Genomic DNA, 72,089 nt, shown 5'->3' on the forward strand with positions numbered 1-72,089 from the left:
TTTCTAGCATTGTGAACATTGCTCTATAGCTGCAGAATATATAAATGTGTTGGTATGTGTGTGTCTTTGTGTGTATTAATATATGACAAAAACTGTGCATACTTAGTAAAATCCAAAGGAGAAAAGCTGCAAGAACAATTGTTAAGCAGACTTTATACATAAATATACTATACATCAAGTGCAATTTTCAATAAGTTAGTAAACATAAATGATTCCACATGCAGTGACAAAAACAATAATTAAAAATGAATAATCAGGAACAGACAGCTGATAAATTCAGTAGAGAAAGGAATAGTCAGGTTAAGAATTCTTATAAAACTAGCCCAATAGTGCAGAGGCAAGATGTGCATCTGGGTCACTGGCAATCAGACATTAGGAATGGACTCAGAACACTGGTCAGGTCACCAGGGAAGATGGCACAAAGTAACCAATGACTATCTCTCCTTCGTGTTGGTACAGAGTAGGGTGTTTAGTGTGTATGTGTGAGAGATTTTTTGCAAATGGATATGTGTCTTTGTGTCTACTTGTGGTTAGAAAGGACTTGTTGTCTGTAGACCACTTGTAGAGACCATGAGTCTATCAGGCCAACTTCATAAAGAGTGAACCACGATGTGCAGTACTTGATAGGTGGATATCTGCACCAATTCTACTGATACTAGTGTGCATCACTCCGTAGGAGAAGGAATCTGATCAGCTGCGACAGAAATGATGTTTCCCATTCCCCAACCCACAACTGTCCATAATTATACTCACATCTTGGACTTTAGACAGTTCTTCTCCACAAGGCAGGCATGAAAAGAGTCATAGAGCCTGCTCAGTGAAGGTCACATCTACGTCTGGCTTGTATAGTGCAGTAAGGGAACACAGGAAGTGCAGATGGGAAACCAGGGATTTGCTGGAGGCTAAAGAGTGGTTTGGGTGAGGAACTGCATAACCCCCCCCCCCACACACACACACACACACACACACACACACACACACACACACTCACCAAGGTGACCAACAGTCCCAGTTTTTCCAGGACAGTCCCAGTTTGGAAGTCTCTGTCCTGGAATCCCAAACATTGTCTTTGGGAAACAGAAAAGTCCCAGCTTAGACTGCTCAGTCTGAATGGTGACCTGGCTTCCTGGGTAGCCAGTCCCACTGCTTTCCCATCCTGAGCAGCTCTGGGGACTTTGCAAATTTTTGGGGATGTCATTGGGTATGGGGTAAGGTCAGATGCCTTCACCCTGGCAGGAGCCTTCCATGCTCTGCCACCATCTGTCAGTCACTCCCTCCAGGACTTCTGTCATGGGGTGCTCTGCCTGACCCCACTCACTCAGACAGAAGCTTTCCAGGCCCCACACCCATCTGCCCGGTGCACCCTTACTGACTTCTGTCAGGACCGGCCGCTACAGGCCTCCCCTTCGACCTGGCCAAGAGACCTTCCCCAGCCGTGGCCCCCCATGTCAGGGGACTCCACCACCTTCATGTCTCCTGCAGGCTGCCAAATCTTGCTGGATTGCTCATGCCCTCAGACCTTCTCAGGGGAGCTTCCCTCTGATCCTGTCTGCCCCTCCAGAACTCCCATCAGCTGCTGAGGAGCAAGCAGATCTGCTCTCATGAAGGCTTCAGAGTCCCCCTTCTTTCCCATCCAGAGCAGCTCTGGGGACTTTGAGATCTTTCAAGGATGCCGTCAGTTATGGGGTGAAATTGGATGCCTTTTCCCCAGCAGGAGCTCTCCAGGCCCCTCTGCCATCTGCCCTTGCGCTTCCTCAAGGACTTCCATCATGGGGAGCTCTGCCTGATCCCTTTTACCCTGGCAGGAGCTCTCCAAGCCCTGCTGCTGTCCGCCAGTCACTCCCTTAAGGACTTCCATTGTGAGGAGCTGTGCTAGACCCCCCCTTACCCAGCCCTGCCACTATCTTCCTCTCTACCCCTTCCAGACTTCCTTCCCAGATGGGGCATGGTCCATACCCCCTCACCCAGGTGGGAGCTGTCCTGTCCCAGTCACTTTCCAACTCTCTCTCTCCCTTCTAGACTTCCATCGGGATGGACCCCTTCCAGGCTTAAACTTCTACCCAGGACAGAGAGCTCTTTTCCAGGGTTACATATCTATCTCCTGACTGCTGCCAAATCATGCAGTGTTGCACATGCTCTTGGAGCCTCTCAGGAGATCTTCCCAGCCTCATGGAACTCTGCTGGGTCACAAAGCCTCAGACAATCCCTCATCCAGACTTCTGTGACACTGGTTCTCCCATTTGCCCTGCACCTAGGGCTTTCAAACTCACAGGGGAGATAGTCCCGGGTCCCCACATCTCTGCACATTTTGCAGCACACCTCAGTGTCTCTCTCTCTCCCCCATGGTGCCAGGCGCCGACGAATGTGGATTGCTTCAAGCCTCCTGGCATGTGTCCTCTTGCCTCCTGGGTGGTGCCATTCACAGAGTGGCATCCCCACAGTGCCAAGTGAAGGATGGGAGGCCAACCTGCCAGCCACAGTGCAATGAAATGGCAGCCCTATCTCCACTCCCATGGGGGCCAGGAGAATGGGATTGCAGACTTGGGTTCTCGGGGTGGCCCTCAAGTGTCCCAGTTTAGGTCCTGTAACAAAATTGTCACCTTGACACACACACACACACACACACACACACACACACACACACACACACACACACACACACACACACACACACATACGCACACGCACACGCGCACACACACACACACACACACACACACACACACACACACACACACACACACACACACACACACACACACACACACACACACACACACACACACACACACACACACACACACACACACTAACAAACACTCACACGTACATGCACAAAAATGTTTAGAGTTTCAGAGCCAAACTCCAGTTCTCTGGCTTATTTTGTCATAGATGGAAAAATTAAAGTTAGAAATATAGTAGTTTAGAATGCATAGGATGAATGGTCTTTCACAGAATCAGGCATGTGAAAATAATGATAGTTTTCTTCCCGTTTAATATATGAAATTACTGAAAAAGATATGAAGGTGATAGCGTTATTTCTGTATCATAGGGCTGCACTTCATCAAGCCTTTTCTTTTTTTTCCTTTATCATAGTAAAGCCAAGTAAACTAGCACAAACTGAGCTCTGGTCCCATTGTTATACACATTATTTATTGTTCTGGATACTTCCAAGATTGTGTCAATATATTCTGACAATTTGGTAGCTGAAATGATTTACCTGGGCCTATTATAATTTGTTGATTTTGGTGGCAAGGATTTATGTGCAAGCTTAGTCACCAGTACCCTAATTCAAGGACTTCAAAAGATCTTCCAACAAGAAAAAAAAAAAAAGAAAAGAAAACATTGTTATATCCTTGTTTCACCCGGATCTGTTTTACAAATCATCCAGCTTTTCCCAGAGGCACTGCACACAATTCACAATTGGCACAATCAGCACAGTTCAGTACAGCCTTACTTTTGTATAATACAAAAAGAAAAAATGTAGCAAAGCTAGAATTTCCAATGTGTGATACCCTAAACCTCTTGAATCAGAGGCAATATAGGATATATGTAAATTACCCTTTAAGGATATCCAGGTGTTTCAACTAAATGAATTCTGAATGCCCATGACTTTTTTCTTTTAAGTCTTTTTATGGAAAATTTCAGGCCAATAAAGCCAAACCCCTCTAAATGTGGACATGCATGTTTCTGCCTTCTTATGACATCATCAGCACAGCATAAAAGGAATGTCTGACTTTTGGAAACACGGGGTAGTCATACCCAACTGATATCCATAAACCTAAGGGTATCGACAAAATATCCCAACTAACAAACTAAACAATGTTCAAAAAGGTCACACAGGAAAACCAATTGGTTAAAATACAAAAAGAAAAATGTAGCAAAGCTAGAATTTTCACTGTGTGATACCTTAAACCTTTTGAATCAGAGGCAACATAGGATATATGTAACTTGCCCTTTAAGGATATCAGGTGTTTCAGCTAAATGGCAATTCTGAATGTCCGTGACTTTTTTCTTTTACTTTTAAGTCTTTTTATGAACAATTTCAGGCTTATGGATATCAGTTGGGTACAGCCTTACTCTTGTATAGTACAGCTTTACTTCTTTATAGTACAGTCTTACTCTTGTATAGTACAGCTTTACTCCTTTATAGTACAGCCTTACTTTTGCATAGTACAGCTTTACTCCTTTATAGTACAGCCTTACTCTTGCATAGTACAGCTTTACTCCTTTATAGTATAGCCTTACTCTTGTATAGTACAGCTTTACTCCTTTATAGTACAGCCTTACTCTTGTATAGTACAGCTTTACTCCTGCATGGTGCAGCCTTACTCTTGCATAGTACAGCTTTACTCTTGTATACTACAATCCTCCTCTTGTATAGTACAACCGTTTACTCTTGCATATCACAGCTTTGCTCCTACACAGCACAGCTTTACTCTTCTATAATATAGCCTTTTACGCTTGTATAGTGCAGCTACACCCTTACTCTTGTATAGTATAGCCTTTTACTCATGTATAGTACAGCTACAGACTTACCTTTGTATAGTATAGTCCTGTACTCTTGTATAGTATAGCCTTTTACTTATGTATAGTACAGCTACAGACTTACCTTTGTATAGTATAGTATTGTACTCTTGTATAGTACAGGCTTTCTCTTGTATAGCATAGCCTTTTACTCTTGCACAGTACAACCTTACACTTGTATAGTACAGACTTTTACTCTTGTATAGTACAGCCTTAGTCTTGTATAGTTCAGCCTTGCTCTTGTATAGTACGGCCTTACTCGTGTATAGTACAGCTACAGCCCTACTCTTGTATAGTACAAAGTTTTACTCTTGTATAGTACAGCCTTTTACTCTTGTATAGTACAGCCTTTTACCCTTGTATAGTTCAGCCTTTTACTCTTGTATAGTACAGCCTTTTACTCTTGTATAGTACAGCCTTTTACCCTTGTATAGTTCAGCCTTTTACTCTTGTATAGTACAGCCTTTTACTCTTGTATAGAGCAGTCTTACTCTTGCACTTATATTGGCAGATCATCTACTTGGTCAGTAGGGAAAAGACAGCAGAATCTTACAAGTGCAGATTCTAGTGTCTGTTTAGCCAGTGGAGTTCCAGCCAAATTAAGCTATAAATATGGGAGCTAGTGAGCCTGCAGTCTACCAGACATTCAGATGTTAAATCCACAACCACCTTCATGGAGGTATTCATACATGGTTTTGTATTAATGTTCTGAGTGATGGGAATAGCACAGTACCTACCATGCCTCTCAGCTGTCTAGAATTTCACAGAATGTCCCTGATTTTCGCCTCATGGTTTTATTTGTTCTAATTTAAGTGAATTAGAGTTCTATTCAAAAGTTTTTCCTAATTTTGTGCCTTTGTTGTCTAGATTTCTAAAGCACGATGTGCCCAGCACAAAAGGCACCAGTGAACACTCAGCGTCAGGTAGATAATTCAAAATTTATTACACAAAAACGTTAAGCGCTTTCATCACTCCGTGACTTCATCAGAACACTGCTAATTACACTCAAGCCACTTTTATATGCTCCATACATCACATGACACATTCAAAACACCTGACATAGTAATCTAATATTAAAAAATCAATTAAAAGTGCTAAAATACTCACTTAAAACATTCATTACCTTCCCCTATGTTTGCAAAACATTTAAACATATATGCCTATAAACATTCATACTATGCATTGTTATACAAGCAATCATTTATTCCCGGGTACTCAGAGGCATTGAGTCTAATTTGCCACCTAACTTCTCTATCACTGACTACCTTTTTTGTATCACCCCCTCTCACATTGTCCTTTACCTGTTCCAAAATGGGAATAAATGACCATATTTCCATTAAACCAATTTTGGATAATTCTGGGTAATTATAGGCAGATGAGCATGATATGATAAAAGGTGAAATCATATAATGAATGTTTTACTATATAGATATGTATTGTGGAAATGTCAAACTATTATATGTGCAATATGTACAAGTTTTATAAGGTTGGTATGCTTGTATAACAATGCATAGTATGAATGTTTATAGGCATGTATGTTTAAATGTTTTGCAAACATAGGGGAAGGTAATGAATGTTTTAAGTGAGTATTTTAGCACTTTTAATTGATTTTTTAATATTAGATTACTATGTCGGGTGTTTTGAATGTGTCATGTGATGTATGGAGCATATAAAAGTGGCTTAAGTGTAATTAGCAGTGTTCTGATGAAGTCACGGAGTGATGAAAGCGCTTAACGTTTTTGTGTAATAAATTTTGAATTATCTACCTGACGCTGAGTGTTCACTGGTGCCTTTTGTGCTGGGCACATCGTGCTTTAGGAACTGAGAGTGTTATTGGTTACATTTTGTGGACTGTTCCTAGTGTTTGGATGTTGTCTAGATTTCTTAAATAAGGACATTGAGAAGTAAGGTACCCATGGTGCAAAAGAGATACACAAATGCTTTAATTTGCTGCAGCCTTTAATACGCATACTTATGAATAGTAAAAGTAGGAGCGTCATGGTCAGTCTGACGTTGGTAGAGATGATTATCTTGTAGCATACTTTGTTAATAAAGTTACTTTAGTTATACTACACTGTGCTGTTGCAATGTGGTAAACTGATATATCAATTCATGTGCCTAAATGAGATACAATGTGACCATTGTTTGTGTACATATTCAAGATTAGGGCAATAATGTAGTCCCATATTAGGCTCCCTATATAAAGTGTTAAAGTATATGGCATGAACACCGATGTGCAAAAAATAAATTGCAGTTGCAACAATACAATAATGAATTATGAAATTTGATCTTATACCCTTAAAGCACTGATGCTGGACAGCAAGCACCCAGCATGCATGCCCCCCTCTCACACCCACACACACACACACACACACACACACACACACACACACACACACACACACACACACCAAAGATAACTATAAATATTAACTCTAAGGTCACTTACCTTGAAGGAAGGGGCATACTATTAGGTACCACTACCTCAGATGTGGCATATATTTACCAGAATTACTATTAAATGCTCACATTTCCAAGTAGTACAATCACTTTGCTATGAATTTCAACAGAAACCCCACAAATTGCCTATGTTGTGTGGGTAGCATTCCTTCATGTGAGGCATAGGTTAAGACATGGATGCCATTTCAGACAAAACTGTTCAGTGGCATTCATAATATTTGTGTTTGTGGTAGCAAATCATAATGAAACTCCCAAGCAATGAGCTGTGCCCTCAATACTTAATCTTAATATAATCTTCTCTGGGATTGGTATACCTCTGAAGAATGAGATTTCCCCTTTCAGTGGTCTCTGTTGTACAAATGTGTTTTCATGAAGTTGTGAATTACTGAATTAGTAGTCACAGAAGTTTATGAGTCCCCTTTAAATGGTTTCATGATTAACACTACAAAGAATTGCTGGGGTACTTGCTACAAAATTCAGACTTGGATGGCTCATGCTGCTAAATGCTAGGAGTCATAATATGAAACTGCATTCATTGAAAGCATTCCCCGCCCTGGAAGATGTTGACATTTGTGTAGTCACTGAAACCTGGTTCAAAGATATGGAGAGCATTATACTTTCAGGCCCCAAACAGAGGGCTACAAAGCCAAAGGAGGCAGAGTTTCAATATTTATCAAAGATATATACACACCTCCAGGCTGGTCAAACAGTATGATGCACAGGAGACACTCCAGGTGCAGTTAACTGCTGACAAAACACCTATTCAAATCATAGCTAGCCACAGACCCCCAACCATGACTCAGGACACCCACTCCACCTATCTGGACTTGCTTGATTTCATCAACATTCAACTGTCTACCCTGATCCTGGGCAACTTTTACAATCCAACCATAGAGTGGAAGATTGAGGTGAAAGTATCCTGGACCTGGTACTAACCAACATGAGTAGCCACTGTAGCACCCCTACAATGTCACCCTGCTTGGTAAGATCCGACCATAAAGCAATAACTTTTAAAGTCACCATCTCCCCTGCCCCCCACCCCATTACCAAGGTTGAACAAAAAAATTATTTCAAAGCTGACTACAACCTCCTGAGAGCAGGTATAGGTAGCTTCACAGCCACCATCCCTTTAGTTGGAACAAGCACTAATGTCCAAGCCTACACCAAAAAACTATATGAGCACCTATATAGCTGCATGGACTCAGCAATACCTGACAAGACCAAATCATTGTCCTCAATGAAGAGTAAACCTGTCTGCTGGACAGCAGCAATAAAAGTCTCTATAATAAAAGGAAAAAAATTGCTGTCCATGACCAAGAAGGAGTAGGCGCCAAGTTGGAAGCAATCTCTCCTTTGTCTGAACAAGCAAATAAGGTCACTGGTGAAATCCTCTAAGGCTAGCATTGAGTCCAAATTGGCCACATCCACTAAGGACAATCACAAGGCCTTCTTCACATATGTCCACAATCTCAAAGGTAACTCCTAAATCTGCTCTGAACTGGTGGTCAAGAATACGACATACACAAATGCCATAGATATAGCCAACCTGCTGCAAGACAAGTTCAGTGAAAACTTCGCAACCTGTCCCCCCATCATTAAACCAGGACATCCCCAGCACCTGCCCCACTCCTCTCATCACCAGGGAGCAAATCATTAATGCCCTCTGAAAGGCAAAAATACAGCCTCCATGGGACTCGACAACATCCCTGGCTGTGTCCTACATGAACTCAGGCAAGAGCTGTCAGCACCACTAGGCACCCTATTCAACCAAAGCTTGTGCACTGGCTTTGTCCCAGCAGAATGGAGGAAAGCTACTGTCATCCTCTGCATAAAGGTGGAGCATCCACTGACCCAGGCAATTAGAGGCTCATCTGCCTAACTAGCCTGATCTGCAAGGCCATGGAATGCATCATCATGGACCTTATAAACAAGGACATTGGAAACCTCTAAACGCTTTATCCCACACAGTTTGGTTTTGTCAAAGGGAGATAATGCCTGTTAAACTTAGTCACCTTCTTCAAAACAATCACCAAAGGCATAGATGAGAGGAAGACAGTGTACACCACCTACCTTGACCAGCCAAAACCTTCAACACTATTCCCCATGTGGGCATAATAGATAAACTCTCCCAGCTAGGCATCAACCCATATGTTAGCACATGGATAACTAACTGGCTCACTGATAGAGCCTACTCAGTCAAAATAGGGGAAGCCACGTCTAGTTGTAGACCCGTAACAAGCAGCTTACCCCAGGGATCAGTTTTCGGGCCTCTACTGTTTAGGATATACTTTTCTGAGGTACAAGCCAAAACTAGTGGTCTGTAGCTGAACAGGTTTGCAGATGACTGCAAGCTGGGCACTGTCATAAATTCCTTTAGTGATGTGAACATCCTCCAAGAGGGCCTTAACCAAACTAATGACTGGTGCCAGAAGCATGGCCTCAAACTGAATGTCAAGAAATGCATCATTACCCTCTTTGGGGAAAATGATGTCCCCACTAATTATCACATTAACAACAAAGTACTAAGCATGCAATCTGTCGTGAGGGACTTGGGCTCCCAGGTTGATAGCAACCTCACTTTTGACAACCACGTTGCCTCCATTGTACGGAAAACGTTTTACATGGCCCACCTCATAAGTAAAGCTATTTCATCCAGGAACAAGGAGGTCATAACATTTCTGTACTCCTCCTTTATCAGACCCATTATCGAGTCCAATGCCCCCTTTGGCATGTACCTTGCCAGGTGCATGCAGCAGCTGGAGAGACCACAGAGGTTCCTGACCAGGAAAATCCAGGGTCTCAAACACCTATCCTATACAAACACCTATCCTATACAGATAGGCTAAAAGCCCTGTCCCTCTACTCAGTCTCATACAGACTGCTCAGAGGTGACTTGTGCCTGGCATACAAGGCCATCTCAGACTCAGCCTTGATAGAGTTGCTGCATATCCATTAGTCAGACTCCACTCGCGCAACCCGCATGCAAGGCCTTAACCTAGTCTGTGACATTAATAGAACTTGTTGGCGGGATAGATTTGTGTCCCAATGACTCCCCCATCTGTGGAATAGACTCCCTCTCCATGTCAAGCAGAGTACCTCACTAGCCCTTTTTAACAGGAGCCTGGATGACTGGATGGGAAACAAAAAATATATCCCTGGGATCCCACCTGTGTCCCTGCTGGACAGGGAAAACAGGTGCTGATTTTGTGGGATCATGGGTGAAATTCTTGGCTAGGCTTATAAGGGCCTCCAGGCCAATAGCCTTGTATCGTCCTATGAATCCTATGAACCTATGCAATTTCCCAGAGTGAAGGAACAAAGAAGTTAATTATGGTAATTTTTTAAGCTGTGACTGACTAAATATAAAAATAAATAAATGAGGCCCATACAATGCAACACTTACTTGATTGACATTTTTTAGGTGTGCTTCCTGTCTTGTAGTCAGTCACAAGTTAAAACAGGGATGGAAAACATGTAGAGAAATCATACTAAGTGTCAGTTTGATCATTTTGCTTTGAAGATATATGATAAGCTGTCAAAATAACTGCACAGCTTTAAACTACATCTTTTTTAACAATACAATACGTCTTGGAATAATATTTTTCCCTCATTCTGCCTGATTTTGGATGCTATAAATCTTGAAGAAACTCACATGGATACCAGCATATAGTCTGAAATCATTTACTGAACAGTAGTTGCACACTGGCTAAGAGCCATTATGTGTGCAGTACGTTTATACCAGTGCATATGCTCACATTTACTGAGAATGCATGAACACCTTCAGTACATCCTATTATCCTGCCCCCTTTTCTGTGGTAAAATGGTATGCATTGTCTACTCAACAATTCCCACTGGGTAAAGTAACTCATTCTGAATTGATGTACAGCCAGACTATATGTACTGCTCATCTATCAGGACTAGTAGTCACTAATTGTGAGCCAGAGGTAGCTTTCTAACCCCACCCCCATTATGATTTATTCAGTTCAGATAATGCTTGTTGACTTTCTGGTGCATCAGGCTCTTTAGTCTGCAAGTATTCTCTTCTGTAGTATCAGGGAACACATCAGGATGAGAAACAAACATTTCAATGCAATAACTGTCTAACACTCTGGCCTAAAAATTCACTTCTTCATGTGACAGTGTCTTTAGCCATGAAAGGTCCAGCTCTTGGCTGGTTGGCAGGTCTCCTGCAGGAAATACCTGAAATATGCCCTTGAAAAGGATATCAAACTAAGCTGTTCTATCCATTATTCTTCCTGGAATTCGCTTATGACATTGGCATTGGTATCTAAGAGACGCATTAAATTGTTGTTGAGTGCATGTCTTTTGCTTGGCGATCTGTTATCCACAGACAAGCATCTGTCTGCATTAATCATCATTTGGATGACTCCCATTCCAACTCAGTCTCATTAAGTCCAATATGGTATCTGGACTATAGTACAATCAGAGTTGCTCTGTATTGTAAAGTATTGTAAAAAATCTGACATTTTATTCTCAGTTTCCAACATACCATTCTATAATTTTTTTTATACCTCTTTTAAGGATGTGTGAATCTTTCAGTTGATTTCTGGAACTAATGAACAGATTATTCCATTTTGCCTATCTAAATAATAACATTTATTAAAAAGTATTAGCATTTCATTGTCTATAACAATATGCTTAAGTAACCCATACATAGTGGCTAGTCTTCTTTAGTGATGACTGGTAGCTTGAAGTGTGGTTTCTATCATATAAAATATTTCTAGCCATTTCAGATATGCATGCACTATAGTGATGGGCATATTATTCATAGATGGTCCTGCAAAACCAATGGAAAATCCTTTCTGATGTCTACATGGAAATGTCCATGAGTATAATGAACTTGTCACGGTATCTTCTGCTTTATCTCACAAAGCATGCAAGCACTGCACATTCTGTATTTGAAGGTAATCTATATGGAGTTCTAATAAACTCATCTTATCTAAGCATCTGTGGAATGATGACTCAAGTCCCCCACAGGTCTCAACCTTCTTCCACTGAAAGTTCAAATCTCTTTTTATATAACATTTTTCAAACTTACATCATTTTTCACCAGTCAGTCTTCCATCCCAAACCTTCTGTCCTTACTCTGACCATAAAACCATTTCATATGTTAAAATGAGAAGCAACAGAATATATTATGGAAGATATTTCAACATAAAACGAATAAAAGGTTTTTGTGAAAGGTACAGATGGCATTATCAAGGAGAAAGTTGGATGTGTTTAAAGCTGTCATGTTTCCAGAAATTATGCTGCTTAGAACAGGGAATAATAAAACTTTGAACATAATTTGATTGACTTGGAAAGAGCAAAAGAAAAGGCAGAAAATTATTAGCATTAAATTATATAAAATATGAGAAACGTGGGAAATGAAAAGAACCTGCAATTAATTCTAGAAAATAGAGATTTGGAAAATATAAAAAGGTTAGATTCTCATTTTTGATAAGAATGGGAAAAGAGTGGCTCAACAATGCAGAAGACAGTAGGTTTATACCTACATTATTCGACTGATTGATACAAATGGTTGTCATTTTTGAAATGCGGCAGAAATTCTACAGTATATATCAAAATATTTTGAGAATTCTATAACTATTCTCTGAGTAATGAAACTTTTACTTCAATACTATATGAAACACAGCACTGAAACTCCAAGCAACCAAGAGCATCAAAATAATCTTCCAGGGAGATGTAAACTCTGATAATTCTCTCTACTTAATACTCTAATAAAACAAAAAAGAAATAAATAGCACACATGAGCACCAGCAATTTTATAAGTTCGCTATCAGCTATGGGAGGGAATTTTCAGACTTCCAGTCCTCAGGTCTTCAGGTACCACAGATCTCGAGACATATTTTTTATGATTTCTAAGTTATTAAATGGCATAAGAAGGAAAAAAAAACATTACTTTCAAACAGAAAATAATCACCATAAATATTATATTATATATTATATTATACACACACAATATTATATTATATACACACAATATTATATTATACACACACACACACACACACACACACACACTGAAAATAATAATTAAGCAAGATGTCAGTACTTCCATAAATTGTCCCTGCCGTATGGATATGTACAAAGAGGGAAGATCTTACTGAAAGAGATTCCAGCTTGTAAGGGTGATGAAGAATTTTGGAAAACAGGAAAAATAGTTGTGAATGTGTATAATGTACTAATATCTGAATATCTGTCTCTAGTTTATTGATAGCGCTAAATAGCCGAGATATTTTTGTTTGGAGATAAGCAGAGATGCTTAGAAGACTATGTTGAATGCAATTAATAATAACCATTTGCCCCTCTATAATAATTAATTTCAGTGTCTGCATTTAGAATATATCTATGTAATCTACCTCATAGTTAAACATGTTGACATCATGGCCCTTAACCAAAAACAGTGGTCCAATGTTGATGGCAGTGCCTACAATTTTATCACTGGTGGCAGTAAATATTTCATGTACACAGAAGTGCTAATGAGTCATAGTATAGAATACCCTACTTTCTATATGGAATACTCTAACAATTTGACATTTATTTCTGTTTTTCATAAGGCCTAGCTAGAACATATATTTTTAGGAATCAAGTAGCTGTAGATTTAAAGGTGCAACCTTAAAGCTCACCTCAGATGTTCTGCAGAATTCTGATTTCACATAGGCTTATACCTCTTGACTTTTATGTTCATTTAACAGTGTCTTATATAATTAAAAGTTTTGTCTTACTGTCATTGTTTCATTGACTACTGCCTGTATATTCATATGTATATAAAAGTACATACACAGGGCAGGTACAGTGATGCAGCAGATAATGTTGTTACCTCATAGGCTCCCCCGGTTCAATTCCTGGCTGGGGTGCCTTCTGTGTGGAGTAAGTATATCCTACCTTTGTTTGCATGAGTAATTCTAAAGGTGCTCTTGTTTCTTCCCACATTCCAAAGACATGCAGCTGGTAGACTGGACACTCTAAACTGGCCATAGGTGTGAGTGTGTGAGTGTATATATGTAGTATGGAAGAACTACTGTGGCAGGGCTAACCACCCAGTGGTGTAAAGATTGGCTCTAGATGATTGTAATTTCTGATGTGACACCCCAACCCCATGTGCAAAAATGAGAAAAAGGGGCTGTGAATGGATGGATGGATGGATGGATGGATGGATGGATGGATGGATGGATGGATGGATGGATGGATGGATAAATGAAAAGTGCATAATCTTTAAAACTTATTTAGACTATTGAATTGCTCTTTATTTGTTTACTTTTCCATAATGCATTAAACACTTGCTAGTATCTAAGTAAACTTAAAATGTCCTTTTTATTCATAAATATCTTCATATACGCCCATCTGTAGTTTACATGATTATTTATTCTGTTATGTATAATGAATATGTTTGTATTCATGTATAAACATACACTTATTTCATTTGATCCCTAACTCTGTGATGGAATTTATTCTCTTATGTTGTGACATCATTACAGTTTGTTGCCATGAGAGCAGTTAAAATGTTACAGCAATGTTTTGTGACTTCTGCTAGTCCACTTTAAAGAATTTGTACAACAATAAAAATTTGGTTATAATTCAGGCTGATAAGGGAGGGGCCACAGTAGTGGTGGATTGGTCCAGATATGAAGCAGAGGCAAATAGACAACTTCAGGATGGCAGATTCTATATGATTATGCCTATTGATCCCACTGCACGTTTCAAGGTTGAAATTGACAACTTCTTGGATTTGGCCGTAGATGAGGGAATTATTGATGATAAAATTTATCACCTAAAGTTGAAGGAGCCAAACCCACAATTGTTGTATCTACTACCTAAAATTCATAAGAATTTGAGGTATCCTCCGGGGTGTCCCATTGTTTCAGGAAAAGGCTCATTAACTGAACCTTTATCACTATATCTTATTAAATGTTTTGAACCTCTCTTAATAGCTGTAACAGTTAGAATCAAGGACACCACAGAATTTCTCAACATCATTAGTGATACACAATTGGAGGTGGATTGGTTACTCTGCACTTTGGCTGTAACCTCCTTATATACCAGTATCCCTCAGTGGGCTGGTTTGATGGCCTTGGAATTTTGGCTAAATGAACTAGCCCTCTACAGCCCTGGTTTTAACACCTTCCTATTAGATTTAACTGAACATGTGCTGACAAAAAACACTTTCTATTTCAATGGCATCTGTTACCTCCAGTTGAAGGGGACGGATATGGGGCTTCCTTTGCCCCCATTTATGCCAACTTATTCATGGGGTACCTTGAACATACTATAAGTTATGACAACAATCATAACATGTTTTTGCCAGAGATTGATATTTGGAGATGTTTCTTGGATGACTGCTGGATGGTATGGAAGTCGGATGTTACATACTTACAGGAATTTTTAGAGTATCTTAATGATAACAAATGGGGTATTCATTTTACAGTCAATTATGACAAAAAATCCATATCCTTTTTGGATGTCATGGTTAACAAACAGGCTGATGGTACTTTAACCAGTTCTGTCTATAGGAAATCCTTCCATTCTAATTCCTTGTTACATGCATCCAGTTGTCATCCAAAACACATCAGAAGAAACATTCCAAAAATCTCAGTATATGCCCATTAGACGTATTTGTTCTAGGGAGCATGATTTGCTTCGCTACAATGCTGATCTTACAACCAGGTTTGTACAAAGAGGGTATTCCCACACTCATTTATCTTTCATTAAGAATCAAGTGGATCACATGCCGAGACATGAGTTGTTGACGTACAACAAACCAAAGTCTGGTGTTGTTGGAAAGATTAGATTTGCAACCACTTTTGATAGGAATACCCAACATTTAATTAATCTTGTGCAGAGACATTAGGACATCTTACTGGCTGATGAATATCTTGGACAAATCTTGGGTGATAGGTGTGCATTTTCCTTCCGGAGAGGAACCACCTTGGGAGATCATTTCAGTTTTTATAAACGGATATCTCTGCCCAATATTAAATCCCAACATACTCTGGATGTTACTACCCCTATGGAGTGTTTTCCTTGTGGTCACTGTAGTTTTTGCAAACATGTAGTTAAAACCAAGGAGTTTAGTAGTAAAATACACCAAAGGTCAATCAAATTAAAGTGTTGGCCAATTGTAGCAGTGATTGGTTGGTGTATCTGGCCTCTTGTAATTGCTCTGCATTCTATATTGGACAGACGTCCAGACTGATGAAGTTACGTATATCAGAACACCTCAGCAATATGAGAAATAGAGTCATTACTAATGCTTTATATAAACATTCTTTTGTACATAGTACTGCTTGTTTCCGTTTCACTATTATTGACAAAATAAGTGGATATAAGATATAAGTTTATCAAAACCAAATGGCATGAGATATTAACTAGGAAAGAAAAAGGTTGGATAATTATGCTTGGTGGACTTTTTCCCCCAGGTCTAAATGAACATTTGTAGAAAATATTTTTATATTCTATGCATCAATTATGCATATGTATGTATACATGCTGTTTTCTTTATGGACTTTTTATGTTTCATGCATCAATTTTGCTTTTGTATGTACATCCATATATAGACATATATATTTATGTTATTTTTCCATATGTATTTTTTTTATATTTTTTAATATTTTATGTATCCAGTTTTTGCTTTTGTATATTTCTATTTGTTGTGACATGTATAGTTAATATTGGTGGTGGGTGTTGGTGTTTTAATTTGTTTTATTTGGATTTAATTAACTATTTATGTCTTATTGGCATCTATTGGCCATTGAGTGGTGCTCTAATAGTTTAAAAAGAAGGTTGAATTTTCCTTCGATTGTATTTTGACATTGAAAAAAAAGCTCTTTGGGGCCAAAACTGGTCTGTCTGCTATTAAAGATTTTTGTCCCCATTTGGTGCTGGATGTTCTTTGGACTTAGTCAGTTTGCTTGTTTGGGCCTCTGCACCTGACGTCTGGGTGAAGGCTTTCAGCTTCCTACTAGAAACAGAGGTAAGACACAAACTGCTCTGGAGCAAAATCCTGTTTACATACAAAATGTCTTCAGCAAAAGTTGCTGAGAGAACAACTATAGCAATAAGGGATAGCTAAATGGGTATAAAATATTGCTTACTGAAATGGTAGTGAATATATCTCCAGCTCCTTAATGTACATGTTCATATTTGTGCTACGATAGATGCACACTTCTTAAGAATTTTCTAGGACTTACAGAGCTACTGTCTACTGTGTGCTTTCTGATTTAAATGCCAGCAACACATCTTCTAATACTTCACAGAAGTTTACATTTCATTAATTAATTAACATAATTATCATGTAGTAGTGTAATGAATGCATCCATTACCAGAAAGGAACTCTTTTGTTATAAATGAGCAGGTTAAAATAAATTGGTGAGATTAATCAAGAGAAACCCTGTTGGGCTGATTGTCGTTAATTATTCCACTACAGCTTCTACACATTATATGTTTCTTCTAGATTTCTGAGCTAAGATTTTCCTTTTCCTTGATACACTTAGACGTCTGATACCTTGCAGTTGACAAGAGCATGAGGGATAAGTTAGATCAGTGCTGGCCTCCCAACTTGAAAAACAGAAGACAAGAGCCATTGCTTTACAACTTTCTCGCTTAATATGGCATGCATAACGTTCCATAGCAATGCTCAATAAAGACTGAGATAGTTTGCAATGAAACTAATTATTAAGCCTTTGTAATGACATGAGCTGATTGCATATTGCCCCTGCTGCTTTTTGTCATTTTGGAAATAAATTATACATTTAGAATTATCACACATCATTGCAGAAAACTTGTGGTTTATGCAAATTAAATATACACAGCTTTAATGCTCATCCTATGTAATGTCCACCAGCATGCATATTATCATGTTAGTCTAAAGCAGGGAAAACATTCATCCATCTTTCCTCACTTTCATAAACAAGAATAAATGTGTTCCAAATATGCATTTATATAGAATAATATGAATATCCACTCTTGTACATGTTAGGCCATAACATTGCCTGTACTGGAATATCAGTTTAAAAGTTAACTATAGAAGAGCAATACTATGGTAACATTCTCATAGGTTTGTTTCTTTACTGCACATTCTGGCAACTACATCAACATACGTTCACTATTTGCTGACGAAATGCACACTGTGTGCAAGTCACTGATACATTTACGTAAGGGGCTCACTGAGATTGTGCTGTTGTCACCTCTGTTTGAAAGTGAAAATGCTAAAATATCTTCTATTCACATCCTTCATTTTCTTAGTGAGTCACCTTAACACGAGTATGATGACTCAAAACAACAATAAGAAATGCTAGCCATATACCTCAATGCAGTGAAAGGTTCACTAGACCTCTGAGTGAGCAAAACATTCTGATCAAAATGAATTCAGACCTGCAGCATACTGCACCAACTGTAATTCAAATTTTTCAACGACATTGCTTTAGTATTTACATCTGGAATCACATCTGCCCTGGTGCCCCAAGGATATAGAAGCAGTTTACACACTCTCCATTTAAACAGCCGTACTCTGTGTGTGTGTGTGTGTGTGTGTGTGTGTGTGTGTGTGTGTGTGTGTGTGTGTGTGTGTGGAGGGGAGGGGGGTTCGAATGACACTAAACTAGATCAGGCAATGACTTGCTTGGTAACTTTCCATAATGGTATAGCTCTATGCATGAAAGAGGTGACTGGTATATTTGGCATTTCACTTTTATGAGCTTTTCTTTGTATATATAAATTAAGTTTGTTCCAGATTGGAACTAAACATATATACTTTTTTTGTGTTCTGATACTTTAGGGTTCATAGGTTAGTGCTAGGCTAACTGACCTTGTGAGCCATTTTAAGCCTAGCCAATTATTTCCTGTGAGATTTAAATGCTGTACTTTGTGTTTGTAAGGCAAACACCTTAACCATTAGGCCACCCTCCTAACCTTTAAAAAGGATGCTTATTAACTTACACATCAGTTGCAGAAATGTATGTTGAAAAAAAATGTGCTAACAAAATGGAATAGTGTGTTTTCTAGTAGCAAAACAGAAATGTGCATTTCAGAAATAATAGTTGAAAAAAATAACATAAAATGTCTACTATTTGTTTGGAAAAAAAACACTAGACTTGCTTACAAGTTTGTGTTTAGTACCCAGGCTTGTTTATATCCTGTGGCATTGCTGGAGGTTAATTTATTTTAGGTAAGGTGAACAAAAATGGCAGGTACATGAATGCTGCAGGTTGTGTATAATTATACTGTGGGTCAGTATTCTAAGTTTTTCAGCAGCAATGTCTCTCCTTTAGATAAATGTTAATTATACAATGACTGGCAATTAATATTCTAAAATGAGCACACTGATTGGCCAGCCCAACCAGATCTTCTTTTCTCCGTTTTTTTCCTTACCAAAGCACTGATGTACTGGGTAAGCGTCAAAACGCAAGTCCCATACTCATGCACAGTACATCAGAAAATGCCCCAGGATAACGGAAAAACACAGAAGGGTAGCATGGTGGCATTATATAAAGACTTTATTTAAGAAAAGTAAGTTTTTTTTTTCTTAAATAATGTCATTGTATAATAGCAAGAACCCACAGCTGGGTGTGGGCAATGCTGGATTTGCCCACGGTTGGCTTTGTTTGGTCATTTGGACTTCGCCCTTATGACCAAACCACACCAACCATGGGTAAATCCAGCATTACCCACACCCAGCTGCGGGTTATTGCTTAAATATCTCACAAGAAAAAGACCTAGCTATTGACACAAGCAACACAAAGCATCTCATAGCCAGTAAAACTAAATGATAAAATGAAAAGAAGTACAAAACCTATGCTTTACTAATCGTAATTCAACACTTGTTTGGACACAGCTGTTGTAAAAAAATAAATAATTACGTACACAGTACTGCATCGATATATCTTTGTTACTTGGATACTTACAACGGTTCAGAAGATGCCTGAATATCCTGAATATGTATTACTTTCATACACACACACACACACACACACACACACACACACACACACACACACACGTGAAGTTATCAAATAAATAGTTGTATGTTTAATGTATTTACTGTTGCACCTGCATTGTACAGCAACTGTAAACTTCTAAACGACACTTAGCTAACAAGAATGTATGCATTTGTTCCTTTTAGAAGGCAACATAATATATTTACTAAGTACATTAAATAGCATGTATTCAATGAAAATAGCATGTCTGTTGATAAAAGGTATCCAAACATTTTGCTAGAAACCTCAAAAAGGAAGCTAATTTCCCCAAAAAATCAGTCATTTATTGCTCAGTTATGTAACCAATATACATACAATAAATATAAAAAAATAAATAAACTTGTACCTCTCCACTGAATTACTTAAAATACTCCACAGCATACTGACAAATAGTTATTAATAATATCAAACAAATAATAAGCATATATGTTAAAGAACACTAACCTTTTGATTACACAAATGTCTGCAGATGTACCAAATGGAAATGCATATTATACAATGGAAAATCACTGATATTATAACATGCCAATAATGAGTTGTCATTCCTTTACATGTGTTCATTGCAAAATTAACATTACCAGTAGGAAGACATCCATTCACAAAAATGAAAGGAAAAACATAAATCCCTGCTGCTTTAAATTAAAACTACTACTATTGCATTCATTGAACCTTTAAGCAAAGAAATGAAACCCACCCAAATGCATACCTAACGAATAGCTTCCACCTTCCTGCATGCACACATATTAATCCCCAAAGCAAACTAGAAATTAAACAATGTTTAAAAAATATATTTTCACTCACTTGTTGGATGTCAGGAGTCTATGGGTATCCTAAAGCATTTAGCATGACACTGTTCTTCCATTAAGATAATATCAATTTTACCTCTATCCCAATGATTATATCATGAAAGAATGTACAGTTTTCCCACTGCTGTTTTCAGTGCCCTTGCTTGCAGAATCCTTTAAACATCTTATTTCAAGTTACATTTAGAAATCATTTAACATCTGTGATACATAATCAGTGTTTCAGTCTTGCCAACCTATGTCAAACTCACACACACACACACACACACACACACACACACACACACACACACACACACACACACACACACACACAGCAATTAACAACCACTTTGTTGAGGGAAAACTTCCTCAGTTGTCTCCCTGTAAGCAAATGAATGGGAAAAAACATACAATGCAAGGCACTGAACCTCACCCCCACAAACAAAAATGTCTCTGGTTTTGTTGCTTAGTGCTGTATATTATGTTTTTGGGTAAATCACTAATGAATACAGCCAGTCTATAATGCCAGACATTAAGATCTTCATACCTTTGTTATTTTACAAATTCATACTGATGGACTGCCTGTTGTAGTCATCTCTGCCACTGTCTTTCTCTCTCTCTCACTCACTCCTGTTTATGCTCTCATACATGCAAGTACATGAACACATACTCACACATGGATACACGAACACGCATGCACATGCTTTTCTTTTTTTTTTATTTTATTTAGTTCTTTTTTTAATTTTACACACACTAAACAGCAAAGCATGTTTAATTGAGAGTGTAAAAATGATGACCATTTGTGTGACCAAGCTTCATGACAGTTTAATAATGCTGCCATAAAGCAGTGGACTACTTTTTCAGTGATCATAACCTGCACATTAACCCCCCGATGGAAAATGTTTGGTCTCCAATCAAGGTATAATGTCCAATGTATCCATTCTCTAAAGCAATATATTGTATCATGTGAGACATCATTGGGCTTTTTGGGAGTTTTCCCCGTTTCTGCACTGTGGTACAACCATGGAGTTGGCATATATAATTTTGGTAGGGTGAGAACTTGCCCATCCCCCATCAGGGATTGCATAGGAGCTTGACCCCCTGCAAAAAATACTTTTTTATTTTTTTTTTTCAATTTTTTTTGCCTGTCCACTTTCAATATTTAATTCTCTATAATTGGTGAGCATAAGAAAAAAACATCAGTGTCAGCTCACAGATAAGTCATGCATAACTGTAGCAGTGATTTTATTTTGAATTATTTATATAAAGCTTCCTTTTCTATCCTTATCAGAAAAGACAAGGCAGGGACTGAAAGTAGATAGCCTGGAATGTAGGAAAGGAAAAAAAATTCTAATTCAGGCAGACAGTAAATAAATAAAAATCCACAATGGCAAAATAAGTCAGTATAATAGAACAAGTACGTCCACAATATATACAGGGTACACACACTGGTATGTTAACAAAAGAAAAAAAATTCAGGCATAGTTAAACAATCTATCCAAGCAGAATGAAAAATATGTATCAAAAGAACCTCTAAACTGTTTATGTGATTCTGGTCTTTTTCGTACAGTATGGCCTTTTTCATCTTAATTTTAGTTAATCTGCAAAGCAATTTCAATTAAAGAGTAGTTCTGCAACAGTTTCTGCATAAAAATATATTAGCAGACTCAGCAGTTTTTCATGTTGGGGGTCATACATTTGCAAGCCACCAGCCCACCACAATTATACCCCAGAAGAGTGTTGCTTAGCAAGTTGCACCATTTCTAGAATGGGAAAACCGAATAATATAGCACTTATCAATATTTTCTACCACATCCAAAAATTATTTATGTTCAAGACAGCAAAAATATGCTGTTAGCTTTCATTCACCCCACAATGAGATTTTTTTTTAATTCATTCAGGAGTATAGAAAGTTAAATAAATATTTATCCAAGTAAATAATCTTAGTTGCAGTGAGGAAGATGAGAGATAGGGTGACATATGCAACATGTTCCTCTTAGTTTTAGATAGGCCACTAATATTCTGGTCATGTTATCCAAAAATAACAGGGGGTGGTAGGGCGGGATGTTATAAAACATCTAAGGCCTCATGGTTACAGGAAATGCAGCGACATTTCACATCAGCATCTTTTAACATTACAGTCTGAATGTGTGATTCAGGTACATACATGGGCATTTCCCTTTCTCACCCACCTGCCTGTAAACCTACCAGCAGTGATTCACACTAAGTGTCACACGAGTAAGAGTGAGCCCTTGTGAGTGCTTCTAGACTTCTGTCTTCTGCAAACATGTTCCCTTTCTTCTCCTTGATTAGTTAAATTCCAATTCTGAGCCAGTTATGAATTAACCCTCTGCTCTCCTATACTTATGGGACTGTTTAAAGATGAGCAGCTTTTGGAGTGCAGGTAACAATTTAGCTTTTAGATCCTGTCTGTAGCTCCCATCCTTCAGATGGTTCCTATTTATAAATAGTTTTACTCATAATAAAGTATCATTTGTTATGTGGTAGTGAGCTAAGTGTCTGATGTTACTAACAGGTAGTTTCGTCTTTCTCCCTTCCCACATTTATTAAAATGTATCTCATTATGTCAAGCTTCATTTTCCTCCATGGAGCCCCATAACAACTAGCTTACCACAATGAGGAGAATTATAGATACAAACATAGCAACCGTAGTAAAGTATGGAAGCTGTATACATTTTCCTATAGTATTCATTGTCAATGTTTCTGTTGAAATCCTGAGTTTCCTAGCAGAGCAGAGGTAACATAATAGTTTATGCTTTCAAAAATGTAAATTTTTTGTAATGGATAAACCAGACTGCCAACAAAATGTATAATGCTTCTTGAGACTGACTAACAAATTAGAGAGGGTGGTTTCCTACTGATATCGAGCCATAATAAAAAAATCAAAGTTTGTGACAGAAGTGCTAATGTTAAGTTAACAACACAGGTGATAAAGTACAGCCTTGCTTCATGCAATATATAGAAGGAGAATTATGGAAGAAAGAGTGTCCAGTTTTCATACAGCAAAACAAGTATCTACAGGCTGCTTGGAAAAACTAAAGTATTCCAGAGCAAAGGGCAGGTAATACCAGGAAAGCCTGTTGAAAAGCTTTGCAAGACAAACTTTGTGACAAGTGAAACTCCTATCCACCGAGAAGCATTCAGTATTGTTACACATTTTTTTAATTTGTCTGTAGTTTGCTTGGAAAAGAGCCAGACTGCCTAGCCTATCATTAAACATATTGGCCTAAAAAATCAAATACAATTTGTAGTCAGTGTTCAAAATTAGATTTGTGAGTAGTTTCTGGAATACATAAAATATTGTCAGAACTAACAGCACCAAAGCAGAATAGTCAGATGCCATTTTAAAGATACCTCACAATATGTAGACAAGGGAATGGATATCTGCAAGAGCTGTCCAAAAAGCTTTCTAGCACTCCTTCATCTTTCTCCTGAAACCCACAAAGTTTAATGAAAGGAAACAGTAGATCCTCCATGGACATCTGATATATAGATCAAAGGAAATATTAAGTGACAATTTAAAAGGGCAATGGCCCAACAAAGGAGTTGCTTTTATAGGAAAATGCTTCAAACAGAAATCTGAGACGTAAATTCTGTCAGCTGTAGATGTTACGTCATGAGGATCTGAAAAAGAGGTGTACACTACATGATTAGAGCCCACGTTTGACAACTCTAGACTAGCACACATCTTGTTGACTTCTCTAAAGGAAACAATCTGAAATCTGCAGGGATTACATGTTGAAATTATATTAATGTGCCCGCTAAAAACAATTTACCCTCATAAAGTCAACTACCCCTCAAAAATGTAAGAGTTTGCCACCAGGAAAATTGAGATACAAATAAAATGAGATTAAAGTAGAGGTAATCAGTTAAGCTTGGTTTCACCTCAGCCAAAATAACCTCTTCCTCATGGAAAGCATTGACTATCCAGAAAGAATTATTGAAGTGAGTAGAAAAATGGCCACCCACTTTAATGCAGGAAAAGGATAATGTCTATGTTTGATTTCAAGTTTAAGTTATGCACTAATGCTCTAACTGAAACTGTTGCTTATTTTTAATCTAGAAATGCTTTTTGGGATTCCTGCTTTGCTCTGGTTGTGAAGCACAAGGGCATGAAGCCCTGCCCATGACCTGTACGATCCAGGATTGACAAGTTGCTTATGCGATGGAAGACCTGGGCAGGGGAGGATATGAGAATGAGTGGTCTACAGCTCAGCCATCATAGGGGTCAGGGTGGGGGTGGCTCCCAACTGCCTGGTGCTGCCACAGTGGCAGTGCAGCCTTACATGAAATATAGGAAATAGAATCAATAGAAATCTGGGATACAACTTCCCAAGTGGTGAAGATAGCCCTTGGCAACATGTGTGAAGGAGTGTGAATGCACAGATAGAGGGGTGTAGAAATACCTTGTAGTGACATAGGTGATGGCCGGAAACCTGGTGTAATGATGTCCTGTTAAAAGGACACCAACCAAAGTGCATCGCTGAACGCCGGATAGCCTCTTAAGGTGGAATAACAATCCCCCTTCAAGTCCTCCACTTAAAATCAGGTTTAGCAGCCATTTTTCTTTCCATTTGTAACTATAAGGACTCCACACAGCTTCTACATGGTTTTGGGGACCGTTTTGCCCTATATACTGTACTGTTTGACTGCTTGATTTGTACTGTGTCATTTGCCCTTTGCTTAGGTTAGTTACCGGCTTAGCAGCTCTAAGCTGCTTTTTGGGATGAGTGGGTCTCTCTTTATGTTGTCGCCAGCTGCATTACTTTAGTCTGAGTATACAGGGCTCGACTGTTGCACTTTGCTGGCCTAGTCTGCTCTCCAGATGTCCTATTAAAAAGATGCCAATGAACATATATCGTTGAAGGCCTTTATTTTTCTTTCAAGGTGTATCAATGGTTCTACTAGAGCCTTTAGCTTAATTACTGGCTTAGCAGCTATTTTTCTATTCCGTTTGTCTCTATAAGGGCACCACATGGATTTTATATTGTTCTGAAAACTGTTTTGAAAACTGTTCAGCACAAGTTATTGCACAGCATGAACATATCGTAGTTTACTGTGTTAGTCTGTTGAGCACTATATATTGCACTGTTTAGAGATTTTATACTATTACTTTATCATTTACCCCTTGCTTTCTGCTATTTATATTTGGCTCTACTGCTGTATAACCCTGTCCTCTCAAACGGACTAGGGTCACTGATAGCATGCTGAACTGCTGAATGAATGTTTTGTTCTATTTAATGGAACCTATATTGCCTAACTTGTATTGTTCATAGCATAATGTCTGCTGCTTTCCATTGTTAATCCCCTAAACCTAATCTTCCTCTACATACTTGCTCTAGCCTCATCTAACCATAGCCTCTCTCTACTACCGTGCTTTGTTACACCCTCCCTTCTTCTCTAAACATCCCTTACCTTCTACCTTTCCCCTCTACATCTGCAATATTAACTAACTCAGTGTCTCCCTATCCTCTACAGTAATCCATCCCGGGTGCTCCCTCCCTGCTTTAAACGCAAAAGGAATACCTCCGTCCATCACCTGAAGACACCCTGAATTGGCCAGCTTGCCTGGTACTTAGAAAAATACTACTGAGAAGACCTCCCCAACAAGATTGTGTAAATGTATGTTGCTTAACACTAATTAAATGTAGACTTGATGTACTATCTATAGAGTTAATCTGCCCTCCTGTGTGTGTGTTCTAGCAGCCTACCACAGACCATTTGCCCTCTCCCCCTCCTGTTATCACTACCCTAGAATATATTTAAACCTAAGACTGGTCCAACTATCCCTGCTGTTTGCTATCTCCTTGTACCATTAGGTGGCAGCATCTACCATTATAAATTCTAAATATTCTTTATAATCCCAACAAGTTTTATTTTTTCACAAACAGCTGGTTATGAGTTAATATCCTTAGACTGTAAATATCTTCTCCCCCTTGCTAAACCACCCTCTGTAAAGGCAGCCTTGTTTTTCTGGTTGGAAATATTTAGCTCATACCTTCCAACTACAGCCTTTAAACTGCTCTTCGCTGATACATTTTTCTGCCATACTCACCTCTAGTGTTCTTTCCCACTCCGTTCGCCCTACGGGCTCACTCCGCTCCCCTACCCTGCCCACAATTCCCACTCGCCCCCAATACTCCTAGTTTTATTCCTATCTTACACCACCCTCTCAGCCTAATTACCCAATACCAGCTGCCACTTATTACTCCTCCCACCTATAGCCATCCTTCTTAAACTCTGTAATCTGTACTCCACCCAATAATTATAGTCCCCTCCTCTTTCCTTAAATCTCTAGAATACCTCCATCACTTTTTAAACCTTTTCTTCTTCATAGCCTTCTCTATTTTCCTAACCACTCATACCACTCTCTCTTTGCTCCAACATGTTCTCCTCACGTTATCACACCCTCCATTCTCCCAGCCTCCTCTTTCTGTTCCTACTTCCCTTATACTATGCTACCTCATATTCCACCTATGCTTGTCCAATACCACCTACAAAGACAACTATTATACAGACCCACCTTCCCCCTCACTCTTATTCCCATTTCCACTCTATCTCTTCTTCTCTCGTTCAGCCCAACCCTCTGCACCTATTCCACCCTAAACTCTTCTCCTCTAAAGTCAAGACACTATCACCTGCTCCAATCTACAATCTACCAAAATTCATGCCTGGAATACCAATATGGCTAAAGGATATATCCTTCAACAACCTAGTCCAAGCTGGTGATATCCATCCTAACCCTGGTCCTACATCATTTATTAACAATACTCATCACTTACCCTCTTCTTCCTATCTCAACACCCTAAATATTTTTTCAATTAATGCACAAAGTCTAAACAACAAAGTACACCAATTTCAAGCTTGGTTAAGCCATAACCAACCAGATATCTTAGCCATCTCTGAAACCTGGCTCAAGCCCTTTATCTATTCATTGTCTCAGAAATGACCGACTAAATAGAAAAGGTGGAGGCACTGCCCTAGTCTACTCCAACCTTCTTACCTTAATTCCCCTCCAAATTCCAATTCCTCAATTCCAGAACACTGAACTAACTTCTGGAATTCTAAAACTAAATAAACATAAACATAAAAATATCTGCATCATTGCCCTATATACCTCACCTGGTAACAATATCTCTACACTAGAAAAAATTGTCCTATGGGCCTCTACTGAAATTAACTATGGAACTTATATCCTTGGTGATGTGAATATTGACTGGAATAAAGTCAATTGCCCCTCTCCCTCCCTATCCATTAACCTCTATAACTTCACTCAAATAATCCTCTCCATCACTCAACCTAACAAAATAAACCCTCCCGGATCCACTATATATTGCATCCTAGTCTCAGATCCAAATAAAATAACCAATTCGGGCACAATTCCTGATACCTTTAGTGACCACCTCCCAGCCTTCATGCATCGCTCAACTAGTTCCTCCCCACACCAGCATCAGTACATTCAAACTCGTAACCTCAGTAGCTTCAACCCAACTACTTTCTCAAATACTTTCAAACAAATGAACTGGCAAATTCTAAACATCCTTCCTCTTGACAAGGCTATAGAATACTTCAACTCTGTCTTCCTTGTTACTTTAAACTCACTAGCCCCACTAAGAAACAAAAGGATAAAAACTAAAGCTGCTCCTTGGCTATCCAAAGAGACAAAACAGATTATGCACCACAGAGACAAACTATGGAAGCTTTACTAAAACAATAAACTGGACAATACCTTGCTGCAATATAAACAGCTCCGCAACCATGCAAAATGACTAATCACCAAAGACAAAAATCCTACTATATCAAACTTCAGTCCAATAACAATAAAAACCCCAAAAAATTCTGGAACTTTGTAAACTCACTTCTCAATCCAGGCTCTAAGAATAATCCCTGTCCTGACCCAAGTAAATCTGATCTTGAACTAGGCTCTGAATTTAACTCATTTTTCATAGACACTATTACTACCCTCACCAAAACATTTCCTAATAATAACCCAACTGCTCTACACTCTCCCCCTTCTAACTCACCTCATCTGTTTGAACTCAAACCCATCTCCACTAACTTTATAAAAAGAACTTTTGTCCAAACTTAAACCTTACTCTAACGCTTCCGACAATATTCCCTCTTCCTTCCTAAAATGTGCTGCTGATGGCATTGCACTCCCAATCAGCATCATTATCAACCGATCCATAAAAGAATCATATGTCCCCAAACTCTGGTGCTCAGCTTATATTCTTCCTCTTCATAAAAGAGGCAAAAATACCAGCATCTCAAACTTTCGCCCCATTGCTTTGCTCTCACCAATCTCCAAAATCCTAAAAAAATGCATCCACCTCCAACTTATGCCTTTCCTGACCCAAAACAATCTTCTCACTCCTACCCAGCATGGCTTCCGTCCAGGCCATAGCACAGTAACCGCTCTACTCTCTTTCCTAGAAACTGTCAATCAAGCCCGAGATTCAGGCCACTTAGTTTCTACTGTTTTACTCGCTCTGTCTAAAGCTTTTGATACTGTTTCCCACAAGCACCTTCTCTGTCATCTCTCAAACCTTAATCTCTCACATAATGCTTTATCTTGGTTATCCAGCTATCTATCAGACAGATCACAGGCAGGCAAATGGAAGAACTCCATCTCTTCCTTCCTACCTACCCCAACTGTTGTACCACAGGGATCCATCCTTGGGCCAATGCTTTTTAACATCTTCATCAATAACTTTCACACTGCTATTCCTGATGCTAAAATCATTCAATACACAGATGATTCAGCCTTAGTCTGCTCTGCCTCAAACCTCTCTGAATTGCTGATTAAAACCCAAACTGCCTTCTCAACAACTGAAAACTGGATGCGCCAAAACCACCTCTCTCTCAATGCAAATAAATCAAAGATTCTACTATTCCCTCCCACAAACAACTTCAAGTCTATAGTCAAACCAACTCACCTATGGAAGTAGTCCCCTCTGCCAAACTACTTGGCATTACTGTAGATGAACACCTCAAGTTTGATATTCATATTCAACAAATTATTAAGAAAACCCACCAAAAGCTAGGTATGCTGTAAATAATTGCTTTCTCTCCAACTCTACCAGGCAAACTCTGGCCTCGACTTATCTTATTCCTTCCTTATTATACAGCGCCCCTCTCCTAACCAACCTGTCCTGCTCTATCACCTCTAAACTAGAAAACTGCTACAACAAAATCTCTAACTTTGCCTCTAAACCTAAAAGTACCACCCATCACTGCCTAACCCTACAATCCCTGAATTGGCTTGAACTCCCAAACTACCTAGACTATCTCCAACTCACTACTGCACATAGACTTGTATTTCACCCAACAAAATGTCCTGCTCTAACTAACATCCTTCCCCCTTATACACCCAACAGAGCTCTCAGATCTGAAAATCAGAACTTAATTGCTATCCATAAACCTAAACGTCCTGCTGGCCAACTTCTCCTATCTTTCTCACTAAGCAAAAAATGGAATTCCCTTCCTTCCACACTAAGAACCATACCAAACTCAGAAAACTTCAAAACCCAACTATTCAAACACCTGTCCACTAAATGGAAATGTACCTGCCTTCACCCAACCTAATCCAAGGGGGTTCTCGTTCTGGTTCCCAAGCTCTACGACTCTCATAGTTATCTTCCTATGAGCCTATCTAAGCTCTCAACAATTTCTATAGCTTCTCTCTGAGCTCTCACCTTCTACAGCTACCCTCACACAGCCCAACCTTGTAAATATTGTAAATAGCATTCTACTGTTGATGTGTGTATGTAAAGCATATTTATATTTTCTTAAAAGGTTTGTATGTAAACTGTTTTCACACCTAACCCATATCTGATTTCCTCAAATGAAACTGTGTGATCCCTACCTTCAAGCTTAATGAATTTAACTATGCATGATATTGAATGCATTTATGAATAACTATTCTACATAAGATCTTTAATATTAACTATCATTTGTATCTAAACTGTATAATGCATCTTGGAGCTTTTCTCCCTGGGCCTCCACTGAAAATGGGTCAATTTGGCCCAGTGGACTTCCCTGGTAATCAAATTGCAAATAAATAAATAAATAAAAAATAAATGATATCACCATCAGGTTGTGGGGTCATTGCATATAGGGAATATCCCTGTATAGCCTATGCCATAAATGAAGTAGGCTGATTAGAGGTGGGGGGTGCCATATAGTTCATCAGCCTCAAGACAATTAGAGCTTTTCCTAAAAAATGGAAAAATGGATGGCCCCAGTCTGGATAGTGATGTCAAACCCTTGGATAATAGGGATGAAAACAACAAGTGAATGCCCAAGGCTGGGAAGTAGCAACAAGCTCCTGCATATGACTCTAGTTGGCAACCCCATCCAGTCAGTTTTCTCTTAATGCAGATTGGAAGGCCACCACATTGACAACGATTGTACTCAAGATGAATTAGAGGAGAGACAGTTGGCTGACAGATGTAAACAGAAAAAAGCACATAGGATAATGCTTTAGATTTCTGACAAAGCAAAGTTTGGAAAAAGTTGTGAATATATTGCTGAGTCCAGCAAACGTCTTTTGTTTGTTTGATGCATTTTAATAATCTGACAACAGACCAGGCAAGATTATTGTAGTTTTTGTGCTTTCAGTACATAAATGGGTATCAAAATGCAGTCTGTCTGTGCAAAAGTTTGATTATGCATAACTTTGGGCTTACACTTATATACCAAGCCCAACAAGCTATAATATTATTTTTAAGTTTTATGTTTAAAACTGTATTAATGTACTCACACAAACTCGTTTTCGTTATTTGTTTAGCCAAGCCCCTGCCTGTGTTATTAAAAGCGACTGATAATTATTGATGGGTGTATGTAAATTGGGCAAGCTGTAATAACTGAATTCTGCCTACAATTACATTTCCTTGGATTATAATACAACTTTGTATCATTTTACATTTCAGATTACTAAAATATCACCTGTAATTTAATCTCGTTAGATAAGTGTCTAATACTGCAGTCATCTACATTTCAACAAAATTCAGTACAAGAAGAAGAAGCTGCCTCCAGTAAATGGCAAATATCAGCTTTAAGCCTCTTATAAAATCTGTTTATGCAGGTGCATTTCCTTGTTGACACATGCTACTGACATTATGGGAGATAACATTTAAATTATAACTTTATTTAATTATATATGTTTATTTTTTATACTCAGCTGACCTTCATCTTACATACACACACACACACACACACACACACACACACACACACACACACACACACACACACACACTTTCCGTATCTCTGAGTGCTCTTTCCTTACCTAACACCACTTCACAGAGAAATGTTTTAATGCAAATGTGTTATTATTATACAATACTTAAAATTCATTTAAATCCCAAAAGCAGGCAATTAAAATAAAATAATTCACATTGATGATTATCCTGTGATCTAACGACTAGTGCTCCATTTGGCAGCCAGTAGATTGCTTATGGTATATAATTCTATCTGTGCATTTTTTTTTTTGGTTTTTTTTTATGTTTTTTTTTATCCCCCTTGGGACATCATTTTCACCAGTCCAGCCACCAGTGCCCCACATCTATGCTGGGTCTACCAGCTTGCCCCCTAACCCCCTCCCCACACTTACTCCAGTATCTCTGACACCACTAGTGGATTCAAAGGGTATTCTGGGGCTTGCTGTCTCTACTTCCATCCTGGGGGGTCTTTTAAATACACTACTGACTACCTCCCCACCTCCCATGCTCATTGATTCACCAGAATGCAACTCCCTTCCTTGGACCACACCTCTCCCAAGGGATCATTATCAGCAAATGCCCTCCGACCCATCTCTCCCTGCTGCTCCATCAGTAGCCTGAGCTGCTAACTGACCCCAGGTTGACTGGACTATAGCTAGAGCTTTAACCCTCTTTGCCACCAGAGCAGCCATATTTGCCTTTCTTTTGAAATAAAGAGAAACCCTAGCATCATTGTGATCAAAATTAGTGATACTGGAAAAATAAAAACACACTGCATTTTTTATCTAGCCTTCTTTATATGGGTGAATTGTTCTCCTGTGTCAGTCACTTATTTAGGTAAATGCTCCCTTACTTAAATATGCCCCCAAATTTCAACCCCCTATTTTTTTTTTTTCATTTTTGGTAATGTTAATATACATGCATGCAAATTTCATAATTCTACTAGTTATTGTCTATGGGAGAATAGCAGTACTAGTGCAGTGCTGTGCTCTATATTAGCCATTTTGATGAGGCTATCAATTTATTTTTAGAAGTTAATCATGCTTTTACAATCTGAATTATTGACTGAGCAGGTGTGTGTATCTTGTAACAGTTTTCGAGAATTTCTTGAAATGTCAAAATAATTCTGTGGTTCCTTCTAAAGGAATTTTATTCTGTAAATAACTCTGCTTGTAAAGTTTTAATTTTGAAATGAAATTCAGTTAGCTCTTACTAAATAAATGTTGGAACTGTTGCTTTGTCTGATGAAATAGGTATAATTCTCGGTGGGCCTAAGTACCACTTGTACAAAAATCGTTGCTGCAAGGAAAACACACTTAGTCCAAGCTGCAATGACAACAGAATTGTAATGTAATATAAGGACAGGAAACTCATGTATAGAAAGTTTTAGGTCTTTGCCCACAACCAAAAGAAATAGAAAGCAGGTTTCTTACTTCATATTCAAATCTAAGGTTGAAAACATTATATTTGAAGATTTAAGCATTACTCTTTCACCCAACTAATCTACTCCCAACAAATTATATTTGGCACTGTTTTAGTCTCTTGATGTTTTTTCTCCTACTTTAACATATTGACTATATAATATGGCCCAACTTCCACTTTATAGTTTACATAGATTATATGGTGTTATTCCACTCAAATACATTACTCTCCTTTCTGCAACAACTTCCACCCACTCATAAATTGGATTAACAATAAAAGTACTTTTCCTTCAAACAAAACAAAATAAATGCTCCTTGGTACTATTCAAAACTCAATAAGGTCTCTAACTCGCTACAAATCAATGCCCTCAATGATCTTCTACTTTAAATACTGAAGTATCCATCTCATCCCATCCCTGAACTTTCACTTCTTGAGAAAAAAGGAAATAAAATAAACTACCTCTTATTCTGGTCCTGTATAATCTCCCATTTTTTTGTTCTTTGCAGTAAGATCTGTCATAGGTAAAAAAATCCTGTCTCTCAGCTAGAATTTGTCTTATCCCTAATAGCTGCAGCACAGAAACACCAAAGCTATTTAAACTATTTTCAATAAAATAGGTAGGTTTGTCATTCTCTTTCCCAGAGAAAAACATCACTGGCAAGCAAGTGAAAAAGTTAAATGGCTTTCTGTCAAAAAATAAATAAATAAATAGCCTCTTACTGGGACTCAAATATTTAAACACATCCAACCAAACACATTTCCTCCTTTATCTGCTAAACATATCTTGAGAATCTATTTCTATAACCTCAGGAGGCAGGACCATGTAGTCCCTTGCTACAAACTACCATAACAAGCATTAGTTACTAACCACACCTTCTCTATTCATAGTCCAAAACTCTGAGATCTATTTCCACCTTATTTCAAAGACATTACCTCGTACTCTAAATTCCATACCCATCTAAAGGTAACCCGTCTCTTCTTTTCCTTTAGGCTGCTCTCATTAGGCATCACCACAGCAGATCTATGGGCCACAGAACGAGTGACAGTAGAATTTTACAGTGACAAGTTGCCAGCCCGGTGCCCAACCATCCTCAGAAGGCACACACCTGCACAAACTCACACACAGGGCCAATTTAGAATGCCCAATCCACCTGCAGCATGTCTTACGAATGTGAAGCACCCAGAGGAAACCCACACGAACACAGGGAGGACATGCAGACTACACACAGAAGGCACCCCAGCCAAGAATTGAACCAGAGAACCTCTTGCTATGAGGTGACAATGCTAACTGCTGCACCACCTTGCCGCCCTAAAGGCACCCCTTCTCAGACAAGCTAAATGCAGCTGTCTTCCCCAAGGTCATGTAGCCTAACTGCAATAATCCCCTCACATTCCATTGCTATAATTGTACTCTATAACCATCTAACTGGCAGCAGTGCTACTCAGTATAATTCCTTCTAATTCCATTGTCGCCCCTCTTTTGATGTATTTTCTTTGCTGCTTTTGATGTTCTTTCTACGTTGATTCTAACTGAGATAGTACAATAGCAATATCTTTCGGCTTTTCCCAGTTAGGGGTTGCCACAGCGGATCACCAGTCCACAGATTGATTGGCAGTGGTGTTTTTTTATGGTGTCAAGTTGCCAGCCTCGTGCCCAACCCTCACAGAAGGCAACCGAGACAGTACAATATGTGTGCCCAATGCCAAACATGGAAGACCATGATGGCAGCAATTATATAACCAGAAGTCTGTACTATAGTTTAACTTTCCTGCAACAGGTCCTTCCTCTGAGTGTCGTCTACAGCTTTGGCTTCCTGCACCAGACACTTCAGCCAGCACATATTGTTCCCCAGAGCCGACATTCTAACTGGGTTGTACTTCAGTCCCCTTTACTTTTATAGAGCTTCTTTTACAGTGTTTTCTGTTGGGTGAATAGGGATTTTCCGCAAACGTGATTATGTTCTGACTTGTATTATAAAACATAGCATACTGTAGGCTCTTTTAAAAACTTATGCTGGCATATGGGGTCTACATAGAACTAATTCCTGCATTATGCTTAAACAAATCATCCCACCCAGACAGTTCTCACAGTGTCTGCTATGTCCTACAAAACAATCTCAAGTAGGACCAAAAGCTAGACCAAAACCATGGCCAAAAGATATGGTTTCAGCCCTCTATTCCTCAGGCACACAGTACAGCCCTACTGAAAATATATTCGGATACATTTTGAAAAATGTATATGGTGCCAATAAACACATGTAGAACACCCATGTATATAAATGTCAGCAAGTGAAACAATTGAAACATTAAAAGCAAGCAATAATTAGTCATCTTCCTTTCATACAAGGTCCCTAATACTTTTTCTCATGACCCTCAAATACATCTGATTTTATTCAGAGGCCTTATACAGAGCACTATGCATTTGTAAGAATCTCACTTTATTTGTCATCATTCCATCATCTCTTTTTAAGCTTCTGCAGGCCTGTGGAGCTTTACCACCTCCACCCCTTCAAACACAAATAATGCTGGATCCAAAGATAAATAAAAATGCTTTTTTGGGGTAAGTACAACCTCTCCATGAGTTTCTCCAATTCTGTCTCCCCACAATACCATAAAACAGATAACCATTACATAGATCTTAAATACATAGCAGAATCTTTAAAAATCACTACCAGCTCTGGATTAACAAAGCACAATAATTTTCTGGGGCAACATAACAATCAGAAACTCATCTGACATACCAAACATAACTGCTAACTGTTTCAATGTTCTAGCATAATCCGCAAATACAAATTCTAGCCTTTTGTTATTCATTTCCCTTATAGTCTATGCTCCAACCACCTCATAATGTTCTGAGGTGACAAAGCAAATGTAACCATCTTGCAAGGCATCGTGGCCCTTAAACTGTCAGTGGCTTAACAGGTAGCTGGCCGTGGGAGTCTGTCCCTATGTCAGCTGAGTAGATTTGTATTCCATTTCCAGTATTGACACTGCAGTACAGCACAGAGGGGAGGTGCTGCAATTCCTGAGATGCCACCATTCAAATGAGATGTTAAACCAAGGCCTTATCTCCCTGAATTGATGGTAGCTTACATGGACATTAAAGATTCCATGGCACCAACCCAAAAAAGAATAGCAAGTGTTTCAAAATATATATACCACTGTTTACATTATTTACAACTTTACACGAGTGTATACTTATATATATATATATATATATATATATATATATATATATATATAAAAATCACATATGTAAATATTTACACATTGCAAAAAATATTCTTTTTTATCCAAAATTTAACCAAAATTTTAGTTTTTTAATCATATTATTTTCTCCTATTTATTATATAAATCCTAATTGCATCTGTTTTCTCACAAATGTTAAACATTTTATCAGTCTTCTCTTTAACTTCCTTCCATTTCTTATCATAATTATTGCGCATTATTAAATTCTTATGTTAGAATAACACTATTTTTCTAAATATGTTTCTTTTTCCTCTTAAAAACCCTGCATTAAAACTAGTCCCTTCCATGTCACACTCTTATATGTTATATGTTCACCCATTTATTATTATTATTAACTTATGTATCATATAAACTTTTAGTGGTATCCTGTCTAAAGAGAAATGACACATAAAATCTTCACATTCTTACACATCTTCTGTCCTCGTGGTATACATTCTTTTCCCTCATCCAAACCTTCTACACACAACTCTTTTGATATTCTTTCATTCTCATCCTTCTATTATTCTTGGTTCGTTATCGTATATTATAGTTGTCCTAAACTTCTGTATTTATACAGACTAGAATTTAACTCTGCAGTGACAACAAACTGCTAGAATACCAATTAAATCTTTTTAACCTTGTTTTTTATTAACTCAAATAAACTGCTAGCACTTGGCTTTGGACAGAATAAAAACCCTTCTTCAGCCATTTTTTTAACGAAGGAAGCTCACGTTTTTTTTGGAATACTTATATAGAAAACTTCTTCTCTTTGATATGTTTTACTAATACATAAGCATACATAATGAAGCCAGAAGAGCTGTTGTATTTATTAATCCTAAACCTACACTTACTTTTTCACTATAAACAATTCCTCATGTAACAGGGTTTAATATGGACCCCCCCCCCCAAAAAAAGAAAAAAAAAAGAAAAACTATATCTTTTGCTTAATTTTCTTTCTTTTATGGCAGCATACACTCTCCAGTGATATGTCCAAGTATTTTCATTAATGTAGCATTTACCACTTTTCCTAGAAGATAGACTACCTGTTTTCCATAAAAGCACTCTGTCTTTTACTTTTTGTATCACTGTTTCTCAGTCTTTCTCAGCATATTGCTTTTTCCATATGTAGTTCCAAGAGTATAAAAATTTTGTTCTGTTTTATTTTGCCACCTATTCTTCTGTGGGTTTTTTCACCTCAATCCTGTGTTTGACAACCACAATTCTAAACTCAAACAGACCACTTCCACTGAATGTAAATCTGTACAAAAAACAAAAACAAAATCACACATGGATTTAGAAAATACACTTGCATTATAGTGTATCTTCTGAATTTGCAAATTATTATAGTTACAACCACAATGCTGCTTCTTTTATTATCTCCTGCATCCATATTTTATTCTTAACATCTAATACCAAGTCATTTGCATATGCTAGTGCAAAGCGTAGTTGGTTTGTCATTCTTTCCCCATATTGTCTCTTCTATCTTGGCTTTACTTTTCTCAACTACAACATTTATAACGTAACAAAAAGTGGGATTATTCATTGAGCAACCCTGACATACCCTCTTATCCAGCTTTATCTAGTCACATAGCCGGTCATTAATCAATAACATTATGTATAGAAACGGCACTACACCAGGGCACACAGAGGCACATGTCCACCTGTGACATTGACTACTACAGTGAATGTCCAACCCTGGAATAGTAAAGATTAAAACAAAAAGGTTCTCTTTTTTAACAGCAATATCCTCCCATTCAAGTACAGGGAAAAAAAATCTCTTTAAACAGCAATATCCATCATACCTCTCAACTGTCCCTGATTTTCAGGGATGCCCCTGATTTTGACTTAAATTTTAACTCTGTCCCTCTTAATCCCTCCTAAAACTAATAACTTTTGGAGGAAAGGTGGTGAATTACACTTAATGAATAATGACAATAATTAAAAGTTATAAACTTCTTTTACCTCAAAAAATGTGTATTAATTCATATGCTCTGATTCTGTCAATGTTTCAAGTTAATAGCACTAATATTTTAAAAGTATCCCTGATTGTCCCTGATTTTTTCTTGACTTGTCCCTGATTCTGTTGAAATTTGTCCCCAATTGGTTGAGAGGTCTGATATCCATGTATGCTACCACAAGTCCTTTACCCACCTGCAGGTCCACCCTTGCTCTGGTTTCTTTGATTTAAAGCAAAGAAAACCTAAACAAAGTAGCATTTTTTGAAAGGCAGAACAGATATAAAATGTGTTGATACCTGGCTATTATACAAGGGGAGAAGAGAAAGCAAAAGAAATCCAAAATACAGGAAATGAAAATCCAATGAAACCAAGAACCACAAATGCAAAAAGATTCCACAAATGCATGGTGCAAAGTTTAAAACAAAATAAATTATGTGAGGATAGGCTGGAAAGTGAGGTTTAATAAAATGAATTTAGCGCAAAATCAATAAAATACAAAGCACTGTTGTCCAAGACGTATCAAATGGGACTTCATCACATCAAACAATGATACAGATTGTATTCCTTAAATACCCATGTCATCAGTCATATGTTACAAAATCCATATTATTAGGTATCCAGGAAAAACGTAATAAAAAATAATGTAAAAAAAAATCCAAAAGTGAATGCATGATTTTACATCTTAACATATAATTGTACTTTGAATCTAATAAATTAATTAAAAATATATGTTTCATTGTTTCATATTAAAAATAAATAAGTTTAATCTCCTCTATATATATATATATATATATATATATATATATATATATATGGGATTTTTTGCTACTGCCACGTAAATTAGAATGACAATAGTGTAAGTAATAGGCATCTTACACAACATCTGGAACCTAACTTTTTTTTTCACTTTTTTGCTTGAATTTTTCTGATTTTTATTCTTACTGCTGCTGTTAGCTCTCAACAGTAATTTCAAATCCACAACAAAATAAAGTAGCAGAACTGCACTGCAGATTTTTAAAAACTACCCAACTCATAGTCTTTCATATAATTAAGGAGATGTTAACTGACATTTTTCTTCAGCATCAAAGAAATTTTAACATGCATGCAGATGTTTAATTATTTAACAATATCTGCAGTGTCATGTTAACATAGTGGGAAAAAGAGTATGCCTAAGTCTGCTTAATACTACGCCAATGTCACTAGTCTAAGGGATATCTACTACAACAGCTAATGGTATTTTGATATAGTCATTGTAACAGAACCTCATTACCTCTTCCTGATATAATCAGAGGACCACTGAGCCAACCACATTAATACCTAGATCACCTAAAGCTGGAAATCTTCACAGTGCCATCTGCTGGTCAGCCATAATACTGCATGTATGACAGGGAACCTCTTGACATGTATGCAGAACTAAACATGGCAGTGCAATTTTGTATAGGGTTTCAGTACAAAAGTGCAGTTCAAGTTTCTAAGAAAAAAATAGATCAAAGTTTTCTTCACTTTTCAAAGGAGAAAACATATAGCCCAACACTGCTGGGTTTGTCCATAGTCTTTCCCAGCCCTATCCTGACACAGAATCAGTAACAGTACAGCTCTTCCTGTATGTTCAATACTGTACTGCAGGTATATAATCTATCCACCAGGTCAGACCAGCTGTCCCTGTTCTGACATACAGACGGAGCACTCCCTACACTGCTCAATAAGAGATTATGGCCCAATTTGACACTTAAATGATTTAGTTTGGAGTTCAGTATCAGTGTAAGCTTTGTTAAGTATTTTGGCATTGCAAATTCAATGAATGTTTTGCAATCAGGATTAGGCCTCCAAAATTCCATATGAGTCTATGTGGAATGAAGAATCATGGAGGCGTATTTTTAGACACTGACATAAATGTTCCAGCTCTTGATTAAGTGCTTTTGTATAAAGACATTTTCCTGTTAATCATTTCATACATTCTCTATATTTATCTTTTCCTCACTAATTCTAAATTTTATCCAAACTGGAAATGTTCTGAGAATCCTAGCATCTGATCCATCCGTTTTCTTTACTATATTTGATTTATAACCTCAGTCATTGTCTTTATTTCTCCTTTATGATATGTAAAAATTCTATATTTCCTATCTTCTATCCACCAAGTTTTATATTTTTGCATTTTCTCACATCCTTCCCAGTCTTTCTTTAATTACTATACCATTCAAATAACCTGCAATAACTACATCCACATTTAGCACTACACTGTGTTTATTAAACATCATTGCATATATTGCAATAAGCATTACATGATTCTGTGTTGGTCTAAGGTCTACTACTAAATCTCTCCCTGCCTCTATTAGCCGTAATCTACTGCCTGATTCTACACATCATTGTTTAACATAGCAATCTTTGAATACATGTCTATACACATAGACCACACAACATGACCTAACCTTAAAAGCTCAAGATTTTTCTTTTGTGCATTTTCTTTAAATCAGATCTCTAAAAGCCATATTATACCTTCTTTCATCTTTTTGCTCCAGTTTAACACCACTAATCTTAATGTCCTCTTTCCAGTGTCAGCATTCGAAGACAGAATCCTTACACTATCCCTTTCTTTTGCTATGTTATGTTTATTTTTTTCTTTTCCTTGTTCTGTTCTCAGTTGCGGCTTCATCCTTTTCATCTGTTGTATATTCAGAGGTATCTTCCTTATCTCCTTCAGTGGTGAGACAGTCATATCTCTTTAGTTCTTCCATACTGTGTTCATTATAAACTTTTTCAAAAAACAGTGGTCCTTCCCTGTTATGAAATGACACATTTTATAACTGCTCGAAAATATTTTCATTTACTTTCCTCATATTATTGACGCCTATTTACTGCATTGACTTTTTTCAATTCTACATTCATCATTATCATTCTACACTGTTAAATATTTATTCAGTCTAAGCACAAGTGATCTTCCTTTTCTTACATTTACTACAATCACAATAGCAAGTTTTATGTGCATGCCTCCTTTCCCCGTCATGAGAACCCCTCTTTTTTGGACACCTATTTGTTAATCACCCTTCATTATCATACAACCAACAGCCAAAATAATTCCAGTGATGTTGTGCACCTCTGTTCCAATTAATAATCACCACACCAGGCAAATGGCATATTCTAATTTGTTTTATGCACTCTCAAATCCAGGCTTCACACCCCCAGTCAATGTATTTCTTTCCTGTAATATCATTCTTAATTTATAAACAGTCCAACAAATTTATTTTAAATACTTTGTCCTTTAAATTAATATGCACAATTCTAAACTGAATGAATACTTTGTTTTGGTTGCAAAACTATGTCTGTCATTATGTAGTTTTCCAAAAGAGCAAAGCAACTCTTTCCATTATTTTTTCAGCAACATCGGTTGACAGGTCAAATATTTCAAAAGTTACATCATAAAATGATTCAGTGCCAGAATAGATAATAGAGTATAATATATTGTACAGTAAAGCCTAACAACTTTCCATTAAAGTCTTAAATGACATAAATTGACATTTTTATGACATCCTTTATTACTACCTTAATATTTTTTTAATGTATGTACTTTTTATTTAGTTATTTATTTGTTTTAACTGCCACTATATGTTGTCACTTTTTATAATCCTTCACTCTTAGCACAGCTGGTATTACAGTAATTCTGGCAGTCACTGCTACAGAAGTAAGGAAACTTGCTTTCTCTCACTACCATCTGACAACTCAAATATGCAGTGGTTTAATTATATCGTTCTATTTTCCAAATCTTCAAGCTTTAGCAATAGATTCTGAGTCTGTCCAATAAAAAGCTTGTTCTATGGATCCATCTCATTCTCCATAGCCACTGTAGCCTTGTCGTTTTTCGTAGTATTCTTGGAAATTCATTATTATATTCAGTAACATGTGGTCGTGCAGATGGGTATGTTTGTTTTAGCACTGTCATAATAGGGTCTTATCACATGTCAATCATACAGTGGAAGTCACAGTCTTTTGTCATTGAGTTCTAGCAATGGAAATGATACTGACCTACAAAACAAATTACAAGATAACTTCAACCAGCTTTCTAGCTGGTCCTCCTCCAAGCTATTAACCCTGAAAAGAACAATCTAATGGTCTTCTCTACAGCTATTCCTTCCCTAAGCATATCAGATCACAAAAGAAACATCATTCCCAATGTCACAGAATAGAATTATCCTGGCCTTACACTAGAACCTTTCCTCTTGTTTACAGCACACATGGACAATATCATTAATAAAGTCTTAACACAGCTAAAGCTCCACTATATAATCAGCCACTGTCTGTCACCCACAGCTGAAATAGCTAGCTATAGCTAAAAATATTTAACTACCAAAACATGAATATGGCCTCCCTTTTCTTGTGCTGCATTTGGCTCCTAATATCAATAAAATTCAGGTGGGCGGCCACGGTGGTGCAGTGGTTAGCATTGCCACCTCACAGTAAGAGGTTCTCCAGTTCAGTCCTCAGCTGAGGTGCCTTCTGTGCAAAGTCTACATGTCCTCCCTGTGGTTGTGTGAGTTTCCCCCGGGTGCTCCAGTTTCCTCCCACATCCCAAAGACATGCTGTAGGTGGATTGGACATTCCAAATTGGCCCTAGGTATGAGTGCATGCGTGTGTGTGCCTTCTGTGGAAGGTTGGGTGCTGGGCTGGCAACTCGACACCGTAAAACTCCATTGCGAATCATGAGCGGACAGTTGATCTGCTGTGGCAAACCCTAATCGGGAAAAGCCGAAAGAAGAAGAAGATCAATAAAATTCAGGTGGCAGAAAAGAGCATCTGCAGATTCATCCTGTTATCAGATGTACTTACGCATCACTGCAATCTAATCAAAAACACTAGTTGGCTATCCTTGACCAGTAGAGCAAAAACTCACCTAAGTACTCATATTATTAAAACAAATGTAATGCCCACCTCTTAAACACAAATATAAAATCCAGGAAAGCAGCTTTGATCTCAGAATCTCCCAAGGTGTTAGTTTTATCCTAATCTGCCCTCCATTTAAAACCATTATTGGAGAAAAAACCTTCTCTAGACTGAGACCCATCACCTGGAATCCATTGCCTGCTTAAGTTAAAAATCAAGAAATGACGAATTTAAGAAACCAATTTAAGAATGTACTAAAAAACAACCTTTAGGCAGAATCTCAGTGCAGCTGTTAAAATTTCAATGGTTGATCTCCAATACTGCCTATTTACAATATTCTAAGCAGGAGTCATGACAGTTGACAGTATGACTGATAGGCCCTGTTACTATATAAATATTATAAACATCTATTCTAATAATTATTTTTTGCATTAAACCTTCTTTTGAATTAAACCCTCAGTATTTGTTTAATTCATTGATAACTTATGTATCCTTGCATTTTGTAAATATATGATAAACTATGTAATCCTCATTTGATGGAAATCACTGATAATCTATGTATTGATATTAAGCTAAAATACTGCATTTGCTGGTTTTTGAGCTCAAGTTATGACTGAGAATCATCAACAGGCCAGTCCCACTACCTGATAATCAAATGGTAAATAAATAGAGAAAATGCTTAATTTCCAAAAGTCTCACAGTGCTTAACGAGTACACATGCCTTTTCTGTTAGCTCCATTTCCTGAGGTGAATTAAAATTATATTTTCCTGACTAAGAATGAAATTCAGTGTGAGAACTGGTGATTTAGTTAGTGAAAGCCATTGCATTTTCATGATAGCTGAAATTTTGAAAACTCTAGTTGATTTAACGAACACTGAAAAAAAATTGTCCAGACAGTAATTGAGAGAACAGACAGCAGTTGCAGCAATTCTCCTTCGATTGTAAAATAATCATTTCTCTGACTATCTAGAAGATAGTGAAAAGTTTGTAAAGCCTGAAGCTTGGCCTATGGCACATACTTGGTCTGTTAAATTGATATACTTGGAGAATGGATCTATTCGACTGTTTTGCATGAGAAATCTGCCATATCCTTTCAGCAACAGATAGTGAAAGTGTGAAGTTGGGATAGATATTCTGTTTAGTAAAGTGTAATATGTGCTGCAGTGGAAGATATTGCTTGAAGGAAGAACTTGAGACTGCTTGGAATACTGGAAGCAGGTGTTTTACTAATTATGAAATGCATTACTGTTAAATTTAAAGGCAATTCATCTGATATATAGAACTGGGTTATGCTGACGTGATACAAAGAAAGATTGAATAACTGATACTTTTTCTCACCAATCTCCACATTCCACAGTACATATGGAATTTTTCAACAGTTACACCAGGAATAAATGCTTGTACTACAGTTTCTAAGTGTATCAATGAATGATCTCAGAAGGAACTTGTTCTGAGTTATATTCAAGTCTATATCTCTGAAATTCTCTTGACATATAAATTACATTTTTACCATGTTCTTTCAGATGCCAGAAAGGAAGTAAAATATTTCGCTCAAAACAAAGTCCATGGTAATGGTCAAAGAGATCATATGCCTTAAGTAAATTGGATAATAATTTAGGTATTTTTATTTTTACGTAAAACAGTTTTTTGTCTACCTAAAGATGAGAAGAGGGATAGATAGCAATTGTCACCTATTATAACAACAAGATTATTAAAACTGGATAAAACCTGAAAGAGATGGAGGAAAAAAATAATTCTATCTTGAAAAGGTGCATAAACCAACATTATTACTAAAGTTGTTCAATTTTAAGATGACAGCAACTGTGACTGTCTATTTTTCATTGGTAAGAAATAATATATTTGATGGGTATTCTTTGCTAACTGCTGCCACAGACATTTTTGAATTAGTTATATTTGAGTTCTATTCACTTAATCATTTAACTGGCAGCTGCAGTTCATTTGTCCAAGAAAAAAATAGATGCAAAACTGTTAATAATTGAGTAGGGCCCTATAAATTATAAATGTAAAGCAAAACATATGCTAGATCATAAAAACTTTACATATTCTGTTTACAACTGATGAGCTATTAGATTTGTTTTTTATTAGGGAAGCTTTATTGCTCAAACATAGATGTCTTACAGGTGAGTAGGGATGTAATGTGTTTTTTTTTAAAGCTGAGCAATTTTCTGATTGATGGAGCCGAATGTGGGCACTTAGTAATTGTCTATAGCAAAGGTAATTTGCAAAATACATTCTGTTCATTTGTTTTAAAGCTGTACACCTGGCAGGAGAGAAGACTAGCAGCAAATGTTGCAATTTCAGTGTTGTGTGAGACAAGTTTTATTTTTGGCGTTGTTTTGGGATTTGAATGGTATATACATACAGAGCTGATGAAAGTAAATGGCCTGATGCTATATTTTTCTTATGTTATTGGTGGGGCTGGTTTTAGACCTATGGAGAGCACCTAGGTCCTGGTTTGTTTTGGATATTACATATGTTATGTGAGGCTCAAATTCCAAGTTTCCATCAATTTGACACCTAGTAGTATAGTTTGGCATGCTAGTTCTAAAGGTGTGCCGTTTACAAAGGTAACTGAAAGACGTTTTTTGATCTATTGAGTGCTTCGGAGTGAATAACATAAGCGTTCTTTTTGGTAGTTGAGAAGGAGGTGGGAGTTTGTTAGCCAGGTTTCTGTGGTGGAAAAAGATTCTTCAGTGGCTTTGTGTGCTGAACAGACAAGGTAAGAGCCATCGGCATGCTGTGTTATGGGCACGTGTTTAGTGACCTTGTAAAGATTGCTGGAGAAGATGTGAAATAATAGGGGGAGAGAAGAGCAAACCATGTGGGACAACAATAGAAGCAGGTAGAAAGGAAAGACAGATTACAGGGAGCAAATACAGACAATAGTACTGTAAGAGGCAAATGGCCCAAGACCATACATCTCAAATGTACCTGATTTTGCAGAATGCTCATGATTTTATTAATCTTACTTTTGACCTGCCCCTCATAACTTCTTAGGTAATCAATGGCAATTACTGTTAAGTCAATAATGTGATAGTTTACACTTGCATTACTATTGTTTAAAAATGCATGGTGATACAAAAGTCTTATTTTAAGTGCATCACAGTGCTATATAAAAACAAAATGTTTTATTTTTTATGGCCTTTTGTGACAAAATTATTTAAGAATTTTGCTTTTTCAGGAATCCCTAAAAATTAAGTTGGAAGGTTTTCTAAACAATGAGCTAACAATTAGTAGGCAGTGCAGATTAATATGTGAGGACAGAAAGATGTTATAGTGCACAAAAATAAGTGTCCCACTGTAAGCAGGTGGATTGTACAAAGCAACAATACATGAACTTTGTCTTCTAGTGTGAGCTACCAATCACAGCAGCAAACAGCTCAAATTCCCTTTGCTACTTTGACAGATATGAAGGGGAGGTGTTTGGGGGGATGAGATGAGTTTAAGGACTACAACTCAGGCATAACAAAAGAATGAAAATTGGCCAGTTTAAACAGAAAAAGAAGTAAAAGGCACTGAGAATGCTGTTCTGTGTGACTACCCCTGTTTGTCTTTTAAGTAGTCATTGAAAAGCAAGAAATGATAATTAAACCTGACTGACTAAAAGAAAGCAGGGTATATGTGAAAACATGTGTAACGTCATTGCATTGACAGGAGTTTAGAGGCTATGATGTAATATTTTAAAACCAAATACTGCACTGTGGGATACCTAGAGATAGACTAAAAATTCAAGATGCCGGACCCCATGTGGGCAGACTCTAGAAATACATCTAAAATATAAAAAAAGTAAATAGAGTCCAAAAATGGTGTTAAAATGTAGGAAACATCAATACATGATAAAATAAACATATATTTTTTTCAGTCTGTGGGTGCGGGTTCTCTTTTAAGAAATATTTCACATAAATAAGTGCATAATCTAGTCTCATAATCTATGAAGGAATGCACTGGAGAGTAGATATTAAAAAGAAAAATGGTGCATGCTATAACAACATTGGCTTAAGAAGAATGGGAGTAACAGGGTGGTATTTATTGATTCATTTAACATTATTGCTGTGAGTGTTGCAATTGGTTTTAAATTTTCATTGCATGTTAATTGTGATTTATCAGTTAATAAAGGAGATTTTTCAAAAACGCTTAATATCTATTCCATTCCTCACACAGACTGGTCACAGAGTCAGTTAGCTTTTACCAGGTATATGAAGGAGATGCTTTTTTGTTGTTGTTCTTGTTTTTGTTTTTCTTGCTGTTACTATACTATACTGTTTATCCTGGGGTTGGGCAAAAACAGAGCCAGATTTGGGCTAGGAAGTCTATCTCAATGGCTTTAAAGCACTTGAGGAAGAGTATTGGTAGAGGTGGTTCACACAGCCTATCTTGACCTCGCCAAGGCTTTCGACACCATCCCCCATTCTGGAATTATAGCTAAACTCACTAAATTAGGTATAAATCCCTACGTCACAAGATGGGTTGCCAATTGACTCACTGACAGAACCCACACTGTAAAAATTGCAGACTCCAAATCTGACCTCAAAGCACTGACAAGTGGAGTACCACAGGGTTCCATCCTGGGACCTCTCCTGTTTGGTATCTACTTCTCTGAAGTGCAGGCTAACACAGAAGGCCTCTGGCTAACAAAGTTCACAGATGACTGCAAACTAGGAGCCATAGTCAAGTCCCCAAATTATGTGGACATCTTACAGAAGGGCCTCACTTTGACAGATGCCTGGTGTCAGACCCATGGCCTCAAACTCAATGCCAAAAAGTGCAGTGTCATCCCCTTTGGTAAAAACTATGTACCCATGAACTACCACATAGGCAGCAATCTACTTAACACCGAATGTGTGATAAGAGACCTTGGGACCCAGGTGGACAGTAGTCTCTCCTTTGGTAGTCACATCACCACAGTAGTCAGGAAGTCCTTCTACATGGCACACCTCATCATAAAAGGGTTCTCATCCAGGAAAAAAAGAGGTCATTGTTCCCCTTTACTCAACACTCTTTAGACCCATTATAGAGTACAATGCCTCTTTTGGAATGTACCTCACAAGACATCTGCAGCAGCTGGAAAGGCCACAGAAGTACCTCACAAAGAGGATTACTGGCCTCAAACAAATGCCCTACACTGACCACCTCAAAAAACTCCAGGTTTACTCCATAGCATATTGCCTATTCTGAGGTGATCTCTGCCTAACATATAAAGCTATGTCAAACCAAGAGCTGTTGCACATGCTACACCTAAAGAAATCCCAATCCCTCTGAGCTACATGCTCTAGAGACCTAAACCTTGTCACCACATTAAACAGGACATGCTGGAGGGATAGATTCCTGTCCCAGAGACTTCCCATACTCTGGAACAGGCTACCCATCTATGTCAAGCAAAGTTCTTCATTAGCACTCTTCAAGAAAAATCTTGATGAGTGGATGGGAAATAGGAAATACACCCGGGGATCACTTCTGTGTCTCTGCTCGACAGTGGCACAGGAAAATAACTTTCTTGGGTGGCTTAAGCCAGGGAACCTTGTTGGCTAGGCTTACGTAGGCCCTTGAGCCAATAGCCTAGTATCTACCTATGAACCTATTGACCTGATGGATAGAGATAAAGAGTTCCAAGTCTTACTAATATGGTATTAGCATGGACCACACCCAGCAGATTTGATAGATTTGTGGATCTGTTTGGGTTTGTTTGTTCTGATTTCCTGCCAAGGAGTGTATCATATAACTTATTTGTTTGCAGTTAAAAACATTCTCTTGAGTCTTCTTGCTCCTTTATCTGTTTAAAACTTTCATTTAAAGGCTCACTGCTGCTTTTCTGCTGTGATAAACATTTCTGCAGTTTTTTTTTCTACCTAAGTAGTGTGGGTAGTTGTAGCATTGTCCATATTCAGGCTTGTGTTTTGGGCTTAGTTGTTTGTTTGTAGATGCTGTGTGTCTGAGCACATGTTCCAGGCCATCTTAGTTTAGCCAAAGACATTCTTGCATTTCAGTGAGAGGGGAGTGTTTATGGTCATTGGCTGATTGGGGTACCTGGACTACGGCTTGGAGTAAGCACCTCATTGGTTCTTTCGAGCTTTTTTTGTTGTTTCAGGTTTCAACTTTCTGTTACTTAAGTTATCTTGTGAGTGTTTCTGCCATTTCACACTGAGCTAATCAGAGGAAGGGCACTGAGCAAACCCTGATCTGTGATATATAACATTAAGTATCCTGTTTTTTGATTATTTTTACGAGTTATTTATAGCACTTTTATTGTCTGCTGCATACTTTTCTAGCTAGTTTCACTGTGTGTGAGGTATTCACTGGAAATGTTCTACATTTGTTAAGCACCTGTTTGGGTTTGTTTGTTCTGATTTTTGTCTGCCACCCTCCCTCCCTATTGGTATCCTGTTCTTATACTGGGTGGCTTTGCTGTTGCCCGCCCCTACTGTAAATTTGATCTGGGACATTCCTCCCAGTTTAGTGTCATTACCTCATTCTACCTAATACAGGGAGAACATTTTAGAAGCCCAACCCACTTAGTTCTTAACCGTGAGTTATCTTCTGCTCCTCCTTACTCCCTGTCCTAAGCTTGTTTCCTGCCTTTCCTTTAAGTAGTGTAGTCCAGATACAGATTTGCTGTATCCAGGACTGTTTGTAAGCTTCTGAGCCCCCACTGCTTAGCTAGGGTTAAACTATTCCTGGCGCCATAAAGTCTGCTCTTCAAATTTTCCCTTAGAACTAGCCAATTCATAGGTTCATAGGTTGGTACTAGGCTATCAGCCTTAGGGCCTATACAAGCTTAGCCATAACAATTCCCTGGATATTTCTTCCCACAATATTTACTTCCCTGGACCCCTGTCTAGCAGTGTGACTGACATGATCCCCGGGGTGAATTTCCTATCTCCCATACAATCATCAAGGTTCCTTTTGACAAGAGCCAAGGAGGCACTCTGCTTGACATGTATGTGCAGTGTATTCCAGAGTATGGGGAGTCTCTGGGTCAGGAACCTATCCCTCCAGCATGTTTTGTTCATTGTGATGACAAGGTTTAGATCCCTGGAGCATGTGGCTCTGAGGGATTGGGATTTCTTTAAGTGGAGCATGTCCAACAGCTCAGGGTTTGGCATGGCCTTGTATGTTAAGCAAAGATTGCCTCTGAGTAGACAATATGCCACAGAGTGTAGCTGGAGTTTTTTTAGACGGTCAGCATAGGGCATCTGCTTTAGGACTGTGATTCTTTTAGTGAGGTATTTCTGCGGACTTTCCAGCTGTTGCAGATGTCTTGTGAGGTACATAACAAACGGGGCGTTGTACTCTATAATGGGTCTAATGAGGGATGAGTACAGTGGGACAATGACCTCCTTTTTTCTGGATGAAAAGCCCTTAGTGATGAGGTGTGCCACATAGAATGATTTCCTGAATGTTGTGGCGATGTGGTTATCGAAGGTGAGACCACTGTCCAGCTGTGTCCCTAAGTCTCTCATCACACTTTTGGTGTTTAGTGTACTGCCACCTATGTGGTAATTCATGGGTACATGGTTTTAACTGAAGGGGTTAACTATACATTTCTTGGCATTAAGCTTGAGCCCATGCCTCTGGTACCAAGCATCTGTTTTTGTAAGGCCCTTTTATAGAATATCCACATCATTTGGGGATTCAGTAATGGCTCCCAGTTTGCAGTCATCTGCGAACTTTAGCCAGAGTCCCTTAGTGTTGGCCTGTACTTCAGAGAAGTAGATGGCAAACAAGAGCGGTCCCAGGACTGAACCCTGAGGTACTCCACTTGTCACTTGTCTGGAGCTGGATTTGGAGTCAGCTACATTTATAGTCTGGGTTCTGTCAGTAAGCCAGTTGGCAACCCATCGAGTGATGTAGGTATTTATGCCCAGCTTAGTAAGTTTATCTATGATTCCAGAGTGGGGGATGGTGTCGAAGGCCTTGGCGAGGTCCACATAGGGTGTGTGTACCGCCTTACCCTCATCCACAGCTCTGGAGACTGATTTGAAAAAGTCAATCAGGTTCAGGAGACAAGATTGCCCTTCATGAACCCAAACTGGGTGGGGTCCAGTGTTTGAAGGTTGCCAATGTCTTTGTTTATAAGTTCCATGATAATGCGCTCCATGCCCTTGCAGATCAGACTCACCAGACTTATGGGACAGTAGTTCCCAGGATCCAAGGTGGATCTCCCCTTGTGGAGAGGGATAACTGTGGCTGTGCGCCACTCAGTGGGCACGAAGCCTGAGGTGAGCCTATGATTAAACATGACACTTAGGTGAGGTGCCAGTTCATTTTGTAGTTCATGTACTACACAGCTTGGGATGTCATCTGCTCCCATGGGATGCTGTATTCCTAGCTTTGGAGAATGCGGTTTCTACCTGTGTGGCCGTGATTACCAGAATTTGGCAAACTTTTGGTATTGAGATTGGCCCTTTGTGGGGGTGAGGGGGGAGTGAAATTAGCACTAAATCGATCTGCCAGAATATTGGCAATATCCTTGGGATCAGTATATTTAATGCCATTTTGTTGTAGCTCAGAGCAGATCTGAGCATTGCTATTTAGATTCTTGAAATAACTATAGAATGCCTTGTGATTGTCTTTGGAATCTTTGGCAATTTTATTTTCATAACTAGCTTTGGCGGATTTTATGAGGGATCTCAGCTTCTTACTGAGGCTGGTAAGGGAGGTTTTTTTTGCATCCTGGAATTTTCCTCTTTTCTGCAACAGTTTCTTCATTCTGTTGTGTAGTTTGTTTATGGCAGGGGACCACGAGAATGGCTTCCTTTTTTGGGGGGAGACCACCTTGGTTCTATTTGGGATGGCATGATTCATGCACGAGTGGATGTGCTAGTACAGTGCCTTAGTGTAGGATTCAGCAGTCGAACTTTCAGCTCCCGTCTGCATGGGTGCCATGAAATTTGTCACTTCTGACTTGAGTAGCATGAAGTTGGCTTTGGAGAAGTTTTTTATGGATGTTTCCTTACTGGGGGGTGGGGGTGTGATGTGGATGTCTAGGGTGATTAGCTTATGGTCAGACCTGACCAATGAGGGGGTGACCACTGGTGTGGAGCATCTATTTCCCATGTTGGTAATGACCAGGTCTAGGATATTGGAGCCCCTGGTTGGACAATGGATTAGTTGATCCAGGGTATTGGAATTTATGAATTCCAAGAACCGTTGGGAAAAGGTGTTGGTACCCAAGTAGTTTTCCAAGTTAATGGCAGGGTAGTTGAAATCGCCCAGTATTAGGGTGTTTGGTTGTATCTTAATATTTTCCAGTATGTTTAGAAAGGTGTAGTGAGAATCTTGGGGCATGGTGGGGGATATGTAGCAAGCTACAGTTTGGATTGGAGTCTTACCTTGTGTTAGTTGCACCTGGAGAATTTCAGATGCATTGGGTTGGGCAACTAGCCTGGAGGTGTGAATATTCTCGGTGAATATGGACACTCCTCCACCTTTAGTATTTCGGTCTTGATTTGTTGCCAAAAAGTGTGGTAAGAGTTGTAGCCTGGTACTGCAGGGGTACTCTCTAGAGCCTTGAACCAGATCTCAGTTACTGCACAGATATCAATGTTCTCCATTTTTAGGAGTGCCTCGAGATAGTGCATTTTGAGGTTTAGACTTCTAGCATTGAGTAGTATTGCCTTCAGATTTTGCATGTGTGTATCTGTTACAGTAGTGGTTTTGTCCTTTGAACCTTGCCTAAAAAGGCACTATAGGGGTGGCAAGAGCTTTAGCCAGTAACCTGAATCTCAGGGCGAAAGGTGCAGACCATCTCTGGCAAAGCATCGTGGTTTGTCGATCATGTCGTCCCAGGCAGACAGATACTGGATCCCCTTTGAATGACACCAGAAACTTAGCCAATTGTTGAAGTCAATCATTTTGCCATTATATTATGGTAGCATTCTGGGCGAAGGCACGATGCTACTCAGGGCTAAGGTCATACCTGCCTGGGCCACATGATCCGAGAGCTCTTCCATGTCTCTTTTCATGTAGTCCAGGGAGGTATGTCTCAAGTCAGTTTTTTGGTTTTAGCACTCAAATCTGTTTCTTTGAGCTCAGCACTAGTTCAGAACTCATTGTAAGCACTAAATAAGCTACAAATTACTACAACACTCAACTTTCCTCACTTGTCTAGAGGAAAACAGGCTTTAGTACTTGATAAATAAGCACCTATCCAGGCATGTCTAAGGATCAGCTCCCGGTGTTTTCTCCTGTCTACCTGATGAATCTGGGCATCTTTGGGCATCTTGGGGCAATGCAGCAATATCCTCATGTACATAGACAACCCTCTCCTCCTACCACTCAACACTACAACCTGTGAGAGATGCACTTATATAGCCAAACTGGAAGCAAAGCTCTCTTCACCCAAGACTGGACTAGGCAGTCAAGAGGAGAGGATAAACACTTGCACCACACCACACTCATCACATAGTCCCTAAAAACCTACACCACCAAAACACACACACAGAAACACAAAACACACACCTACATTCACGGAGGCTCTCAATAAAAATCTGATCAAGCAACAGGGCCCTCCAAAGCAGAAACGCAAGCAGCCTCCACCTCCCAACACAACCCAAATGACACATATCCCACAAACTCTGTTTGCCACTCAACCATAGCCCATAGGGCATAACAACATACCCAACACTCTAGTCATAGGTGACTCTATAGTCAGGCACACTGATATTCCACTCAAAAGGCTAAACAAGGAGAAAGTTACTGTCAACTGCCTGTCGGGTGCCAGGATCCACCACATAACCCATGCACTCAGGTCACTCCACAACAAGTACAAATATGACTCTTTTATTGTCCATGTTGTTGTGAATGACCTGAGACGTACCTCCATGGACTACATGAAAAGAGACATGGAGGAGCTGTCCAGTCTTGTAGCCCAGTCAGGTATGACTCTAGCCCTGTGTACATTCTGCAATCACCCAGAATGATACCACAGTACAAGGACAAAATGATTGACTTCAACAATTGGCTAAGCTACTGGTGTCATTCTAAGGGGATCTGTCTGCCTGGGATGACATGATCAACAGATCATGATATTTTGCCAGAGATGGCCTGCACCTGTCGTGCTTGGGATTCCAGATACTGGCTAAGGCTCTTGCCACCCCTATAGTGCCTTTTTTTAGGCAAGGTTCAAATGACAAACTCACAACAATAAGAGGTACAAGCAAGCAAAATCTGAGGGTAATCCTACTCAATGCTAGAAGTCTAAACCTCAAAATGCACTCACTCGAGGCACTCCTTAAAATGAAGAACATTGACATCTGTGCAATGACAGAGATCTGGTTCAGGGCTCCAGAGAGCACCCCTGCATTGCCAGGCTATAATTCATACCACACCTTTTGGCCACCTAACCTGGACCGAAACACTAAAGATGGAGGCGTGTCCATATTCTTTAAGGATATCCACTACTCCAGGCTAGTTGCTCAGCATAATGCATCCGAGATTATCCAAGTGCAATAAACTCTGGGCAAGACCGCAATCCAAACTGTAGCTTACTGCAGATTCCCCACCATGCCCCAGGATTCCCACTCCTCATTTCTTGATACACTGGAAAATATTAGGATACAAACTAACACCCTAATAATGGGCGATTTCAACTACCCCACCATTAACTGGTAAAACTACTGATGTGCCAACTCTTTTGATCAATGTTTTCTGGAATTCAAAAATTCCAACTCCTTGGATCAACTTATCCACACCCCCACCAGGGGTAACAATATCCTAGATCTGGTCATTACCAACATGGGCAACCGGTGTTCCACACCAGAGGTCAATTCTTTGTTGGTCAGATCCGAGCACAAGGTAATCACCCTAGACATCCACATCCTGCCCCCACCCCCCATTAGGGAAACCACTGTAAACAATTTCTCTAAAGCCAACTTCACGCTTCTTAAGACAGAAGTGGCAAACTTCACGACACCCATGCAGACAGACAATAGAGGTACAACTGCTGAATTCTACACAAATTCACTTTATAAGCACTTACATGAATGCATGGATTGTTCAATCCCTAACAGAACCAAGATGCTATGCTCCAAAAAAAGGAAGCCAATCTCTACAACAGAAGAAAGAAACTGCTGCAAAAAAGAGTAAAATCCCATGATTGGAGGAACTCCCTGGTCAGCCTCAGTAAAAAGCTGAGATCCCTCATAAAATCCTCCAAAGCTAGTTACAAAAACAAAATCACCACTGATTCTAAAGTCAACCACAAAGCATTCTATAGCTATGTCAAGAATCTCAATGGCAACATTCAGATCTGCTCTGAGTTAGAGCACAATGGCACTAAATATACAGAACCAACTGATATTGCCAATATCCTGGCAGATAGGTTCAGTGCTAACTTTACCCCCCTCTCACCCCCTAAAGGGCCCATCACTATACTGGAAGAATACAAAGTTCCTGTAATCACGGCTGCACAGGTAAAAACCACACTTTCCAATGCCAAGAACACAGCATTCATGAGACTTGACAACATCCCAGGCTGCGTTCTACACAAACTACAGAACAAACTGGCACCCCACCTAAGTACTATGTTCAATCATAGCCTCACCTCAGACTTTGTGCCCACTGAATGGTGCACAGCAATTGTTATCCCACTCCACAAAGGGGGAGCCACCACGAACCCCAGAAACTACCCTCTCATTAGCCTGACGAACCTGGTTTGCAAGACTGTGGAACGTATCATCATGGAACTTATAAACAATGACATTGGTAATCTCCAAACTCTGGACCCACCCAGTTAAGGTTTGTAAAAGGAAGATCATGTCTCCTAAACCTGATAGAATTCTTTGAAGCGGTCACCAAAGCCGTAGATGAGGGTAAGGTGGTTCACACAGCCTATCTAGATCTCACCAAGGCTTTCAACACCATCCCCCACTCTGGAATTATAGATGAACCCACTAAACCAGGTATAAATCCTATGTCACAAGATAGATTGCCAACTGGCTCACTGACAGAACCCACAGTGTGAAAGTAGCAGACTCCAAATCCAACTTCAAACCAGTGACAAGTGGAGTACCACAGGATTCAGTCCTGGGTCCTCTCCTGTTTGATATCTACTTCTCAGAACTACAGGCTAACACAGAAGGTCTTTGGCTAATGAAGTTTGCAGATGACTGCAAAGTAGGAGCCATAATCAAAACTCCTAACAATGTGGACATCCTACAAAAAGGCCTCACTGAGACAGATGCCTGCTGTCAAAGCCATGGCCTCAAGCTCAGTGCCAAAAAGTGCATTGTCATCCCTTTTGGTAAAAACTCTGTACCCATGAACTACCACATAGGTGGTAGTCTACTTAACACCAAAAGTGTGATAAGAGACCTTGGGACACAGGTGAACAGCCATCTCTCCTTTGATAATAACATCGCCAGTAGTCATAAAATCCTTCTACGTGGCACACCTCATCACAAAAGGTTTCTCATCCAGGAAAAAAGAGATCATTGTTCCCATCTACTCGTCACTCATTAGACCCATTATAGAGTACAACGCCCCTTTGGGTATGTAACTCACAAGACATCTACGACATCTACGACAACTAGAAAGGCTGCAGAAATACCTCACAAAGAGGATTACCAGACTCAAACAGATGCTCTACGCAGACCGTCTCAAAAAACTCAAGCTTTACTCCATCGCATATCACCTCCTCAGAGATGATCTTTGCCTAACATGCAAAGCTATGTCAAACCCAAAGCTGTTGGACATGCTCCACTTAAAGAAATCCCAATCCCTCCGAGCTACATGCTTTAGGGACCTAAACCTTGTCACCACAACAAACAGAACATGCTGGAGGGATAGATTCCTGTCCCAGAGGCTTTCCATACAATGGAACAAACTACCTATCTATATCAAACAAAACTCCTCATTAGCACTCTTCAAGAAAAATCTTGATGATTGGATGGGAGATAGGAAATTCACTCCGGGGATCACTTCTGTGGCTCTACTCGAGAGGGGCACAGGAAAATTATTTTCTTGGGTGGCGAAAGCCAGGGTACCTTTTTGGCTAGGCTTATATAGGCCCTAGGGCAAATAGCCTAGTACCTACCTATGAAACTATGAACCTATGGACAGAATGGTGCATTTGGTCATTGGATCATAATGACTGCATGGGAACACAGTTGTGTAGAATGGTATTTAATGCTTGACAAGCAGATGGATGCTGGATAATTTTATAGGTAGTAAGAAGCTGATAGATAGTAAGAAGTTAATTAATGGGGTAGTTCTAACTAATTTAGGATTTTTAGTGCTATACAGTGGTGGGTTCTGAAATGTGTTTTTCCTGCAAATTTAGCCACTTTATTATAGCATTTTTCCAGTTTTGCTTTTTGTGATGCCTAAAAATTAGTAAAGATGGGAGAGCCATAAAGCATACCACTCAACTGTCCAGATTTTCATAGAATGTCCACATTTTTGCCTCATATTTTTGGTCTGTTTTCATAAAATTGTGGTTTCCTAGCAAATCACTGAGGACAGAAGTCAGAAAATAATGATAAACATTTGAGTTTCAGACTACATCATCATCGTCATCAGCCCCCTTTTTTCCCATTTTTTTTCTACAAGGGGTCGGGGTATCATGTTAACTGTCGCCAACTCTCTTGATTCAGTGCCACACTCCTGCCTTCTTTAACACTCATGCCTGACTGTCACAGATCTTCTTTCACACAATCCATCCACCTCTTTGTTAGATGTCATCACTTCCTATTACCTTCTTCCTGTCTGTCCCAAATCTTCCTCACCAGATTGTCTTCTGTTTTTCCTGCACGTGTCCAAACCACCGTAATCTGTTCTCTTTGATCTTTTCTGCAAATGCAGCTACTTTGGCTTCTGTTCTTATGTCCTCATTTCTTCATCTGTCCCACAGTGTGCATCCTACCACACTTGTCAGGCACTTCATTTCCATCACCTCTAGCTTCTTCAGCTGTTCTACCTTAATTGCCTAGGTTTCTGTACCATACAGTAGTACTGGTCAATACACCTTACTTTTCAGCTTCTTTGGCATTATTCTGTCATAGACTACACCTAACACTCTACATGCCCTTCAAAAAATTCACGCTAATGCAAAACCTATTATTCTAACAACCTTCCAAGTTTTTAAGATCAATATTTAAAAATTGTCCCGATTTTTGGTCCTTTGTCCCCCCATTATTTACAGCTTCTTCCTCTTTTCCCCCACCTCTCTCTCACCAGCTTCTACTCTTCCTATACTTTATTAGTCTTCTTTCTCCAGTATTTCCAAGACTGACCTTTAACTCTTTCTAAACCCACACACCTCCCTCTCTGACTTCCCCTCTTCGTATTTCCTCCCTCTTTGTCATCATAAACCCTTACCCTTATGCCTAATCACTAACCTTTACTTCTATGTTTCCATTTCTTGCCCAAATAAAGATTCAGTTTGATACACTCCCCTACTTTTGAGTATAACAGCTCTTTCGTCTCTATGCCAAACATCTCCATATATTGCCTTGGATGATTTACTAGTTTTCTTCATTTAATCATACTCTAAAGTTTTTTTTTTCTTCTCAGTTTTATCAATTGTTTATGTATCTTCTATAATTTTATATACCATTTTTAAGATACTTTTTATATAAATTATGTTATATTTTGTTTTTTATTCTATGCATGTTATATATATATATATATATATATATATATATATATATTTTTTTTTTTTTTTTTTTTTTATTCTATGTATGTACCTTTGAGCTTTTCTCCCCAGGCCTCCATTGAAAATGGGCTAGCCTGGCCTAGTAGACTTTCCCGATAAACAAATGTTAGTAAATAAATTAATAAATAAATAATAAAATTAATTGTCCAGACTTCTTGCTCTAAGAAGTTGAGAGGTATACCATAAAGTAGTGAGGAGAGGAGGTAAGTAGTGGTAAGTGTATCTGTGTTGGTGGGAAAGTTTTTGGCTCTGTAAAGCATCCCTAGTTTTTAGTGATTTTTTTATATAGTTTTGTATATGCAGGTCAAATTTAAGATTAGTTTTCACTATCATCACTACAGTTTGCTTTGAGAATTAATTTCAGTGGTTGTGTTATTAAGAGAGAGGATTTTATTTTTTTTTCTTGAGAGAAGGATTTGGGAGGGAAGTTTTTTTTTTGGAGGGTTGAGCATGAGTTCTGAGTTACAAAACCATGGCTCACTCTCTGTTAAATTTTCCTGAGTAATTTTTGGGAGATGTGCCAAGTTGCCTGATGTGCATATGTGAGTGTGGAGTCATCTGCGTATTGTATTAGGAAGGTCTGTTATGTGGATATGTGTATGGTGTTGGAGCAAATGTTAAAGAGAAGAGGACCAAGCAGAGAGCCTTGTGGTACAGCAGTGGTGACTGAAAGGTATAGAGAGAGGATGGAGTACTATTTTTAGTAATACTTATTGGACAAGTAGCTTTTGAACCCTAGAAAGTTGGGCTGAGAGAGACCTAGTGAGGACATCTGAAGTAGAAATTTGCTGTGACAAACTGTGTTGAAGACTTTAGACAAGTCTGGAAGTAAGAAGGAGACTAGTTTGCCATTATCTCACTTTATTGAGAGTATCTATAAAGGTTAAAAGTGCAGTGTTAGTACTATGGGAGGGATGGCAGCTGTGTTGTGTAGGAGATATAAGTTCTTCTTTCAGGAGATAGTTTAGCAATTGTTGAATACATTTTTCAAGTATTTTGGAGAGGGGGGATGAGATTGCTATAGGTGTAAAGTTAGTGATGTCTGTTTTCCTCCTTTGTGTAGTGGTGTATGTGTGTTTTATTTCCAGAGAGAGAGGGAATGTGGGTTCCTGGATTGTCCTATTTATATGAATTGAGAGAGGTTAGGCTATATTATTGGCTGCTACTTTAAAGAACTTGTTTGGAAGGTCATCAGCTGAAGTAGAGCATGTTTTGAGTTTGTTAAATAGTAGTTTTATATAGGATGTGGGCACAGCTTTGAAAGTAAAACAGATGTGGTGATATGTGCCTGTTGGGCAGGGTTAGGATTAGATGGTGGGGAATCCTTGGTTAGGGACGATATACTATCTGTGAAATAGTTGAACTCTATTTCAATTCTGAGTGGTGCATTATTGGACAAGGGTTAGAGATGACTTTTTGGCATGGATGTAAGATTCCTTTAGTGGCTGACCAGAATTATTTTTATACGGTTGTGTTTACTATTGCTCTGAACATTGTGTATAGTTTTTTTGTCTTAATGTATTTGCTTTTTAGTACAGTTCTGGAACATTCTGAAGTTTTTGAGATGTGGTATTTTATATTTTTGCCATGCTTTCCATGCTTTTTTCTGTAGCCTGCATTAGTATTCTACCCTTTTTTTGGATGGCCAAATTGCATTATTTGTTTTTAGTCTCTTTCTTCTAGGAAGTATAAGGTTTTGTATGATATCTAGGAAAGTTGTGTTGAATTCACTTCCAGCATCATCTAACAGGAAGATTTTTAGGATGTTCCAGTTAATAGATGATGGGGAAATAATGAATATTTCTGTAAACTTACTCTTTAAATGGATGGGTGAGATGTCTGGCTGTATAGACTGGGAGATGGTCACTAAGAGAGTCTGGTATTCAATTTGCTAGGATCTGATACCAGGATCCAGTCTAATAACGAATTTGATGCCTTGCTATAATGTATGGAACTATTAATTAGTTGTGTGAAACTGTATGACTTCATGATAGATGTAAGGGGTTAGAGGTTATGTCCAACCATTTGATACTGACATCACCAAGTAGTATTTTTTTCTTGTAGAATTGTTACGGATATCAAATGTATATATTCCAGTGTAGCTGTATGGTCTCCAGGTGGGATGTAAAGGAAAGTAATACATATTTGTTTATATTTATTTGTTTTCAGAAAATTAATAAGAAGCTCTGTAAGAAGCTCTGCTGAATTTAATGTTGGTATTGGTTTGTTGTAGTGGGAATGTGTGGTAGCTGCTGGGAAATATTAATATAATACCACCACCCCATGCCAGTTATTACATAAGGAAATCAGTTTATGGCCACTACAAAGCTATTAACAATGGGACACAGACTAGAACAGGTTTTATTCTATTTACTGAATGTAGAAACCAGGAAACTAGCGAGACTAAGAAACTGGCATATACGGTGTATTCTATTGGTCAAGAGGAAGGACAGTGGCCAAATTAGTAAGTGATCCTTAGAGTGCAATGATCACTCCTTTGGGGAGAGTGTCACAGCCACATTCCAGGACAGGACAGGCATGTATTTGATTAGATAAAGTCAATATACAGCAAGGCTCTTCATGTTAAACTTTCTTGCATTGCACAATGACAATATCCTCAGTGATAACTTTCGAGAATTGGGCCTTCTGGCAGAGCTCCTGCAGTATCAGAGTCAGGAATGAATGAAGTGACCACAGGCTCTGAAAGGAAAGAAAAGAGAAATATTCTACTAAACTGTAATGTTATATGGCAGCAATAAAGTTTATACTTATTCCTAGACATAGAGGAAGGACCACAGTGAGTCAGAGCAAGAGTATATGGGGTTAAAACAGAGTCCAGCCTGCTCAGTTTCAGCAGTATCTTATCAACTTATATGGTCTCACTCTAACTGCTGCAGCCTCTAAAAGAAATGCATCCGCCATTCATTCCATCTCAAACTGTGTATGCAGATTCATCACTCTCTCCTCAGTAAATGAACACCATTGCAAAGCCATTAAAAAAGCTAACTGGCTACCTTTGAAGCAGCATGCTGACTTTCTACTTGCATTACAACTATTTAAACTTCTAGAAAGAGACAGCATATCCAGCCAAGAAGACAAATAACCAAAAAAGTCTGGATACCAGATGCAGAAATTCAAAAAAAATGAAACCAAATGAAAGAACACACTTTAATTCACTTTAGTTGAGTGCTTTCATCCACAAATTTAGGACTTCATCAGAATTAAAGTAAAAGAACATTTAACAAGAACTTATATCAGCAATCCATAAATAATTAATTCACATTTATCCAATCAGGGTCCATACAGACTATCACATAATAAAAGAAGTAAAAGAACTCCACATCAATACAAAAAAAGATATTTATAACATAAAATATATGTAAAAAAAACATATAAAAAATCTCACCATTTAATAAAACGAATCCACAAAAAACAGTCTATTTTACAATGAACAGTGCCGGAACACAAAAAGCACACACAAGTAATAAAGTAAAGAAACCACCACTGAAATACGGCTGCAATATTCCGAGAAAGACAGCTCACCGCTTCATCAAACAGTTCTTCATCATTATAGCACACAATTTATAATCATACAAAATTCAAATCAACCACTCACAAGTATCAACCAATTAAGGCATTAAAATAGAAATAAATACAAAATAAGTCATATACAGCTTAAAATATTATCAACAACATTTTTTTAGCAATATAATCCCACTAACAGTCAGCTCTCCTACCTTTTAACTTCCATTTTTTCAAAATTGGCTTTAAATATAGTCATTTAACCACTCCTCTGATGGGATCTAAGTGTAAATATCCATTCATAGGTTCATAGGTAGATACTAGGCTATTGGCCCTAGGGCCTATATACGCCTAGCCAAAAAATGTACCCTGGCTTTCGCCACCCAAGAAAATTAGCTCACGATCCTCTTTTGCATTCACCAAATCACCCATACAATCATTCTCATGAATATCTATTACCATAAACCTGAACTGATGTGCATCTCCTTTGTCAATATATGTTTAGCTATAGCACTAAACTTCTGCCCCTATGTGCACAGTGTCTAGCTATAAAACTAAACTTCTGCCCCCTATGTGCACAGTACTTTTACTTGTGTTATTTAATAAAGCTACCTCAACAGAAAATTCACCTTATTTGTGTATGTGCATGTGCGAATCACAGGAATTCTTTAGTTATGTTAATGTACTCAATAAATTCATTAAATCTTGAATCTGTGTTCTTCCAGAGAATACAAGTGTCATCCAAAAAATGCAGAATGTGTAGTCAGTGTAAATACATTTGGGAAGGTGACACCATTCCTGTTATACTTAATCATAAAATGCTTGAGTTAAAAGATCAGGCAACATGTGCTTCTATGTGAGTTGTTTATGTGGCTTTATTGTTAGATTGTGAAGTGTTCTATACTGGAAAAACAAAACATACACTAATAAAAGAATTTATGAAGACTTATATGATGTGGCTAAGGAAAATAAATTGAATACTCTGTATAAACATATTACAGTGTGCTGTAACGGCAGATCCAATATGAATAAATTTAGACATGTGGTGTTAGAAAAAGTGAATATGAATATGGGGGGGGGGGTGTTTGGGAATCCAAACTAGAATTTAAAGAGTTTTTGTGGCAGTTAAGGCTAAATGCCACTGATAAGCCAGGTTTAAATTAATTTGTATCTGTAAGAAGTGTGTTAAAGTTATGCTCTGCCGAGTTATGAAATTAAACAGCTTTATTAATTGTTGAGATTGTTTTAATATATTTTATGTTATATAAACTTTTGCATTGATGTGGAGTTGTTCAACTGATTTCTTATGTGATAGTCCATTTGGACCCTGACTGGCTAATTGTTAATCAATTATTTATTGGTTGCTGATATAAATACTTATTAAAATGTTTTTGGTCAACTATTTAAACTTATGAAGAATGAGACCCCCCCCCCCCCAGATACAACAACATGCAATCTTAGAAATCTTAACCACTCAGGTCCTCTCCTCCAAAGCCACCATATTAGGCTTCAGTGTACAAACTATGCTTTCTTGGTTCCAAACTCTGGGAATCTCTTCATTCTTTTCTCAATGATCATTCCTCTTACCTGATTTTCTGATCAGAAATAAAAGCACATTTCAAGATTCTACAAAAATGCAACTCCTACCTCTCTGGTCATATACCTTAACTTCTTCCTGCCCTTCTTCCCTCTACATACCTTGCTCTGACGCTACTTTCCATTGTTATTCTTTCAGTATGTCAACTCTGATGAACTCTCTTGATATGTTTGTTGTTTTTCTTTTGGCTTTTCCTGGTTAGGGGTCACCACATCGGAACTCTGGTCCGCTAATGATTGGCAGCTGATTTTTATGGTGCAGTGGTGCCAGCCCAACACCCAACCTTCAACGAAGGCATGCCCATTCACACATGTCTTTCAAATGCCACTCAACCGTGGGGAAGACATGCAGACTCCACACAGAAGGCGCTCCAGCCGAGAATCGAAAGGAGAACCTCTTGCTGTGAGGCGACAATGCTACCGCTGCACCACAGAGGCTTCTGGATGTAATACATGCATATACCGTGTTTTGTCAGTCACGCTGTATGCATTTTGTCATTCACTCTCTATGCAATGTCATATATCTGTTGTGTTTATTTGGGCTGAGACTGACATAGGTCCCATGGGATCAATGATCTTCCCAGTTCGGCTGAATAATTCCAACTAGAAAGACTTTTTATTGACTGTACCAAAAATATGAATGTTATACCCAGGCCTGATCTAGGACAGCCAGCAGCCTTTGCTTCCCCTTCTACATTACCTTCACTATCTCAACCCCTCCTACCTGTATAGATACCCCCTTTTTTTTTCTTTTTTTTTCTTTTTTTCTCACTTTACAGCTGTATAGTTACTACCAGTATAGATACCCCCCTTGTCTTTCTTCTTTTTTTTTCTCACTTTACAACTGTAGTCTACTACTTTTACTCCCTCTCAATCAAGACTGCAATACTTGAATTGCCCACTAGATGGCACCCTAATTCCTGACATTGTCTACTCTTACCCTTTTTTTCTCATTATCAACTCCTTACCTCAGTTCTTAACTTCAGTAGTCCCAGAAGTGCTATTTAGCTGTCTCTTTTGTTTTTCCTTCATATTTCTACTGTCCACAGACACCTGTCTAGTCCTCTCTCTCTCTTTTCCTTTCCCCTTCATATCTATAGACTATAGACACCTTCTAGCCCGTATTCTATTCCATTATACCACTAGACTTACCCTAGCTGATTGTTTTTCATCAACTGCTCCAGTATCTGTTACTAACTTCTCACTTTTCTCCTCCTATCACACCACACTCTACTCACTCTCTCACCTCCTCCCTACACATTTCTATATTCGACCTACAAAGAACCTATATCAGTTCATATAATAAATAAACAATCCATCCCATCCTTTTTCACACTCTTATTCACAGTCTCACTACTACCTTCTTTAATCCTCACCCATCTATTCACCTCATTTGAAAACCCACTAGACCCAAACCAAAACTACCCCAAAAAAGAAACCAACTCTCCAAACTCGCCTTTCCATGTTATTCATGCTAACATAACATCCTCATCTAACTACATACTTCCTAAATATCATAGAACACTATACACAAAATACAACAATCTAAACCCCAAAAAATATCTGTCTCTATACAGCAAATTCCCCAACCCACACTATCTAAGCCTACGACTCTCTTTAAAGGATGGTGACATTCACCCTAACCCAGGCCCCCCAACAACTCCTATCTCTCTCCTCAACCTCAAAGAATTACCTACCCAAGCCCCATCCAAACCAGCTAACTCCCTTTTAATTGCTCATCTTAATATATGAAGTATAAACAATAAAGTAACTCAACTCCAAGCTCTAACTGAAATCTATTCCTTTGATATTCTCTGCTTAACAGAAACTTGGTTAAAACCTGCAACCAAAGACAATGAAATCATCCCACCTGGATATAATATCCTGAGACTAGACCGAACATCCAAGAAAGGTGGAGGGGTTGCTATCCTATATAAATCTAGCTTACAATTAACCACTCATAACTGTAAACCACCTATAGACTCCAATGCGGAAATTCTTATCACCAAACTTCTTCTTAACAATTCCAAATCCATCTATATTATCTGTATATATCTACCTCCTAGTAATAACACAGCGACCTTGGAAAATATACTTTGCTGGCTTTCCCAAAACCTGCCTCAAGAAACCATTATCCTAGGCGACACAAATATTGACTGGACCTGCTTCTGCAGCAGCCTCCCCACAAACCATATAAACCTATATGGGTATTCCCAAACCATTACCTCCCCTACCAGGATAAATAAATCTAACAAGAAATCTAGCTTATTAGACTGGATTCTCATTAACCATCATCCTCACATTTATGACTCAGGAACCCTCCCTGATGATTTAAGTGACCACTCTCTTACCTATATCATCAGACATAAAACCAACTTTCCCTCCCCAACATCTGTGAAAAACATCAGGTCTAAAAGGTACTTTAACCCTGAACTGTTCCAGATGGAACTAAGAGCATGCGACTGGTCACCCTTACAAAACCTTCCTTTAAATGAAGCCGTTAGTTACTTTAACTCCAGCTTCCTTGCCATCCTCAACCACTATGCCCCAACCAGACTAATTAGAACTAAAACCAAACATGCTCCATGGCTCTCTAAAGAAACCAAACATAAAATAAATTTAAGAAACAAACATTGGGCAAAATGGAGGAAAACAAAAAACCCTATAGACCAACAAATATTTAGACAACTAAGAAATGAAACTAAGAAAGCTATAATATCTGACAAAAAAAAACTACTACCTGCAATCCCAACAAGCTAGTCAAAACAAGCCGCAGAAATTCTGGTCTAGTATCAACCAACTACTCCATCCAGGGCAATCCACTACTCCAAACCCTCAAAACACTGAACACAAACAACCAATACATATAGCTAATGCTTTTAATAGCTTTTTTACTGATGCTATACAAACACTAGCTAGTCAACTATCACCTAACAACTTCACTCTACCTTCCGATGAATCATCCTCACCCCCTACTTTTCATTTTCAACCAGTCCCAACATCATATATTCTATCCCTTCTACAGAAACTGAAACCATGCTCACCCTCAGCTGACCAACTACCTGCTGAATTCCTACAACAATCCGCCAAAGCTATTGCCTATCCCATTTCTATCCTGATCAATGGAACTATTACTGAAAGTTATATCCCCAGTTTATGGAAAATTTCCCATATTATCCCCCTCCACAAAGGAAGACAATCCATTGAACTCTCCAATTACCGCCCCATTGCCCTCCTCTCACCTCTGGCAAGGATCATGGAAAAATGCATTCACAGCCAATTACTCAACCATCTAACACAAAATAACTTACTAGCCAACTGTCAACATGGTTTCAGACCATCACATAGCACTACTACTGCCCTCCTTTCCTTCACAGATTGTATCAACAAAAAACGCAATCTAAACAAACTCTCTTCAGCACTATTTATTGACCTGTCTAAAGCTTTTGACATGGTAAATCACCAAATTCTCATCAAAATACTGAAATCCCTGTCACTAGATTCATCCTCCATAAAGTGGTTCCAGTCCTACCTCGATAAAAGACAACAGGCCATACTTTGGAACAAGTCTTTGTCTACTCACCTGCCCGTCAACCTGGGTGTCCCTCAAGGGTCCATCCTTGGACCCCTACTTTTTTCCATATTCATTAATGACCTTCACCTTGACATCCCCCAAGCTACATGCATACAATATGCAGATGACTCTACACTGATATGCTCAGCCCCCTCCTCTTCTGAACTTCTCTCTCTTACCCAACAAGTATTTAACACAGTTGAGCAATGGTTCACACATAGATGCCTTCTCCTAAACCCCAAAAAGACTAAACTCCTCCTTTTCTCTCCCACTAAGAAGTCCCCCCATTGGATTTCTCAGTTAACTCTACCAATAAAACTATTATATCCCCTAAACCAACCACTAAACTATTAGGTGTCACCATTGACAATAATCTGAACTTCGATACCCATATTAACAATTCTATAAAAACTGTCAACAAAAAGCTAGCCTCTCTCTATAGGATAAAATCCTTCCTCCTACCTTCAGCTAGAACCACAATAGCACACACTCATCTAATCTCTTCTCTTCTTTATGCCTCACCTATTTTTACTAACCTATCTAAAAATAATCTTAGCAAATTGGAAATGTCTTACAATAACATTTCCAGATATGCAACAGGCAACCCATTCAGAACCCATCACTGCATTAATTTAAAGCACCTGCGATGGCTTGAACTACAAAATCTGATTAAATTCCATCAACTAACTATAGCCCACAACACTCTTTACAAACCTTCCAAAACTCCTATTCTTTCCACACGAATCACTCCCTATAAAAACCTGGAATCCTTAAGGTCTTCTCAGAAACTTCTAGTATATACCATTAAGCCAAACAACAAGGTTGGTGACTCCCTTTTTTCTAATATTGTTGGAAAAGCCAGGAATCTCCTCCCAAAATGAACTCTCCACACTTCCCTCACTATCCTGTTTTAAAAACAAATTGAAAGTGTTCCTCAGAACTCATTGGTTATGCCCCTGTTCAAAACCTGACTAGTCTATATGTCTCTAAATACTTTGCTCTTCCTACCCCATTTACTCATTAACAGCATCTCCGTCCTATTTAATCTATTATACTATCTATCTATAGAATACCTTGATTGTATTAGCATCCTATGTTATGCCTGTATTCTGCACTGTAAATTTTACTGTAATAACCTCTAATAGCTACTGTTAATAGGATTTATTTGTCTCATGTTTCCTAGTTGTCATTGTGTTAATTCCATTGTCCTATCTTGGAGCTTATCTCAACGGGCCTCTGCTGAAAATGGACATGTATCCAGTTAGACTAGCCCGTCAACAAATGTAAAATAAAAATAAAAATAATAAATAATAAAATAAACAGTTAAATTCAATATAAAACAAAAATAAAATTAAACTAATGCATTCAAGATGCATAATTCCTTCCTCACCATCATTTCAAGCATGTTCCATGCAGTTAGTAATTGTTTAGTTTGGCTTTAGAGTTAGCTTGATGTGAATGGGTATGAATTAGCACAATGCAAACTTTCATTGCAACTCTGATGATTTGCTCCTGTGTAGCAAATGGGAAAAAAACAATGTCAACATTTAATATGCAGTGCAATCATTAATGGGTGGCACAGTGGTGCAGCAGTTAATGTTGTTGCCTCACAGCAAGAGGTTCTGTGGTTCGATTCGCGGCTGGAGTGTCTTCTGTGCAGAGTTTGCATGTTCTCACTGCGTTTGCATGGGTTTACTCCGGTTTCCTCCCACAATCCAAAGACATGCGTCTGGAGCATTTCTCCCCAGGTCTCTGCTGAAAATAGGCTCTATCCTGGTCGGAGTTTCCCAGTCAGCAAATGTTAAATAAATAATAAAACAAATTCATATCCTGTTTAAAGTGTCCACAGGGTATATGGCAAAAGCTTTTGTAGATGTTACAGTTCCCAAAAAAAATGGGAAGGGTATAAGCTTTTAATGTATAATGTTTTTCCTGCATTTAGGAATTTAGGAATGTTGTCATGATTTTGCTTTACTTAGGTTGGTCCAGCTTTGTCATTTCATAGCACAGAAAAGTATTTAATATTAATTGAACAGCCAACCCACATGCCCATGTATTCCACCCCCCAATTACTAACTTTCCTTAAAAGTGTTAACAAACCTCAAAAACAGAATTTTTTTTCCCAAGGGGATACAATTTACCTTGTAAATCTACAAGTTTTTTTTTAGTCTCGTGGAAACATATCACTAATAAAGATATTTAATAAATGAAATATCTGAGTAGCTGAATAAGGGCAGAATTAAAACAATAAAAGTTGATCATCTATTTTGTCTTTTTCAAAAGAAATTGTGTTAATAAATGAAACAACATACCCCATGGTTTCTTGGATCACTGGTGAACAACAGTGGCAGGAATAGTTAAAAGTAGTTGCTCAGTTAACAGCTTTAATAAGAATTAATTGCAGACATTCCATAGGTCCATACTCTGCCAAAATGTTGTTACTTTCTATTTTCCTAAACAAACTCATTAACTGGCATGAGTGACAGCTGTTGTCACTGTATGAGACTGGCAGAGTATCTGGAGCAGGGGAACCAAAGAAGATTAAGAGGGAAAATGACTTAGTATGTATATAGAGAGGGCAAGACAGAAATTAACTTGGAATAAGACTATTCTTGATGACATAAAGACAGTATGTGAAGGCTATCAAGCAAGGAACAAAAATACTGAAGACTGTTGGAGTTGTAGAGAAAAAGCAGAATTAGAGATAAATGAAAGAATGAAAAATAGATATATAGACATTTGAAATTTAATCTAGAAGTCTCCATAACACAGTGGTGTTAGTATCTTCATCAGACTATAGGAGATAACAAAATATATGTGGAAGACAGAAATAGCAAGTCATGGTGGAGCATTCAGTCAAAGAAACAGATTACATTAAAGGGGCAAACCATTCAGAACAGGAATTGGCTTGTTTGGACACCAAAAGCCTATTCATTTATTTAAGATCATAAAGTAGCATTTTTCATAGTTGCTCATAAATTGGCAGAAATGGTTCTTGCTTCAGAATAGGGTTATTATAAAATAGTACTAATACCTTCAACCTTAGTACAATGTATATAGTTGTCGAACTAACCAGACATCTACCAATTTATTTTATTTGTAATTTGTTGACAGGTGAGTGAGCCGATATACTGTCCCTTCTCAGTCACAGCCCAGGTACAAGAACAGTAATCTATACAAGTATGAGATAATAAACATATACGAAGTAAAAGAACAACATAATCTAGAAAAAATAACTTATGAAATATAGAAATGAGTAAAAAAATACAAATTAAAGCATAATATTAGTTTGTTTATACATAATTCTCTTTAAATTTATGATATTTTAGATATCACACACCATGTGGCTGGTGTTCTATTAGATGTCTAATTATGTTACAAATAATATAGAAAGAGTTATTCATCAAAACTATGACACTTGAATCAGGAGGCGGGCATAAAACTTTAACAGAATAATGAAAGTAACCTCCTTATTTATGAAGGTACCCAGTCAGGGCTGTTTTGGATAATTCCAGTATTTGATTGCTTTTGATAACACTGGGTAGATTCCAAGGGCAGGGCCTATACTGAATAAGTTTTTTTCTCTTGTTGTTGATTTAAATTTATGACTGGTGGGAAGGAAAGGAAAGGAAAGGAAAGGAAAGGAAAGGAAAGGAAAACTATTGCTTAGTGTATAGGTTTCTTCCCTCTGAATGGGATTTTTTTAGAAATCCATTCAGAACAGGAAATGACTTGTCTGTAGACCCAAAGCATATTATTTAATTTATGGTGTTGAATTTTCAAAAGAAGATAAATATTCAGGGTAATATTGATGCTGACACACCAGAATTCTCCGTTTTCCGTTCTCTACATGATATGTCCTCAAGATCTTCTATAAATCAACACACTATGATTACCACAGACAAAACCTTTTAATACCTTAAATGGTTAGTAACACGTTTGTAGTGCATGGAGCATCATGATTATGTTCCAAAATTGGGAAAAAGATAAAGATGTTGAAAAAGTCCCTAGCTTAAGACCCAGTTTTAGCAGTCCTTAGGGTTGCCTAACAAAAGCTTGTTAAGGATAATTAACAACTGTTAGGATCAAGTCTTTTGCTAGGGCTAACTGCTAACAGTGCTATCTGGCAAAGAACAGTGGCACAAGGTAAACTAGCTTTAAAATACTGATATATGCTTTGCTGTGCTACACTTTTAAACAAAATGTGTGGCAGAACAAAAGTATCTAACA

Source organism: Protopterus annectens, chromosome 2.part0, assembly GCF_019279795.1.
Source record: "Protopterus annectens isolate FY-2018-M chromosome 2.part0, PAN1.0, whole genome shotgun sequence".
Classification (NCBI taxonomy): Eukaryota; Metazoa; Chordata; order Ceratodontiformes; family Protopteridae; genus Protopterus; species Protopterus annectens.